Genomic DNA, 72089 nt, shown 5'->3' on the forward strand with positions numbered 1-72089 from the left:
CACATCACCTCACCATTGGAGCCACTTTCTGAGAAAATGTTCGATAAATTCCTAGTAGAGAAAACAACCTATTACTCTCCTCTCCTCCCTCTCTCCTCTCCCCCCTTGTCTCCTCCTCCTCCTCCTCCTCTCTTCTTATCCAGAGAGGTTCTACAGGCCACCGAGTGGAGGCTGTTGAAAATCTCACGACATTTTAATGACTTATAATGAGATTCACAAAACACGGATAAAAACTTGCAGAAAGAGAGAAAAAACAGTGGCCACGCTGACAGTGAGCAGGCTTGACATTTGGCCTATCGTAATTAGGGAAGTGCCAGATCCCATCCCACTAAATCTCGGCGCTAAATCATTATTCTCTGCGGTGTTGACTCTGTCATGTCGCTCGCTTATAAGGCTTTACCATTTCTGTAAATATTGCAGCCAAAATTACATTACCATTTTTTTTCTACCCACCCTCCCCCTTTAATTGCTTGCCCTCCAAACACAATCTGCTTTGGCAATACATAAGATGGTATGTGAGTTAATATAGACAGAGAATTGGCAGGGAGGAAGGCGTGCGTGCGGGCGCGTGTGTGTGTGGCTCTGAAAGGGAGCACTAACAAGATGAGATGAAGTGTGTGTGGAGTGTGTGGAGGAGCTGGAGAGAGAGAGGGACTGATCACACAGGCAAGCTGAGGAACAGCAGGCCCATGTCATAGGAACACGGCTGTCAGCAGAATGAAGGAGGGAGGGAAAGAGTAGAGAACACCGTGCAGAGAGACATTGAGACAGAATGTAGAAAATTAAAAAGTACAAGTGAAATGGTACAAGGAAGAAGTAGGTGTATGGATGCATGAAGAAGGTATCAGAACCTGAGGTGATGTGTTACCTGTAAAAGTGTGATAGTGACAGGTGTAAGAGTGGGAGAAGAGAGAGAGCATTATCTGAATCTACATAGTTGTTACCATGACACCCAGCCAACATCAGCTCATCACAAAACAACAGTAAAAGGGTCCTCCGCAGCCAGCCCTCCACCTACGAAGAAGTTTAACAAAGTTCCCCCTCTCCTCCTCTCTTCCTCTGATCATCTCAGTGGGCACTTAAAAGAGGCATCATTCAGGCTCAGTAATCTCAGTGATGTGGTGATGGCTGAAGTACCCTTGGGTTGACAGGGGCTCACACTATACCCATAAACCCTACAGCTATTAACCACTAATCCCTATGGGCGAGCCGAGGGACGGAGAGACTGAGACGACACCCAGTAAATATCAATAACAAATAAGACAGCTGGTGTGGTGGTATTAGGGCCCCTAGCCCCTATAGCTGCCCTCTCCTAGCCTCATCAGACCCCAATCTTTATTGACAGGGGTTTGCTGTTTTAATCTATCGGGCCATTCCTGACACTCAATTAAAAGAGAAGAATGTGCCTCTCTCTCTCTCTCTCTTTTTTTCCCCTCTGTCTCAATCCCTCGTCTCCCTCACTTGTCTGAGCCCAGCACAGTGGAGTTCAAGGATAACTTTTTATTCAGGCATGGCCCCTCCTCTGAATGACTAGAGTCATGATGATGTTGGACCCCCTGCAGATGTGATGAGATTAACTGGGAAGCGATGGGAAGCGGGGAGAATTGGGTAATTATAGGGTTATACTGTAGTGTGGTTATAGCATGGTAGACACACACAAATTCACAATGATCTTGTTTGCAGACGGGGCATTTACAGATCATATTGGATGTTCCTGCTCTCATGTGGGGTAATGCTACAGATGTCGGTTTTTCATTTGAGCCAGTTTGCTAAAAGCCTTTTTAAACCTCAAATACACTACAAGTTTAACATTTCTAAGGTTCTCCTGCAACAGGGGGATCAAATGAAGATCCTACATCTGTAGTTAGATTCACTCTCAACAGCCCTAGGGGTTAAGGCTGGAGTTAGGTTTGGGATAGGGTTTGGGATAGGGTTAGTTATCATGCTAGTAGTAGCAAAGTATAGCTAAAAAATAGTAAGTAGTTGCTATTTAGCTAAAATGCTAAAGTTGTCCGCGATGAAATTCGAACCTAGGGTTAGGATTAGGGTTAAGCTCAAAATAAATATATTGATATATACTATTACGGTAAGATGAGTGAAGGAGCAAAAGAATGCATTAGTGAAAATCAAATGTGTTTATCAACATATTCACTCTTACAAGTCACACAGCGTACCAAAGACAAGACAAGGCATGAAATCAAAAAATAAATCCTTAGTGCGTGTTGTTTAGTGTTGCCTCATGTTTAAAACATGTGATTAAAAAAAGAAAAGAAAATATTCTCCCCCTGTGGGTTGTTCTAAGGGCAGCCACCCAGGTGCTGCTGTGACCCAGAACAGAGAGGCTAAACAAGGCCCGAGGATCCCCCTGGCCTCCTTAACACCACTCCCAGGACAAAAGCCCCCGAGCCCAGCCTGACCCAGCCCGACCGGCCCCTGCCCGGCCCAGCTCTAGATCTCAGACCTCAGCTCCAGACCTGGCTTCAAATAGTATTTGTTTTCTTTCAAATCATTTTGAGCATTTGATTGAGCCTGCCTGGAGTGCCAGGAGGGGTGGGGTGTGCACTTTTGGGACTATTCCATTGGTTCCAAGTGTAGTAGGAAAGCTCAATAAAACACAGCTCCTAAAGTATTTGAATGAAGTGTCATATTATTTGAACCCAGGTCTGCTCTGCTCTGGGAACAGGGAATGGCCAAGAATGTGTTTGGAAATGTCATCAGTGTTAAACCTCCTCTGACTTGTTTGGTTTTCTCTGACAGTCAGTTTGTTTGTGGTTGTCAGCGTGAAGACCTCTACTAGAACAACTCACTGGGTATTATTCCTGTGGTGGACGCACATCTGTTTTGACAGCCTACTTAAAGCTTGGCTGTTGACAGCAAATGTTTTTACTCGAGCACACTCTTCAGATGATTGTTTGTGGCTGCTTAGAGAAATGCCTGGAATCATTTCCTTCAGACGGCTCTTGTTCTCAGTACTTTCAACGATGAAACCTGCCATTGTCGTGCTGAAGTTTTTGAATTGTTGCTGCCGTATAGATGATCTTTCTGATTCATTCAATCAAAGCAAATGTGCATCCTCAAAGCCTGGTCAGTGGCTTTGACTGAATAGGGAGGGGGATCTGTCTGTCGGTCCGTCTGTCCACCCGTCCCTCCGGTCTATTATAATGCAGCAGTATCAAATAGTGGCCCCTGTCCTGACCTCCCATTCCCCCATCTGTTCTAACCCAGACTTGATGACACTGACCTGGGCCACGCTCTGCGCTTATCTCCCCTGGTCCATAATAGTTCCCTGTCCTTCACACACCTGAGAGAATGGGAGAGAGACATCAAATTAAATCAAATCAAACTTTATTCGTAACATGCGCCAAATACAACAAGTGCAGACCTTACCGTGAAATGCTTACTTACAATCCCTTAACCAACTCAAGAAGAGTTTAGAAAATAAACTAAAGTAAAAAATAATAAAAAGGAACACAATAAAAATATAAACAGCAAGTCGGCAGAGTGTACAAAACAAATGGGGGAGGGGGGGGTCAATGTAAATAGTCTGGTGGCCATTTGATTAATTGTTCAGCAGTCTTATGGTTTGGGGGTAGAAGCTGTTAAGGAGCCTTTTGGACCTAGACTTGGCGCTCCGGTACCGCTTGCAGTGCGGTAGCAGAGAAAACAGTCTATAACTTGGGTGACTGGAGTCTTTCCTTTCCTCTGACACCGCCTATTATATAGGTCCAGGAAGCTTGGCCCCAGTAATGTACTGGGCCGTACGCACCACCCTCTATAACGCCTCGCGGTCAGATGCCATACCAGGCGGTGATGGAACCAGTCAGGATGCTCTCGATGGTGCAGCTGTAGAACTTTTTGAGGATCTGCGGACCCCTGCCAAATCTTTTCAGTCTCCTGAGGGGGAAAAGGTTTTGTCATGCCCTCTTCACAACTGTCCTAGTGTGTTTGGACCATGATAGTTTGTTGGTGATGTGGACACCAAGGAACTTGAAGCTCTCGACCAGCTCCACTACAGCCCCGTCGATGTTAATGGGGGCCTGTTCAGCCCGCCTTTTCCTGTAGTCCACGATCAGCTCCTTTCTCTTGCTCACACTGAGGGAGAGGTTGTGGTTCTGGCACCACACAGTCAGGTCTCTGACCTCCTCCCTATAGGCCGTCTCATCGTTGTCGGTGATCAAGCCTACCACCGTTGTGTCATCAGCAAACTTAATGATGGTGTTGGAGTCGTGTTTGGCCACGCAGTCGTGGGTGAACAGGTACGACAGGAGGGGACTAAGTACACACCCCTGAGGGGCCCCAGTGTTGAGGATCAGCGTGGCAGATGTGTTGTTGCCTACCCTTACCACCTGGGGGCGGCCCATCAGAAAGTCCAGGATCCAGTTGCAGAGGGGGTTTTTAGTCCCAGAATCCTTAGCTTAGTGATGAGCTTCGTGGGCACTATGGTGTTGAACGCTGAGCTGTAGTCAATGAACAGCATTCTCACACAGGTGTTCCTTTTTTCCAGGTGGGAAAGGGCAGTGTGGAGTGTGATTGAGATTGCGTCATCTGTGGATCTGTTGGGGCGGTATGCGAATTGGAGTGGGTCTAGGGGATGCTGTTGATGTTGATGTGAGCCATGACCAGCCTTTCAAAGCATTTCATGGCTACAGACGTGAGTGCTACGGGGCGGTAGTCATTTAGACAGGTTGCCTTCACTTCCTTGGGCACAAGGACTTTGGTGGTCTGCTTGAAACATGTAGGTATTACAGACTTGGTCAGGGAGTGGCTGAAAATATCAGTAAAGACACTTGCCAGTTGATCAGCACATGCTCGTTGTACACGTCCTGTTAACTCTTACATCTAGATGTTCCGCTAGCGGAACACCTGCTCCAATATCCAATGATGGGCGTGGCGCGAAATACAAATTCCTCTAAAATCCGAAAACTTCCATTTTTCAAACATATGACTATTTTACAGCATTTTAAAGACAAGACTCTCGTTAATCTAACCACACTGTCCGATTTCAAAAAGGCTTTACAGCGAAAGCAAAACATTAGATTATGTCAGCAGAGTACCCAGCCAGAAATAATCAGAGACCCATTTTTCAAGCTAGCATATAATGTCACAAAAACCCAGAAGACAGCTAAATGCAGCACTAACCTTTGATGATCTTCATCAGATGACACACCTAGGACATTATGTTATACAATACATGCATGTTTTGTTCAATCAAGTTCATATTTATATCAAAAACCAGCTTTTCACATTAGCATGTGACGTTCAGAACTAGCATGTGACGTTCAGAACTAGCAAACTTCCGGTGAATTTACTAACAATTTACTAAATTACTCACGATAAACGTTCACAAAAAGCATAACAATTATTTTAAGAATTATAGATACAGAACTCCTCTATGCACTCGATATGTCCGATTTTAAAATAGCTTTTTGGTGAAAGCACATTTTGCAATATTCTAAGTACATAGCCCAGCCATCACGGGCTAGCTATTTAGACACCTGGCAAGTTTAGCCTTCACCAAAATCAGATTTACTATAAGAAAAATGTTATTACCTTTCCTGTTCTTCGTCAGAATGCACTCCCAGGACTTCTACTTCAATAACAAATGTTGGTTTGGTCCCAAATAATCCATCGTTATATCCAAATAGCGGCGTTTTGTTCGTGCGTTCTAGACACTATCCGAAATGGTAAATCAGGGTCGCGCGCATGGCGCATTTCGTGACAAAAAAATTCTAAATATTCCATTACCGTACTTCGAAGCATGTCAACCGCTGTTTAAAATCAATTTTTATGCAATTTATCTCGTAAAAAAGCGATAATATTCCGACCGGGAATCTGCTTTTCGGTAAATAGAGGGAAAAACAGAAAGACGGGGGCGGCCAGTGCACGAGCCTAAGCCCTTTGTCCTCTGATAGACCACTTAGCAAAAGCGCTCGTGTGTTTCAGCCAGGACTTTGAATTACGTCATTCAGCTTTTTCCCGGGCTCTGAGCACCCATGGAAGCCGTAGGAAGTGTCAGGTAACAGCAGAGATCCTTTGTAATGGATAGAGATAATCAAGAAGGGGAAGAAATGGTCAGACAGGGTACTTCCTGTACAGAATCTTCTCAGGTTTTGGCCTGCCAAATGAGTTCTGTTATACTCACAGACACCATTCAAACAGTTTTAGAAACTTTGGAGTGTTTTCTATCCAAAGCTAATAATTATATGCATATTCTAGTTTCTGGGCAGGAGTAATAATCAGATTCAATCGGGTACATTTTTTTATCCAGCCGTGAAAATACTGCCCCCTAGCCATAACAGGTTAATCCGTCTGTGCCCGCGGCTTTGGGAATGTTGAGCTGTTTAAAGGTCTTACCACATAAAGACATGAGGCTGATTTGACACCACTATTGTCCTGATGGACGTAATCATATGGTTTCTATCATCTGAAATGAACCCACTAAAGTGACTCTGTTTGACCTTCCTGATGTGTTTTAGAGAGTGAGGACCATCAGATGGAAAGAAATGACTCAGACCGTTACTGATGGCAGAATAATATGTGAGAGACCCACTAAAATAGCACAAGGCAGCACTAAACACTTATTTACCACTATTATTGTAATCTGAGGACCAAGTATTAGCACTATACTAGTACTCTTTCACTCTTTTATCATTTATTTTACATTACATTTTTTGTCATTTAGCAGACTTTCGTCTTCCCACTGGGCACAGATGTCAGTTCAAGGTCTAGTTTTGGTTTATATTTGATTGAGTTTTCAACTAACGTGAATTCAATGTGAAATCAACAAAAAATTGCTACAAATATGGGTGAAAAAAGACAAAATGCTGTTAATAAGTTGATGACTTTTTGCAAATCCAGTCAGTTTTCCACATTGATTCAATGTTCTCACATGGATTGTTTTGGTTGAAATGACATGGAAACAATGTTGATTCAACCAGTTTTTGCCCAGGGATTACAAGTAGTGCAGTCATCTTAAAGGGGCAATCTGCAGTAGCTACATCCATTTTTGAATTTATAAATGAATGATTAGTAGGCCTACCCATTGATTCTAACTTATAAATGCCTCATGAGCTTAGTTTAACTGTTGTAACCCATCAGAACCCAAAATATAAGCTTGTTTTTTTTACTCCAATGTTTGTCAACAAAATAAATGTAAACAAACACTGTATAGCCTCAAAACATGGTCTAAACTATCATTTTTATATCATGGATGGTCAGTCCTTGCATCCATAGCTCTGTCTATGAATTTGAGAGTGGTTACATGTCTCCAGCCCAGTCCATTAGCTTCTTAGCGAAACGGTGGTGAGATCGCTTTGTTATTGTTTCAGCTGCTGATTGTTGTTTTCTAGGTACAACAACCACATATCACAGCCCTTCAACTTTTGATCCTCAAAGCCATCTGTCAGAGTGTGTGTTTTTTAGTTTAACTGTCCTTGTGGGTACCAGAAGTCCTCACAAGGATAGTAAAACAAGGACAATTTGGACAAGTGGTGACATTTTGCTGGTCCCCACGAGGATAAATGCTATTTTAGGCTTAGGGGTTAGGTTTAGGGTTAGGGTTACAATTAAGGTTAGGGTTAGATTTAGGGTTAGGAGTTAGGGAAAATAGGATTTTGGATGGGAATCAATTAGTTGGTCCCCATAAGGATAACAATACAAAACTGTGTGTGTGTGCGTGTGTGCGTGTGCGTGCGTGACCTGTAGGCTGCTGGTTGTGGGGCGTTTTGTGGCGAGTGGTCCAGCAGGCCTTTTAGAGTGAGGCTGAGTGAGCAGACTCGCCCGGCTGAAGCAGCCGAGGACAAGACACACAAACACACACAAGGACGAAAAACCCTGAGCTTTGTTTATGCTTCAGGGTCCTTCATTGCTCAAAGAAAAAAAAGAAAGAAAATCACCCTTCGCTCCCTAGCCACTGTTCTGCAACGTCGTCAACAAATGAAGTCAGCACCTCACACCCAAACAGATGGTTTGGTGGAAGAGCTTGTTTATGTAACAAGCAGCTACTCTGAAGACATTTCACTACTTACTAATCAATGCTTTCCCCTCAATGAGCTAAGCTTGTTGTCAGACTTAGGCCTATTAGGATCCTTTGATACAGGTTGATGGAATACATAGAGTGGAGAGATCTGACAGTACTATTGGGCTATGTTCTGTACATCTATGTTTGGTGATAGGTTTGGTAAAGGGTACATGATCCTAGTTAGAAGACACCACCAACCAACCAAAAACTCCTTGATCAGACAGAAGCAAACAAATCATTTACCCCCCTACCCCCAAAAAAACAACATATATATTTATCCTCTAAGATGTCTTTTTGTTTGTTTAAATCCTTTATTCTTCACACCCCGGTGAAGTGTCTCTGTACGCGGCAGATAAATAGGAATTCCTAACTCCAATGGTTCATTTGTCATGGTATGAATTCCAAGGGTGGAATCTAGAAATAGCTGCAGCAATGTTCATGTGCGACGCCTGAGGCTTCCTAGCATGTAGGAGGCTTTAGTGATATTTTCTTTTTGCATATTTTGTTCTGCATTTTTTTGGGTGGTGGGGGGGGGACTTTCCATTGCTAAAGAATTTTTGTTCGGTTACAGTGTTGAAGTTGGAGGCTATGCCTATTATTGTGTTATGACATTACAGTTTTAATTGAATTGAATGCAATTTATTCTTAAGAAAACTTTTAATGAATCACCATATGGACAGATTGTGGAGAGAAGTGGCCTCCATGGTTTTCCCTGAGGGAAATTTGAAGCATAATTAAGAATATGAACTATAATGACACACTGCGATATTTAATGGAAACTTGCCATCTCAGTACGCCTTGTATAAAAGCTATTGTCATCGCCCAGACATTGAGAAGAACAAACTCCTTGGAGAGAATATAACTCCCTGAGCAGAGGTCCCCTGAGTAGAACTACCCATGGATGGAAAAACGGAAGACAGAGGAACGAAAAGGTGCCTGTAGACTGTATCTAAGGACAGTTTGCAGCTTCCATTTAAAGCTGAAAAGATGAGGAAACTGAAGAGAGGAAGCCACTTAGACTCTGGCAGTGAAATAAGGAAGTGAATACTCCTTCACAATAAAGGCATTGTATTCACCAGTGCTGTTTGTCTGTGACCCTGCAGTCTAGTACTATTGTGGTCCAAACACACACACAACTACGTCACTGTTGGATCTTGAAGGAAACGTCCAAATTCACAAAAATGCTACAAAGCAATTACACATAATCACCTGTCTGTTAGCTCGTCCAATACGGTCTGTACAATACTGCACTACAATACACTGCCTAGGACAATAAGTGTGGTGGAGAAGACTAGGCCTATGGATAATAACTGTTGAAGTGTTATGTTCTGTACAGTACTGTAGGAGGTTACTGAGTCAAAGGGAAATAGTTTTCAGGGAACAATCGGCAGCTTAACAACAAATTCCTGTAGTGGAGGTGCAAAGCAAAAGAATAGTCAGGTGTAGGGGTAAAATGTAAAAAGGCGAGCTCAGAGAGAGGAGAGGAGAGAGAGAGAGAGCGAGAGAGAGAGAGGAGAGCTCAGAGAGAGGAGAGAGAGGAGAGAGGAGAGCTCAGAGAAAGGAGAGCTCAGAGAGAGGAGAGGAGAGAGAGAGGAGAGCTCAGAGAGAGGAGAGAGAGAGAGAGGAGAGCTCAGAGAGACCCAAAGAGAGGGTAAGCATTCAGGCTTGGATAACAAGAAAACAAAGGCATAGAGAAAAGAGAGAGATATTTAAAGGACAGAAAACAGTGTTTGGAGCCACAGAACTCATTGGAGCCACAGAACTCAGAACTCACAGACCTATATCTATCCAACCCTGTCTTTCTAAGGTCTTCGAAAGCCAAGTTAACAAACAGATTACCGACCATTTCGAATCTCACCGTACCTTTTCCGCTATGCAATCTGGTTTCAGAGCTGGTCATGGGTGCACCTCAGCCATGCTCAAGGTCCTAAATTATATCATAACCGCCATCGATAAGAGACATTACTGTGCAGCCGTATTCATCGACCTGGCCAAGGCTTTCGACTCTGTCAATCTCCACATTCTTATTGGCAGACTCGGCAGCCTTGGTTTCTCAAATGATTGCCTCGCCTGGTTTACCAACTACTTCTCTGATAGAGTTCAGTGGGTCAAATCGGAGGGCCTGTTGTCCGGACCTCTGGCAGGCTCTATGGGTGTGCCACTGGGTTCAATTCTCGGGCCGACTCTCTTCTCTGTATACATCAATGATGTCGCTCTTGCTGCTGGTGATTCTCTGATCCACCTCTACGCAGACGACACCATTCTGTATACTTCTGGCCCTTCTTTGTACACTGTGTTAACTAACCTCCAGACGAGCTTCAATGCCAACTCTCCTTCCGTGGCCTCCAACTGCTCTTAAATACAAGTAAAACTAAATGCATGCTATTCAACCGATCGCTGCCTGCACCTGCTCGCCCGTCCAGCATCACTACTCTGGACAGCTCTGACTTAGAATACGTGGACAACTACAAATACCTAGGTGTCTGGTTAGACTGTAAACTCTCCTTCCAGACTCACATTAAGCATCTCCAATCCAAAATTAAATCTAGAATCGGCTTCCTATATTGCAACAAAGCATCCTTCACTCATGCTGCCAAATATATCCTCGTAAAACTGACCATCCTACCGATCCTCGACTTCGGTGATGTCATCTATAAAATAGACTCCAACACACTACTCAACAAACTGGATGCAGTCTATCACAGTGCCATCCGTTTTGTTACCAAAGCCCCATACACTACCCACCATTGCGACCTGTGCGCTCTCGTTGGTTGGCCCTCGCTTCATACTCGTCGCCAAACCCACTGGCTACATGTTATCTACAAGTCTCTGCTAGGTAAAGTCCCGCCTTATCTCAGCTCACTGGTCACCATAGCAGCACTCACTCATAACACGCGCTCCAGAAGGTATATCTCACTGGTCACCCCCAAAGCCAATTCCTCCTTTGGTCGTCTTTCCTTCTAGTTCTGTCACGTCCTGACCCTAGTAAGATGTCATTTTCTATAGTAGAGTAGAGTAGGGCAGGGCGTGACAGGGGGTGTTTTGGGTTGTTCTATGTTTTCTATTTCTATGTTTTAGTTGTAGTTTGTCTATTTCTATGTTGGGATTGTTTGGGGTTGATCTCTAATTGGAGGCAGCTGATCCTCATTGCCTCTGATTAGAGATCATATTTAAGTAGGGGTTTTTCTCGTCGTCGTTGTTGGTGGGTTATTATTTTTTGAGTAGTGTGTTTTCCTCTCTACGTCACGGTTTGTTGTTTTGTGTTTTCAAGTAATTTAAGTGTATTGCATTTCAGTTTCACGTTTAATAAATATGTGGAACTACGAACACGCTGCATTTTGGTCCGCTCCTTCGAACAGCCGTGACAAGTTCTCTGCTGCCAATGACTGGAACGAACTGCAAAAATCTCTGAAGCTGGAGACACATATCTCCCTCATTAGCTTTAACCACCAGCTGTCAGAGCAGCTCACAGATCACTGCACCTGTATATAGCCCATCTGTAAACAGCCCATCTATCTACCTACCTCATCCCCATACTGTAACTATTTATTTATCTTGCTCCTTTGCACCCCAGTATCTCTACTTGCACATTCATCTTCTGCACATCTACCATTCCAGTGTTTTAATTGCTATATTGTAATTACTTCGCCACCATGGCCTATTTATTGCCTTAACTTACCTCATTTGCACTCACTGTATATAGACTTTTTGTTTTCTTTTGTTCTACTGTATTATTGACTATATGTTTTGTTTATTCCATGTGTAACTCTGTGTTGTTGTATGTGTAAAATTGCTATGCTTTATCTTGGCCAGGTCGCAGTTGCAAATGAGAACTTGTTCTCAACTAGCCTGGTTAAATAAAGGTGAAATATATATATATATTTTTTAAATGTACAGAGTCGTGTGAGACTTGAAACAATTATCACCCATCTCCTTCCTTCTCTAAAGCTCCTGTCGCTCGCTTTGTTTTGGCCTTTGTTTTTCTCAAGGACATATTCATTATTTCAGATGAGACCCATTTGGGTCTAAATAAAGCATTTCTACTCCACTCTCTCAGATAGCAGGTCTTGTGATGTTTCTTCTGCATCTGAAGGAAGAATGAAAACACGTTTGAAAGCGCTTGATGAAAGTAAGTGTTTGTGTTTGGGTAACACAGGTTCGGTTCGTTAGCGTTTTCCTCTCTTTCTTTCTCCCCTTCCCCCCTTTTCAGGAGTCTGATACTTGATATTCATCCTCCCTGCTTTCCTCTACCTTTGGAGGGGAATGTTATTTTAATATCTCTCTCTTTTTCAACCTTTCCAACCTGACAAAGCCAGTATATTCTTCAGAGTGATGAAAGGAAAGGCTTCCATTGATCCCAGCTGCCGAACAAAACAGCGCTAACAAAAGGTAAACAACGTCCCGAGAAGTATTTTGTGACCAATGGAGTCATACTGCCGGAGTCATCACAGGGCCCAAACGTATACACACACACACAAACATGCTTGCACGCGTACTAGCGTGCATGCACGTGTACGCACGCACACACAATAGCCTTCAAGAGTGCTGCATTCCACACTTAATTGAAAATCCAGCAAACTGCATTCTCTAAGGTAAACTTCTCAGAGTTGTGTGTTGTCCAATCAACAGCCAAGGCTAGGTCTCTAGGGTTCTGGAGTTCCCACCCTCTAGAATTGCGCACAGATGACCTATTGTCCCATCAACATTGGGCACACACATACACACACAGTCACACACACACCACTCAAGCATATGTAGCCTCTCTCTACTCTTCACAGCTCCATAATATTTGGACTTTCCTTACAGCACAGTGTGTATGACCTTGACACAAGTCATACATATAGTAACTTTAACTTGAAAAAAGATGAATTACTGTGTTTATATTTCTTTTCTAGAGAAGGTGGTTTTAAAACATTAATGTATCATGTAGGAGTAATAGGAAGAAAACATATTTAGGCAAAAAAAAAAGTAAAAATTCGAACATTTACTAAGGTTACTGAAATTGATGTTTTTGGATTAGGAATCTGTCAAGCGCTCTACAAATAGAAAATACAAAAACCTTTCTCTTTATCTCTTCTCTTATCTTCTTTCTCTATATATGTAGAAGTATGAGTACATTTAGACTAAATCAATAACTTTCGATGAAGGGGAAATTATGCAAATGCCTTGTTGGAACATTGGAATAACACGATCAAAGTAATGTCAGTGCAGTAATGTATAAATAACAGTACAGTTGTATAAATAACATAAACAAATACATAATGTTATTATTTTAGATGCATTATGTTGATAACAATGACACCTGCCAATCAATGAACACATATATTTACATCTTTTATGTTCTGCATGGAGACCTGTTTTTTCTCTGGTAGTTAAAGCGGGATACACGTGTGGTAAATAACTCATAGACTGATCATAGAGATACAATATAAGACGACGTGTACTATTTAATTATGTGAGACTGAACAACACTGGCTTTGCCTCATAGTATATTCCCCTCCATTTTGTCTGGAACAAAAATGTGCATTTAGGGACACAATTTCGCACCTGGTCTCTAAAATAAATATATTTTAAAGGAATGTCTATAATTATTTTACATTTGTATTCTATCATGTCGGTCATATTATATTTTGGCCTGTGTTTTGATCTTGTACAGTGTTTAGATATATTATCACAATTCTCAGTAAAACAACTCAAAATGAATGGATTAATCTAGGTTGATCCGTTATATTTATAAATATTTAACCCAGATATTAAAAGATAAATTGTTAAGAGGATGTGAATGGGAGTTTAATTATTGTAGTGCATTAGAATCTCTCCTATCTAACAACCGGAGAATGTACCGATTTACATTCATGTGGACTTTTTACTTGTGTTCAAATGTACCAACTTATCAATTGTAAATATATCCTTTCTCTTGAGGCGATTGTGATATTATGCCGTCAATATTCAGAGCTATCTAGATAAGTGTTCATTAATGTCTGCCTTAAGATCTATCTGTCTCAAGTTTAGTCACATTGGCCCAATGATAAGACCTAAAGGTTTAGCAAAGCTCACTGCTACCATCTGGCGAAGAAACTGGGAAATGTACAATATGTGTGTAGAAAAATAATGCCTCGTGCACTCAGTCAGTATGAGCTATGAGGTGCAGGAGGCATAATGTTTCTATAGAAATGTTACCTTCCCTCTCTGACTCACTGACCAAAATCACTTCTATGTTGGGACTGTGTGTGTGTGTGTGTGTGTGTGTGTGTGTGTGTGTGTGTGTGTGTGTGTGTGTGTGTGTGTGTGTGTGTGTGTGTGTGTGTGTGTGCGTGTTTTATCAAGCAACCGTTTCCTGCCTTCTGTCTACCTATTCTCCTGTTCCCTGACTCCCACAATGCCCTGCTGTCCATTTGGCCCCCCTCCACTTTGCCAGAATGCTCCTGTGAGTTTTACTCCTGACGTATCTCACCATCCCAGGTCCTAGGCCACACACACACACACACGCACACACAGCCCTCTTGAGCCAGACAGAGAGGGCAGAGAGAACATGTCATCTGTGATGTGGATTGTGTTTAATGTAGTCATGTTGGGTGTAATCTGATTGGTTTCACAGCAGAAGGCCCCACAGTGTCCCCTCCGTAAGTCCGTGTCAACAGCCGTTTCGCTCAGTCCTCACAGGGACTGGAGATATGTCACTCCACAGGAAATGTGTGTGTGTTTGGGGCAGAGTGTGTGTGTGTGTGTGTGTGTGTGTGTGTGTGTGTGTGTGTGTGTGTGTGTGTGTGTGTGTGTGTGTGTGTGTGGGTTTACGCGCGTGCGTGCGTGAGTGTGTGTGTGTATGTGCGTGTGTGTGCGCACACATTCGCGTGTAACTACTAATGATGACTAGAACAAGGGAGGAGAGGCGGAGATGAAGATAGAAGGAGAGTGAAGAGGGGGACGAAGATTATGTTTTGCGGCATTCAGCGTTGAGTGGCTAGGGAAATTAGTTCCCGAATAGGCATGAGCAAAACAATAAAAAAACAAGAACAATTATAGCAAGTTTATCCAATATGGGAGTCAATGGTAATGGATTTTGCCAAGCGGTTGTTTTGCTAATACTGTAAATGCGAGGCAGCATTCATATTGGTGATAGGCAGCTCAGGGGCCTTACAATGCATTCATACAATACTAAACCGCTGTTGGCTAAACAATGTGGCTACACTCGTAATAGTACAAGCTGAGTGGCTTACAATACAGCTATGTTGTTGTTGATGGATCCCACAACAGGGACAAATAAACTCCTGACAAACGGGTTTAACTCTATTATTTGTCCATCATCAACAGTGTCAGCACCCCACTCTGTTAACGATGGTTCTCACAATAGACGCGAGAAAAGCAGAGTTGAGATTAGCCCCCGAGGCCTGTGAGAGAGGGGGAGAGAGAGAGAAAACCGAGAAAACAACAATGACAAATGGTTTGATGAGGAATGCAAAAACCCAAGAAAGAAATTGAGAAACCTGGCCAACCAAAAACATAGAGACCCAGAAAACCTGAGTCTACGCCTTCACTCTGGTGAATCACTAAAACAATACAGAAAAAAACTACGGAATGATCCATAAACAATTAATGAACATGCACCTGTGGAACGGTCGTTAAGACACTATCAGTTTACAGACGGTAGGCAATTAAGGTCACAGTTATGAAAACTTAGGACACTAAAGAGGCATTTCTACTGACTCTGAAAAACACCAAAAGAAAGATGCCCAGGGTCCCTGCTCATCTGTGTGAACGTGCCTTAGGCATGCTGCAAGGAGTCATGAGGACTGCAGATGTGGCCAGGGCAATAAATTGCAATGTCAGTACTGTGAGACGCCAAAGACAGCGCTACAGGGAAACAGGACGGACAGCTGATCGTCCTCGCAGTGGCAGACCACGTGTAACAACACCTGCACAGGATCGGTACATCCGAACATCACACCTGCGGGACAGGTACAGGATGGCAACAACAACTGCCCGAGTTACACCAGGAACACACAATCCCTCCATCAGTGCTCAGACTGTTCGCAATAGGCTGAGAGAGGCTGGACGGAGGGCTTGTAGGCCTGATGTAAGGCAGGTCCTCACCAGACATCACCGGCAACAACGTCGCCTTTGGGCACAAACCCACCGTCGCTGGACCAGACAGGACTGGCAAAAAGTGCTCTTCACTGACAAGTCGCGGTTTTGTCTCACCAGGGGTGATGGTCCGATTCGCGTTTATCGTCGAAGGAGTGAGTGTTACACCGAGGCCTGTACTCTGGAGCGGGATTGATTTGGAGGTGGAGGGTCCGTCATGATCTGGGGCGGTGTGTCACAGCATCATTGGACTGAGCTTGTCATTGCAGGCAATCTCAATGCTGTGCGTTACAGGGAAGACATCCTCCTCCCTCATGTGGTACCCTTCCTGCAGGCTCATCCTCACATGACCCTCCAGCATGACAATGCCACCATCCATACTGCTCGTTCTGTGCGTGATTTCCTGTAAGACAGGAATGTCAGTGTTCTGCCATGGCCAGCGAAGAGCCCGGATCTCAATCCCATTGAGCACGTCTGGGACCTGTTGGCTCGGAGGGTGAGGGCTAGGGCCATTCCCTCCAGAAATGTCTGGGACCTGTTGGATCGGAGGGTGAGGGCTAGGGCCATTCCCCCCAGAAATGTCTGGGACCTGTTGGATCGGAGGGTGAGGGCTAGGGCCATTCCCTCCAGAAATGTCTGGGACCTGTTGGATCGGAGGGTGAGGGCTAGGGCCATTCCCCCCAGAAATGTCTGGGACCTGTTGGATCGGAGGGTGAGGGCTAGGGCCATTCCACCCAGAAATGTCTGGGACCTGTTGGATCGGAGGGTGAGGGCTAGGGCCATTCCCTCCAGAAATGTACGGGAACTGGAAGAGTGGGGTAACATCTCACAGCAAGAACTGGCAAATCTGGTGCAGTCCATGAGGAGGAGATGCACTGCAGTACTTAATGCAGCTGGTGGCCACACCAGATACTGACTGTTACTTTTGATTTTGACCCCCCTTTGTTCAGGGACACATTATTTCATTTCTGTTAGTCACATGACTGTGGAACTTGTTCAGTTTATGTCTCAGTTGTTGAATCTTGTTATATTCATTCAAATATTTACACATGTTAAGTTTGCTGAAAATAAACGCAGTTGACAGTGAGAGGACGTTTCTTTTTTTGCTGAGTTAACATGATCAAATACAAATCTTAGAATCAACTATTAAAGACTACCAGAACCCATTGGATTTTCCAATTACCTTGAATGAACTACAGGATAAAATAAGAACCCTCCAACCCAAAAAGCCTGTGGTGTTAATGGTATCCTCAATGAAATGATAAAATATACAGACAACAAATTCCAATTGGCTATACTAAAACTCTTTAACACCATCCTTAGCTCTGGCATCTTCCCCAATATTTGGAACCAAGGACTGATCTCCCCAATACACAGAAGTGGAGAGAAATTTGACCCCAATAACTACCGTGGGATATGCGTCAACAGCAACCTTGGGAAAATCCTCGGCATTATCATTAACAGCAGACTCGTACATTTCCTCAGTGAATACAATGTACTGAGCAAATGTCAAATTGGCTTTTTACCAAATTATCATACGACAGACTACGTATCCACCCTGCGCACCCTAATTGACAAACAAACAAACCAAAACAAGGGCAAAGTCTTCTCATGCTTTGATGATTTCAAAAAATCCTTCGGCTCAATTTGGCATGATGGTCTGCTATACAAATTGATGGAAAGTGGTGTTGGGGGAAAAACATACAACATTATAACATCCATGTACACAAACAACAAGTGTGCGGTTAAAATAGGCGAAAAACACACACATTTCTTCCCACAGGGCCGTGGGGTGAGACAGGGATGCAGCTTAAGCCCCACCCTCTTCAACATATATATATAAAATAATTGGCGAGGGCACAAGAACAGTCTGCAGCACCTGGCCTCACCCTACTAGAATCTGAAGTCAAATGTCTACTGTTTGCTGATGATCTGGTGCTTCTGTCACCAACCAAGGAGGGCCTACAGCAGCACCTAGATCTTCTGCACAGATTCTACCAGACCTGGGCCCTGACAGTAAATCTCAGTAAGACCAAAATAATGGTGTTCCAAAAAAAGTCCAGTCGCCAGGACCACGAATACAAATTCCATCTTAACACTGTTGCCCTAGAGCACACAAAAACTATACATACCTTGGCCTAAACATCAGAGCCACAGGTAACTTCCACAAAGCTGTGAACGATCTGAGAGATGCCATCAAAAGGAACATAAAATTCGACATACGAATTAGGATCTGGATAAAAATACTTGAATCAGTTATAGAACCCATTGCCCTTTATGGTTGTGAGGTCTGGGGTCCGCTCACCAACCAAGAATTCACAAAATGAGACAAACACCAAATTGTGACTCTGCATGAAGAATTCTGCAAAAATATCCTCCGTGTACAACGTGAACACCAAATAATGCATGCAGAGCAGAATTAGGCCGATACCCGCTAATGATCAAAATCCAGAAAAGAGTCGTTAAATTCTACAACCACCTAAAAGGAAGCAATTCCCAAACCTTCCATAACAAAGCCATCACCTAAAGAGACATGCACCTGGAGAAGAGTCCCCTAAGCAAGCTGGTCCTGGGGCTAGGACAGCAACACAATTGGACCGAACCAAATCCTGAGAAAACAGAAAGATAATTACTTGACACATTGGAATGAATTAACAAAAAAGCAGAGCAAATTAGAATGCTATTTGGCCCTAAACAGAGAGTACACAGTGGCAGAATACCTGACCACTGTGACTGATCCAAACTTAAGGAAAGCTTTGACTATGTACAGACTCAGTGAGCATAGCCTTGCTATTGAGAAAGGCCAACATAGCCTGTCTTCTCTTGAGAGCCAGGTCTGCCTATGTGCACACTGCCCACAAAATGAGGTGGAGAATGAGCTCCACTTCCTAACCTCCTGCCAAATGTATGACCATATTAGAGACACATATTTCCCTCAGATTACACAGATCCACAAAGAATTTGAAAACAAACCTGATTTTGATAAACTCCCATATCTACTGGGTGAAATACCATCACAGCAGCAAGTGCCATCACAGCAGTAAGATTTGTGACCTGTAGCCACAAGAAAAGAGCAACCAGTGAAGAACAAACACTATTGTAAATACAGCCCATATTTATGTTTATTCATATTCCCTTTTATACTTTAACCATTTGCACAACACTGTATATAAACATAATATGACATTTGTAATGTCTTTATTATTTTGGAACTTCTGTGAGTGTAATGTTTAGTGTTCATTTTTATAGTTTATTTCACTATTGTATATTATCTACTTCACTTGTTTTGGCAATGTTAACATATGTTTCCCATGCCAATAAAGCCCCTTAAATTGAATTGAATTGAATTGAGAGACAGAGAGAGAGAGAGAGAGAGAGAGCATGGAGTGAAAGAGTCTGAGAGCTAGAAACTGATAGAGTAAAAAAGCGAGAGAACAGGAGAGCGAGAGAGCAAAAGAGCGAGAGAACGAGAGCGAAAGAGAGATTGAGATAGAGAGTAAGTGGCGAGAGAGTAACAGCTCTGGGAGGCAAAGCCTGTTTGATCCTGAGGGGATGTAAGACGTTTGAAGCTGACAACCCCTTTGTGATGATAACACATGTTTTCCAGCGCATTATCCCCCCTCTGCTCTCCTCCATCTCTCTATTGTATTAAGCCCTTCCAGACGGAAGCTCCCTGTATTGTTACGTCAGCGCTAATCTGAAACGATATCTTTAGCTGTGTGAGTTTATGAACAGCTGTTGGTATTGTGAGAGCCGTGTTAATCTGGTTCAGTATCTTCAGCCCGTCATTTAGCGCTTTGATCCTTTCCCATTATGATGTGGCCTCTGTTTATCACACAAATGCACGCATGCACACATACATACACACACACAGTAACACAAACACACACGGGCTGTTGATCTGTGGTGGAATTTTTCCACATGGATGAAAATAAAATCTCCATTATCGGCCATCTATTAGCATATGTAAATAATAATCTCTGTTTTGTGCATAGAGATCTAATGAGCTGTTACACCTTTTTAATGCTGTTCAGAAAGTGGATTGACACACTAGGCTTCTGTACTGTATTACCTATGTACAGTTGTAGATAGCCTAGCGGTTAAGTAACGGAAAGGTTGCTGGTTTGAATCCCCGAGCCGACTTGGTGAACATTCTGCCGATGTGCCCTTGAGCAAGGCATTTAACCCTAATTGCTCCTGTAGGTTCCTCTGGATAAGAGTGTCTACTTAATGACTAAAATGTTAAATAACGCCATGTTAGTTGACTCACAAGATGTTTACAGCAATGACCTTGGGTCAAGAGTTGTGCACAGTAAGACTGTACACGAGACTGAGAAAGCTGGAAAGTACAAATGGCTGTAAGCGAAGTGTTCAACTCAAATTCAAGGTCTAATTATACAGAGCAACCCTTTAATCTAAGTCATCTCTGATTGAGACGCACAATTAGAATCTACTATTATGAGCATAACAATAGAAAACGTCAGGTCCCTGTGCGTGATGACAAAAAACTCACAGAAAACTGGTGCAGAGCAGAGCGACAAGGCAAGCTGCGTACAATTAACAAAAATATAAATATCACTCCATGGGTTGTGTCCCAAATGGCACCCTATTCTTTGTGTAGCACTACTATGGCCACTACGTAGTGCACTACCTATGGGTTCTGGTCAAAAGTAGTGCACTAGACAGGGAACAGGGTGCCAATTGGGACCATGTTTAAGCAGTCATTAATCAGATATAAATAGTGTGAAGCCTTTAGTTGATTAACGAGCTGAGACTTGTGTTAATTACTGTTTCCTGGGCTTGTAATTAGGTTGGCAGAGATAATCAAGATGAATGAACGCTCTGACCCCCTTATATTCTCCCCTATAAGGCTCCAGGCATTGTTCTCTACTGGGGTGTCTGTTTTGATGCGCTGCTACTGCTGCTGCTCAGTCATGTAGCACGTAGCATGTAGCATGTAGCAGCCCTCATCGTGACACATACAATGCTCATAAAGTATCATGCTTATGAAGCCACAGACATTACCTATCTGCTATTGTCCCATCAAAAACATGCATGACAATAGTCTACCTCAAGTCAGTTCTTCTATGCTGCTCTTACTGTCTATTTATATAGTACAGCTCAAATAATGTCTTACAAGTACTGTAGAAAACTCTCACTTCCCACCTTCCCTGGAGGGGAGCGCGCCCCTTATTGGCCGCCATACACCTCCATCAAACTTAATTAAAAAAACAATAATGACCACCTGGAAAGAGGCGGGCCATTCCTATTAAGGGTGCTCACCAGAATGCATTAGGCCTCTTTCCACCAACCAAACCAGCTCAATAGAGTCCTACAAATGCTTATTTAGAAAGTAAGTAATGTATGAATGTGTTCTGGCCAATGTTAAGTATATCCCTATTGTAAATGTAGCCCAACTGTATATATTGTTTGTAACTAAGTGTGCTAATTGGAGGCCATATTTAAAGCATGTGTTAATGCTACAGCCTGAGTGATTAAATACTGATTGTTGCTAATTGTCTCATTGTAGTATTTATAATCTTTCAGTTCAATTATATTTCCTTTATTGTCCACATGAATATGCCCTGTTTTGACATTTCTGTTTTATCCTAGTAAATTCAACTACCATCCAATTATCATCCATCCTCAGACAAACCACATTTTTCTGGTCATAAAACTATTTGAATAATGATGTATTGCTTGAAATCCAGTTTTTATAAATTAGTTTCTAACTGTTAAAGTTATTGATAAAATGTAATATGTTAAGGGATGTTTTTTATTTGTTATGCTTCACCAGCCTTATTAAGGTTGGTCATATTGTGCCTCCACAGATGTTTCTGGAAGTCCAAAATGAAGTGCTTTTTGAGTTGGCATTTACATTTTTGGGGAAAAACCCTCAACTGGGAAACAAAATCAACTGGACCCACAAGGTAGATTCTCTGACTAATACGTATAGGTTGTTTACAGTGGGGGGGAAAAGTATTTAGTCAGCCACCAATTGTGCAAGTTCTCCCACTTAAAAAGATGAGAGAGGCCTGTAATTTTCATCATAGGTACACGTCAACTATGACAGACAAAATGAGAAAAAGAATCCAGAAAATCACATTGTAGGATTTTTTATGAATTTATTTGCAAATTATGGTGGAAAATAAGTATTTGGTCACCTACAAACAAGCAACATTTCTGGCTCTCACAGACCTGTAACTTCTTCTTTAAGAGGTTCCTCTGTCCTCCACTCGTTACCTATATTAATGGCACCTGTTTGAACTTGTTATCAGTATAAAAGACACCTGTCCACAACCTCAAACAGTCACACTCCAAACTCCACTATGGCCAAGACCAAAGAGCTGTCAAAGGACACCAGAAACAAAATTGTAGACCTGCACCAGGCTGGGACGACTGAATCTGCAATAGGTAAGCAGCTTGGTTTGAAGAAATCAACTGTGGGACCAATTATTAGGAAATGGAAGACATACAAGACCACTGATAATCTCCCTCGATCTGGGGCTCCACGCAAGATCTCACCCCGTGGGGTCAAAATGATCACAAGAACGGTGAGCAAAAATCCCAGAACCACACGGGGGGACCTAGTGAATGACCTGCAGAGAGCTGGGACCAAAGTCACAAAGCCTACCATCAGCAAGGGCATTGAAGATGAAACGTGGCTGGGTCTTTCAGCATGACAATGATCCCAAACACACCACCCGGGCAACGAAGGAGTGGCTTTGTAAGAAGCATTTCAAGGTCCTGGAGTGGCCTAGCCAGTCTCCAGATCTCAACCCCATAGAAAATCTTTGGAGGGAGTTGAAAGTCCGTGTTGCCCAGCGACAGCCCCAAAACATCACTGCTCTAGAGGAGATCTGCATGGAGGAATGGGCCAAAATACCAGCAACAGTGTGTGAAAACCTTGTGTAGACTTACAGAAAACGTTTGACCTGTGTCATTGCCAACAAATGGTATATAACAAAGTATTGAGATAAACTTTTGTTATTGACCAAATACTTATTTTCCACCATAATTTGCAAATAAATTCATTAAAAATCCTACAATGTGATTTTTCTGGATTTTTTTTGTTCTCATTTTGTCTGTCATAGTTGACGTGTACCTATGATGAAAATTGCAGGCCTCTCCTCATCTTTTTAAGTGGGAGAACTTGCACAATTGGTGGCTGACTAAATACTTTTTTCCCCCCACTGTACATCACCGCTACAACTACTATAAATTTGAGTATATTACTTCACTACTGGTTGTCAAAGTCTAATACCAACCCCACTCATGGCTTTCCAGAGACAGATATACTAGTTTCCTGGGACCACGGTTGGGGAACAAAACATTTTTCAATATGAAGGAGACATTTAAATGAACCTCATCAGTCCCAAGCCAATATCTGCGTTTTTCACTAATTTCATTTATATGCTTGTACAGCCTCACATTCAAGTGATTTACCATTTTCTTGTCAGGATGGGTCTCATGGATGTTCCCCAGGACCACGGTGTGACTTGAGGGCTGCCATAAGGAGAAAATGTTTTTGGTTTTGTTATTCTGGACCAACTTTACTTTTGCCAAATAAATTGAAGTTGTTTATAGTACTATTTAATCAACTAATTGTACTTCTATGTGCTAAAATGACCCCACTTAAAGTATACTATGTGTAGTTGTAAGACATTTGAGATGTCTTATACACACTTACAATGTAGCGACATGAAGAGCTACTCGCAAATAGTATGAGGTACAGCAGAAGTGTCACTAGAATATCCCATGTGCACTTCAGCTTTGGTGTACTCTTTCTGTACTTCAATACAGACTTTCATCAAACTGGTGTCTTTTATATCAGTGCATTTATATGGTATTGCAGTACATTACATTGTAGTGTTATTATAGTAAAGCACCTTTGTGTGTGTATATAACATGTTTGACATTTACACACTTGTAACGTAGGCTTGAGTGTTTCAGTCTGTTTAATTACACGGGGATGACTTCTGGCATCTCCCACTCCAAGATTGATACAGTTGGAAGTGCTTATTGTACGTTGACCTTTGTGTGAAATGAAAACAAGTCGACTAGCTGATATTGAATCCATAATGAATGTGTAAATGTGGAAGGAAATAGCTGAAGGGATGTGGAGTTAATTGAATTAGACAGAGCTGGAGCAATGCTCTAATTATTTCACTCTGAAACTGCTGCTCACATTAAGACGAGCTGAAGACATGATCTGCCTGGCTGCTCTCAAAATGATTGTTAGAAAATATTGTGTGCATTTCCATAATGCTGTGGTGTATAGCCTCCCTCCCAGAGTCATTCTGAAGAGGTCTATAGCCCTGGAATAAGATGCATATTTCTAAACTGCCTTTGCATCAAGGAAGAGGGAGCATGTACACAATCTCACATTATGTTCATTCAAATGAGCACCATCCACTTGTACAGAGCAACGAAATAAAGGTAACTGGCAAAATAAAGGAAACACCAGCATAGTGTCTTAATAGGGCATTGGGCCACCACCAGCCAGAACAGCTTCAGTGCACCTTGGGTACCAATGTTCTACAAGTGTCTGGAACTCCATTGGAGGGATTCCATATTCTCCCACCAAAAATTACACTTGGTGTTTTGTTGATGGTGGTGGAAAATGTCTCAGGCGCCACTCCAAAATCTACCATAAGTGTTCAATTGGGTTAAGATCTGGTGACACACACACACACACACACACACAACTCCCTATGCTCCTTTGAGTCCCATCATTTAAAGTCACCGAGATCTCTTCATGCCATGGTAGCCAAAATAATAACTGGGCATTTTTAAACGTGATGGGATGTTAATTGCTTAATTAACTCAGGAACCACACCTGTGTGGAAGCACCTGCTTTCTATTTACACTACTTTAACATTGTAATTTAACCAAACACTCTGAATCCGTTTTTCATACTGGTCACCCGTGACAATAGAACTCCCAACTCTGATACTGCAAGAGCCACGTTCTCCCAACTGAGCCACGTTCTCCCAACTGAGGCACACTTTATATCCCTCACTTACTCAACTGTTTTTATTTTGGCAGTTACCTGTGCAAACGCAGCAATGCTTGGCCTTTCATTTCATCATGTTTGGCGCCATCTCCTGGTAACCTTGTGGTAGATCTGTGGTTAACAGGGAAATACTCCTGGCTCAGAGTATTCAAACAGACTGGTAATATTCAGAGGGGAATATAATAAAAAAATTAAAAGGACAGGGTAATAGACTTTAATCTCCTTTCAAAGCACTTGTGTACAGTATTCAAAAGTCTGCTTATTTCACAGTTAAACAAAAGACTACTTGACAGAGCAATGTTTAGAAAAACAACTCCCTCTATGTACAGTCATTCACATTTGACAGTTCAAGCAAAGATATTACATTTGATTTTGAAATGTACATATACACATATGCTACAAATGCCAGAGAAGAGATAATGGAGTGCATTTATACAAGTTTTAAAGAAGCAGACCAGTATTGAGTCAAGCTGAAAGTGTTGCTTTTTACAAGCCTTCTTATTTTTTTTTTAACAGTGGTCTTGTGTTCATTTCAGAATGAAACTCAACAGGGAATCAGACTTGCGTTACAGAGTGTTTATGATTCCTTTTTAACATTATAGCGCACGTGTAGGCAACAGTATATATCAGCACTATTTGTGGACCCTGTGTGGTTAAAAACATGGCAAGGTCTGCAGACAAGAGGACAACACACAGACATGATTCTAAAGGACACAACCCTAACTTGAGTCAAGTGTAAATTAAACCTTTTCATAAATCCATGCACTTATGTCAGCAGAGAACATTCACAAAAGTTGAGTAACTTAGCGCACAACATCTCTCAAGTTAGGATCTGATGAACAACAACCAATTTCTGACTCGTCCTCCATTTCCCAGTAAAGGAACATAGACCTACCATCTCAGACACTGCAGTCATAGACCCAGAAAACAGAAATGATGATTATCATTAAATAAAGCCACATCAACAAAAAAAAAGTCATGCTCAAAACAAAAAAAAGTGAACACAGAGATAAGACAGGCATATACCATAATGCCTGTCCGACTTCCCAGTTTGTGGTTTCTTCGCTACAGTAGATGGGGTTAACTTAACATGCAGAGGGCTGCACAGGTCAGGAGCAACAGTAGGATATGGGGAGAGGCATAGGTCTGCAGACTTGCAGCCGCTTCCTGAAAGGTGCCTTCAAATGTGGTTCTCACAGGTGCTAGCAACCCATAGGACACCGGCTGCAAGTCTGCGGACTGATACCGTTGGCATGGAAGTGCTGAGTATGAATGGAAAATATAGTCTGTCTATATCCGAAATGGCACCATATTCCCGATACACTGCGCCCCATAGGACCTGGTCAAAAGTAGTGCACTATGTAGGGAATAGGGTGCTATTTCAGCAGCCTATCAAGGTGGTCTCTTCATTCAGGCGTCTGTACAGTGACAGCACAGACCTGCCCTGACTAACGTTGAAGCTGTTTTAACACACTCCTAACATACTCTCCAAGACCTCCCAGTCAGAAAACAGTTCATCACTTAAATGGGTATAAAACTGCACTTTAAAAAGTAAATATTGTACATGATCAATATTATTTGTAAATGGAAAAATACAATGTGCAATTATGTACAAGCAAAAAAAAAAAAAAAACATCAGCACTTTGGTATAGGTTGGTTTTTACCTATTAGATGAACTTTTTGTCATAAAGAACTTCCAGAACCAAGCAGCACATACATTATAAACAGACAAAGACAAGTACTACACTGTTAGAATCTTTCGGACAAAGATACGTCTTTCAAAGACACTCGCTACCAAAGCCATTGGTCCTCCAATCATAGGTCTTACCTCAGTTGTCTCACAGGCAGTTGCAGTAAACCTTGTCAGACAACTCACCCTGAATTTAATTGCGCTGCTCTATCAATCGCTACATACATTCAGTCTGAAACTGCCATCCTAGAAGTCGCTTGTGTGACTTCAAAATGAGGGGCGTTGTACAAAACAAATTAAATCAGCGATTGGATCGTCTAACAAAATCTAACCAGTACCAAAGTTGATAACGTCATCCATGTAGGCCCGGATCTGGCCCAACCCATCAGTTTCTGGGAACAATCAGAACGGTCAGAATGCGTTCACATTCTAGAAATCCTCAGGGAGGGAAGCAAATCCACACTCATCATGGAAAATAAACTTCAGTTGGCCGGAGTGTTGTGGATGGGTAGCCAGGCAACAATAAACCAGGTTACGCCTATAATCCTCGACTTAAAATCACTTCAAATGGTGACGCCACTGAACATCAACTCTCCATTGAAAGTGCCTTTTAGTCCAGGACTAGGCTGAGTCTAGCCAAATGCAACTGCTCCATGAGGTTACATGATAAAACAAAAAGTGAAATCTAAATGACTTTATACAGTGAACATAACATAGTCATGACCAGGGCGCGGAGGGTTTCCGGACCACAAGGCCCCAGGCCCAGAGTTTCTCCTGGTCAGAGTTTTTCCAGGAAATGGTCAGGAAACACTCCTGGCCGTCATCAGGACGACAACATTTCCCTTTAATCAAACTACAGCCCAGTAAAGGTAGGGAAGCGGACGTCGTTTCAGTCAGCTGAACAGAATGTAAACAAGATGGATACGCTCCTGTTTGTTAACTAGGAGAAAGTACATAAGTGAATCTAACCATTCGACCAACAAATATACATTGGTGACTATACCAGATGCACCAACACATTTGTAACTTGCTACATAGCCTACCATTAAACCAACAGATATAATGGTGACTAAATAATCAATGGACCAGTGAGCCCAGACAAGAGATGTATATATCCAATAGGAATGGCTCGGAGTGAGCCCGCACACACTAATATTCCCAGTCAGTCAGCAGCACAACACAGGAGACAAGTTCCAGAGTTGGTCCAGGTCTCCTCTGTTGTGAGCTACCCCTGTGGGCGGCACAGACTGGGGGTGAGAGATGCTACTGGAATGTCACACTGAATTCACCATACTTTACATGGCACTGTTTTCATTTGGTTGTTCTTAACAAAAATAGACATGATATTTTTTTTTCTTTCTTTCTTCTTCTTGCATATTTATAGACATTTTGGAGGACTGGGTCTTAAAGATTAGTCTTTATGATGAAGTGCATGGTTCTAGGCTTCTATGGCGAGCTAGGTAGGGATCTGTCTGTAGCAGTGATGCTATGGATTTGGCCCTGTGGAGTGTCAATGGATGGTGAGTCATGGTTTCTAACAGCTAGGAGTTCTCAAAGGGTTCTATGAGTTCTCAAAGGGTTCTATGACTTCTAATATAGTTCTATGAGTTCCCATAGGGTTCTATGAGTCTCTAGTGAGTGCCGAATGAAATCCACAGGAAGCGTGGACTGAGCTCTCTCCGGGTCTTCTTTCCGACACCCCCTAGAGGGCACTCTACGGTGGACTTGAGGACCAGATAGGGAGAAGGACTTTTATTCTGGAAAGTTCAGCGCTGCAACTTCTGGCTTCATCTTGAAGTACTGGCTGAAGCGAAGGACTGCGTATCTGAAACGAGCGAGCCAACGTACGTCAGCGTTAGTAACAAGATATCAAGTGACAACGCGTCATAAGAAAACAAGATGCTGCGTAAGGGCATAACATCAGAAGGTCATAAGTAGGCATTCAGAGTGAAACAAAGTACTCAACATACATTATTACAGAAACTAGAAATATGCTATATCTGCTATGGCTGTAATGGCATGTCTCTGAGAGCTTGGGACTATCTGCATTATGGGCAAAATTGAGTTATTGACGAAGCCTTGTTCTGTTCAATGTTATCTACCTATATAGTACTCTAAATACCTGAATTCAAGTTGAAATGAATACAAGATAAAAAACTGCTGACACCATTCAAACCAATGAGGGTTCAGAACTCTAAAGCCAAGTATCTCAGAATCACATTTTTGCAGATAGAACCTTAAAAGTGCCAAGCTCTCGACTCGTCTCTGGATAAAAACGTACATTTCTGAAGCCACTTACCCCAGGAAGTCAAAATCAATGGTGGAGAACGCTGCCTGAATCAGAGCCCATAGGCCCCAGAAGAAATGAGATGCCTGGAGAAAGGGGATAGTCATGTTATTTAATGTGGGTCAGTGTTCATAGTCCTGAAAGGAATGGAAATCTTTAACCAACACCATTGTCACACCAAACACAACAAATCCCATAGTGACAACCAACAAAGGTGTTGTCTACTGCTGAAAGAGGCCGAAACCAAGGCTACCACTTCTATCTACAGTAAACATACGTGAGTGTAGTTACCAAAGGAGGATGTAAGGAGAGTCAAGTGGCGTTGGGATCGTCGCCCAGGAGGGTGTTACCACTGACTGTGCAAAATGAGAATTCTAGAATGTAGATTTCCAGGACAAAGGAGGCTGCTATAGTCTCCCTACTTCAAAACCTTATACAGCAAGCTTCTGTTGCAGTTTGTTAAGCCTATGGATTTGCAGCCCTACCCCCTATGTATAGCTAATGTATGGATAATAACCCCAGGGACTCTATTGTCCATAACGAGGCTTAAGTCTTCTCATTCGTTTTCAAAACATTTGCAAGGTCACTTCTCTCTGTGTGACATTGTAGAACCTTGTTCATAAATGTATTACTGGCTTTCACTTCAGCAGTAATAAATTTATGAACTTCTTTGAGGAAAAGATCTTGATCATTAGAAAGCAAATTACAGACTCCTCTTTAAATCTGGGTATTCCTCCAAAGCTCCATTGTCCTGAGTCTACACAACTCTGCCAGGACCTAGGATCAAGGGAGATACTAAAGTGTTTTAGTACTATATCTCTTGACACAATGATGAAAATAATCATGGCCTCCAAACCCTCAAGCTGCATACTGGACCCTATTCCAACTAAACTACTGAAAGAGCTGCTTCCTGTGCTTGGCCCTCCTATGTTGAACATAATAAACGGCTCTCTATCCACCGGATGTGTACCAAGCTCACTAAAAGTGGCAGTAATAAAGCCTCTCTTGAAAAAGCCAAATCTTGATCCAGAAATTATAAAAAACTATCGGCCTATATCGAATCTTCCATTCCTCTCAAAAATGTTAGAAAAAGCTGTTGCACAGCAACTCACTGCCTTCCTGAAGACAAACAATGTATACGAAACGCTTCAGTCTGGTTTTAGACCCCATCATAGCACTGGGACTGCACTTGTGAAGGTGGTAAATGACCTTTTAATGACGTCAGACCGAGGCTCTGCATCTGTCCTCGTGCTCCTAGATCTTAGTGCCGCTTTTGATACCATCGATCACATTCTTTTGGAGAGATTGGAAACCCAAATTGGTCTACATGGACAAGTTCTGGCCTGGTTTAGATCTTATCTGTCGGAAAGATATCAGTTTGTCTCTGTGAATGGTTTGTCCTCTGACAAATCAATTGTAAATTTCTGTGTTCCTCAAGGTTCCGTTTTAGGACCACTATTGTTTTCACTATATATTTTACCTCTTGGGGATGTCATTCGAAAACATAATGTTAAATTTCACTGCTATGCGGATGACACAGAGCTGTACATTTCAATGAAACATGGTGAAGCCCCAAAATTGCCCTCGCTAGAAGCCTGTGTTTCAGACATAAAGAAGTGGATGGCTGCAAACTTTCTACTTTTAAACTCGGACAAAACAGAGATGCTTGTTCTAGGTCCCAAGAAAAAAAGAGATCTTCTGTTGAATCTGACAATTAATCTGGATGGTTGTACAGTCGTCTCAAATAAAACTGTGAAGGACCTCGGCGTTACTCTGGACCCTGATCTCTCTTTTGAAGAACATATCAAGACTGTTTCAAGGACAGCTTTTTTCCATCTACGTAACATTGCAAAAATCAGAAACTTTCTGTCCAAAAATGACACAGAAAAATGTATCCATGCTTTTGTTACTTCTAGGCTGGACTACTGCAATGCTCTACTTTCCGGCTACCCGGATAAAGCACTAAACAAACTTCAGTTAGTGCTAAATACGGCTGCTAGAATCCTGACTAGAACCCAAAAATTTGATCATATTACTCCAGTGCTAGCCTCCCTACATTGGCTTCCTGTTAAGACAAGGGCTGATTTCAAGGTTTTACTGCTAACCTACAAAGCATTACATGGGCTTGCTCCTACCTATCTTTCCGATTTGGTCCTGCCGTACATACCTACACGTACGCTACGGTCACAAGACGCAGGCCTCCTAATTGTCCCTAGAATTTCTAAGCAAACGGCTGGAGGTAGGGCTTTCTCCTATAGAGCTCCATTTTTATGGAATGGTCTGCCTACCAATGTGAGAGACGCAGACTCAGTCTCAACCTTTAAGTCTTTACTGAAGACTTATCTCTTCAGTAGGTCCTATGATTAAGTATAGTCTGGCCCAGGAGTGTGAAGGTGAACGGAAAGGCTGGAGCAACGAACCGCCCTTGCTGTCTCTGCCTTGCCGGTTCCCCTCTTTCCACTGGGATTCTCTGCCTCTAACCCTTTTACAGGGGCTGAGTCACTGGCTTACTGGTGTTCTTCCATGCCGTCCATGGGAGGGGTGCGTCACTTGAGTGGGTTGAGTCACTGACGTGGTCTTCCTGTCTGGGTTGGCGCCCCCCCTTGGGTTGTGCCATGGCGGAGATCGTTGTGGGCTATATTCGGCCTTGTCTTAGGACGGTAAGTTGGTGGTTGGAGACATCCCTCTAGTGGTGTGGGGGCTGTGCTTTGGCAAAGTGGGTGGGGTTATATCCTGCCTGTTTGGCCCTGTCCGGGGGTATCATCGGATGGGGCCACAGTGTCTTCTGATCCCTCCTGTCTCAGCCTCCAGTATTTATGCTGCAGTAGTTTGTGTCGGGGGGCTAGGGTCAGTCTGTTACATCTGTTACATCTGGAGTATTTCTCTTGTCTTATCCGGTGTCCTGTGTGAATTTAAATATGCTCTCTCTAATTCTCTCTTTCTGTCTTTCTCTCGGAGGACCTGAGCCCTAGGACCATGCCTCAGGACTACCTGGTATGATGACTCCTTGCTGTCCCCAGTCCACCTGGCCGTGCTGCTGCTCCAGTTTCAACTGTTCTGCCTGCGGCTATGGAACCCTGACCTGTTCACCGGACGTGCTTGTTGCACCCTCGACAACTACTATGATTATTATTATTTGACCATGCCGGTCATTTATGAACATTTTAACATCTTGACCATGTTCTGTTATAATATCCACCCTGCACAGCCAGAAGAGGACTGGCCACCCCTCAAAGCCTGGTTCCTCTCTAGGTTTCTTCCTAGGTTTTTGGCCTTTCTAGGGAGTTTTTCCTAGCCACCGTGCTTCTTTCACATGCATTGCTTGCTGTTTGGGGTTTTAGGCTGGGTTTCTATACAGCACTTTGAGATATCAGCTGATGTACGAAGGGCTATATAAATAAATTAGATTTGATTTAGAAATAAGTCGATCTAGTGTGGTCCCTCCTTTGATCTTTGAAAGCAGTGCAACGGTTCTATTGCTATTCAAACGCTTCAGAACTTTCTTCAGCTAAGCTGTAGAGTAAAGTACTCTGATAAATTACCATTATTGCACTTCTGTTGAACAGCAAACAGGCAGACGGTCAATTAGAAATATTTACAAAGCTCTCAAAGTCGGAAGTTTACATACACTTAGGTTGGAGTCATTAAACCTCGTTTTTCAACAACTCCACAAATTTCTTGTTAACAAACTAGTTTTGACAAGTCAGTCAGGACATCTTTGTGCATGACACAAGCTATTTTTCCAACAATGGTTTACAAACAGACTATTTCACTTATAATTCACTGTATAACAATTCCAGTGGGTCAGAAGATTACATACACTAAGTTGACTGTGCATTTAAACAGCTTGAAAACTTCCAGAAAATGATGTCATGCTTTAGATGCTTCTGATAGACTAACTGACATAATTTGAGTCAATTGAAGGTGCACCTGTGGATGCATTTCAAGGCCTACCTTCAAACTCAGTGCCTCTTTGCTTGACATCATGGGAAAATAAAACAAAATCAGCAAAGACCTCCACAAGTCTGGTTCATCCTTGGGAGCAATTTCCAAACACCTGAAAGTACCACGTTCATCTGTACAAACAATAGTACGCAAGTATAAACACCATGGGACCATGCAGCCATCTTACCGCTCAGGAAGGAGATGCGTTTTGTCTCCTAGAGATGAACGTACTTTGTGTGAAAAGTGCAAATCAATCTCAGAACAACAGCAAAGGACCTTGTGAAGATGCTGGAGGAAACGGTACAAAAGTATCTATATCCACAGTAAAACGAGTCCTATTTCAACATAACCTGAAAGGCTGCTCAGCAAGGAAGAAGCCACTGCTCCAAAACTGCCATAAAAAAGCCAGACTACGGTTTGCAACTGCACATGGGGACAAAGATCGTACTTTTTGGAGAAATGTCCTCTGGTCTGACGAAACAAAAATAGAACCGTTTGGCCATAATGACCATCGTTATGTTTGGAAGAAAAAGGGGGAGGCTTGCAAGCCGAAGAACACAATCACAACCATAAAGCACAGGGGTGGCAGCATCCTATTGGGGATGCTTTGCTGCAGGAGGGACTGGTGCACGTCACAAAATATATGGCATCATGAGGAAAGGAAATTATGTGGATATATTGAAGCAACATGCTTGCGAGCAAGGAGGCCTACAAACCTGACTCAGTTACACCAGCTCTGTCAGGAGGAATGGGCCAAAATTCACCAAACTTATTGTGGGAACCTTGTGGAAGGCTACCCGAAGCGTTTGACCCAAGTTAAATAATTTAAAGACAATGCTACCAAATACTAATTGAGTATATGTAAACTTCTGACCCACTGGGAATGTGATGAAAGAAATAAAAGCTGAAATAAATCATTCTCTAGTATTATTCTGACATTTCACATTCTTAAAATAAAGTGGTGATCCTAACTGAACTAAGACAGGGAATTTTTACTAGGATTAAAATGTCAGGAATTGTGAAAAACTGAGTTTAAATGTATTTGGCTAAGGTGTAAACTTCAGACTTCAACTTTACCTTCTAGATGTGTCTACATGTTCAGGGAAACAGTCTCTGCTAGGTACAATGGGAGACAGTTCTACACAATAGACTACACTGCCCTAACTATTGATTAAAGGCCCAAACCAATTAACCTTGAGCGATTCACCCTAACACACACATCCTTGTGCAATTGATTTGTGTTGGGTACATTGTGTCGCTTTTCTGAAAGAATTGAGCGGAGAAGAGCGGAGGGGATCACTGCTCGGCCCTTCGACCTGAGAACATGAAACAGACGGACATGACTGGCATTGAAGATCTCCTTGTGAAAAGCTTCAAAAGAGCCTTTCAACTTTACCTAGGAACGCCCCTGACTGATTTCCCTGTGTCAAAGTCTCACTAAACAATCGGTCTAATACTTCATCTTGTAAACAAAACTCAAATAAAAATGTGACAAACGTACGAAGGTTCACCAACTTCGTCTTGGGCGTAAACCACAGATTAACCACACAAAAAAGGAGACGTGAACTCACCAGGGAGAAGCGGTTGACCTGTACGTAGAGCACCTCCACCTCTGTCTCAGTGACCTCTGACCCTTGACCTTTGTGTTCCTTATAGGCCTCCAGGTAGGAGTGCAGCCACTGCAGCTGCAAACTCCGCTCTGGGTAGTGGCTGTAGTCCACCTCATTCAGGCCTACACAGGACACACACGCCAAGTAAAAGGTCAAAACACACAAATGCTTAGTACAATGACCGAACACAAGCTTAACACGCTGACCATAATATAGTAATATGTCACTTAGCAGATGCTTTTATCCAAAGCAGGCATATATTTTCAGAGTGGTCCTGGGATTTTTTTTTATTTAACTAGGCAAGCCAGTTAAGAACAAATTCTTATTTACAATGACAGCCTACCGGGGAACAGTGGGTTAACTGCCTTGTTCATGGGGCAGAAATACAGATTTTGACTTTGTCAGCTTGGGGATTCGATCCAGCAACCTTTCGGTTAGTGGCCCAACACTCTAACCACTAGGCTACCTGCCGGAATAGAAGCCACTATCCTGGCATCGCCATGCTCTACCAAGCTACAGAGGATCACAACACGTACAGGCAGGACTTTATAAAATGACCAGTCGCACTTGGCAAAGTGACCCCACACACACACACTCTTACCTGCAAATTCATTGAAGTGGTTCCCAATGTCATAGGCTTGGTAATTGTACCCAGCGTATTCGTAGTCAATGAACTTGACATTTTCTGAAAGGAGCAGAGAGAGGAAGGTTTGTTTAGTACAGGACAGAGACCAGTCACATTATTAATGATAAAGCTGTGCATTATTAACCCATTATCATCCCTCTAGTCTAAGTGGTTATGATGCCTCACTGACAACCTACTGTAAATACTGTTGGTCTCTGGGGTTGAGGAGTAAGAGTTTGCATTTTGAAGGGAAGTGAGAATGTTTCGAGATAACGAAGACAAGGAAGTTGATATAAATGCAGACACATAGAAAGTGGGCAGATAGACAGACATATAGGCCTAATTGATGCAGACATGCAGTTCACCTGGTCCCAAACAAGTAAATGTGCTTTAGCCGATTCCTCTGACTAGCGTGGTCATGACAGTGGTTGTCATGTTATATAACAGCCAGATGAGTTAGCTAAAAAAAAAAAGAACATTGATGTAGGACCAACTTCCACCCAGTTTGAATTTCAAAGTGTTCTGGAAAAAGTTGAGAACTGATTTTCAAAATAGATTTTATTGTTCTCCTTCTTGGTTTCACTTCCATTTTTTCTGCCATTATGTAGGGTGAACACAATCCCAATATAGGCTACAGGAGCCAGTCATGTGATTGGATTATCCAATTCCGTAGACAAATAGTCCGTTATCAACTTTTTCCAGGAAATCTCCTGATTGGCTTCACAAACAAATGAGCTCACACAGAAGCTATTATACACAGAGGAATAATGTGACATTTAAAAAAAATAAGGATGTCTATATTACTTTCCACTGCAAGTTTATATTGGGTTAGTTTGGTTCATATGCCGTTGTGGACCTTGCAGTGGAATTGATTGGGTAAAAGGTCATGCGTTGAGAAAGTGATTGTGGTGGAAAGATGGAAACAGAGGCACCATGCAGAAGGAATGTGGTGTTGGGAGGTAAAGAGATGCAACACTGCCCTCTAGTAAAGAAACAGTACTGCATGAGGGGATGTCAACATACAAAGCCTTACCCCCAGATCTAACTAGAAAGAGCCGTTTTAACGCTCTCCCTGACAACAAAAAAATACCCTTTCAAATGCTTTAGGGTCTTTGTCCTTTTAGCATTTGATTTACTATGCAGGTCATATTCAAGAGTGCATGTTGAAGCACCCTAAATTCCAAATGATGTGTGTTTGTCAGTACAGTTCGACATACAGTGTGTGTATATGAGTGTTTTGGTGTGTGTTTCTGAGGTTGACTTAGTAAAGACACGTGAGATGGTTACCGGACGCCGGGCGGTCCTAGCAGGACACAACAGAACACCTCCAGTCAGTGGCTAGTAGCCCTGTACAGCAGACGAAAAGGTTTGTGCAAACTCACATCCATCACACACACACACACACACACACACACACACACACACACACACACACACACACACACACACACACACACACACACACACTCTCTCACATATTCACACACAACCAGTCACACAAACTGCAGAAACTGCCAACTCTCTCCTTCGGTGTCTCACACTTCCCCCCTTTTCGCAACAGGCACCTTCAAAGCTAAACTTTGATTGGTCCACGTGGGACCCAATGGCAAGACACCTCCCTGCACCTATGCAAATGAGATAATTGAGTGGCTTCCTGTTGTAAGCTAAGCACCACAGGTTTGAGTCTCGGGGACTTGGGAAAGAATTTGACTACTTCTCTCCCTTCATCACCTGACAGAGCAGAAAGATAAACAGAGAAATGAGGCCCTGGGAAAAGAAAGGGAGGACACTGTTACTCAGCTGAATGAGAAACAATCCTGCTCTCTTACTGGGTGAACTGAAACGACTCTTGTAAACATCTTAAATCAGTTTCCCTAACCTTTCACTTTCGTCAGTTTCAGAGGGTAAACCGTTTGTGTTATTGTTGGAAGGAAGAGGCTTCCCTCTGCTCTCACAGACAGAGAGAGAGAGAGAGAGTACTAAAACTGTCACAGAGACTGCGGTTGAAAGAGCTGTGTGCTCTGCCTACACTTTCACTGAAGTTAGTTATGTTTTCTGTGATTCTTTTTTGTTATTGCTGAAGCTTGAGGTTTCCCTCTCCTCCCTCTCATAACACAGAAAAGAGCTGCCCTGTCACCATGTAAGCCAGGTGTGGTCTAGCACTGTGTTGGATAACAGTATGGTAAAGAGCTAGCACTGTGTTGGATAACAGTATGGTAAAGAGCTAGCACTGTGTTGGATAACAGTATGGTAAAGAGCTAGCACTGTGTTGGATAACAGTATGGTAAAGAGCTAGCACTGTGTTGGATAACAGTATGGTAAAGAGCTAGCACTGTGTTGGATAACAGTATGGTAAAGAGCTAGCACTGTGTTGGATAACAGTATGGTAAAGAGCTAGCGCTGTGTTGGATAACAGTATGGTAAAGAGCTAGCGCTGTGTTGGATAACAGTATGGTAAAGAGCTAGCGCTGTGTTGGATAACAGTATGGTAAAGAGCTAGCGCTGTGTTGGATAACAGTATGGTAAAGAGCTAGCGCTGTGTTGGATAACAGTATGGTAAAGAGCTAGCACTGTGTTGGATAACAGTATAGTAAAGAGCTAGCGCTGTGTTGGATAACAGTATGGTAAAGAGCTAGCACTGCAAGAGCCGTCAGTCACTGAGTGAAAGTAAAAAGAGCAAATGGTGCACTGAGCTAGCTAACACAGAGTGGCCAGTCGCTGTCTGAGTGAAAGGAGTGAGGTAGCGCCTCCTGCTGCTCTGAGCGGAGAGCTGTGGCGTAGAACAGTGGTGTGTTCTGAACTGGGTCTGGCTGTCTGTCAACCCTCCCTCTGGCTGGCCAGCCGCACCCGCCTGTCACTCCTAGGAGAAAAGCTGGGCACAAGGAGCTGTGAGATCACCCCGCCCCTTGCTGAACCGATCAGCGAAGGGGTAAACAGCGCTCTCCCTCAATCCCATGTTTTCTCAGGTAAAAATCAGCTGAATCCCTCTCCCTCACCTTAGCCTCAGGTAAAAACACTCACCACTCCCTCTGCAACCATTGGCCACGTGGCAGGTCTGGTTTGAGAGACCATTTCTACTTGCATCTGCTTTGAACACGGGCGGCCGTTAGTACCAAAGGCATTCACAACACAAACAAAACAGCATTCCCAAAAGGACCACAAATAAAAACATGTATTGATGAAAACGGGCTACGGAGCTCCCTCCCTTCCCACCCTTAGCTAGCATGACATGATGGGCAAAGCCTGTCGGCTCTGTGATGGTAATTGACTACACAAGATGCACTAAAGCCAGGGCCCTGTTCAGTTGAGCAAAACAGGAGAAAACACTTTGAAACAGAAACCAAAATAAGCCAATTTATCAAGTTTGGTTACTTCATACCTCCTCAGTTTCAGAATGTTCTCTCAAATGTTTTACCAACTGAGCACTATGGTCAGTCCTTCCTGTGGTTTGTGGCTTTTGACTGGGAGAATGTCGTGCAGAGCAGTAGTGCAGTGCCTCAAATCTATTTTAACTCCAGAACGAAACAAATTAAATTTCTCCTCAATGTGGAAAATCAGAATTTCAGTCGACTTCCTGAATGGACTTAATTTAAAAATGGAATTGACCCCAAACTCTGGTGCAGTATATGAAATCAAGCCTACCTGTGACTGGGTAGTGGTGGACAGTGCAATAGTAGCTAGGTGCAGTGCAGTATGTTAGGGCACGCAGGGTGAGACTCACCTCCTTGCTGATTATAGATTATGTTCTTACACAGCAGGTCGTTGTGGCAGAGGACTACAGGAGAGCCCAGCACAGACAGACTCTGCTGCATCCACACCATCTCTTCCCTCAGTCGCCTTCGACTGGGCACCTCACTGTTTAACCTGGGGATGGAGAGAGGGTGGAGGTAGAAAGAGAGAGAGAGATTACACTTTACAGAAGTACACAGGGAAAGAAGTAGAGGTGTTGCGTAATCTCAGAGATACAGTATTATTGTTCCATATCGGACCAATAAAAGAAGGTTGGAATCTACTAGAAAACTGACATCAGTCAAGAGTAAACTCATTAATACATGATCTCAGATCAATAAACTACGACTGCATAGAGGAGTCCTTTATAGGCTTGAAACTCCAAGCATAGAGCATAATCTCCAATCCACATGACTTTATTAAAACAGTCAAAATACAAAAAAAAAAAAAAAAAAACAGAACAGTATTTTTTATTTAACTAGGCAACAGTACATATTGTTCATGAATAGTGGGTGTGGTTTGAGTGACAGGGGGCTCGTCCTCTTCAGGTAAACACACCTGATGAAACTGAGGAACGGCAGACACTCAATATGCAATCGCCCAGGCATGCCAGAGGTCACAGGACAAGCATCTCTCATATAACTCTAGTGTTCCATGATGGAAAGTTCCAGACTAGAGCCCCAGGGAGTTATTCCTCATCATTATGTAACCAGACATTACCTACAAAAACCTTCTGGCCCCATTAATGTCTTAAAGTAGGAAATAGGTGGAGGAAAAATATTCAAGCATCAATAATACGTTTTATAACGATTAAAAGGTATTATTGAGAAACCTCCAACAGATTTCATGTGTCCCTACTAAGATATCGCAGTCCTCCTACCTAGACCTCGACTATGTCCCAATATCTCAACTAGCATACTATTCAGTGTGCATGGCATGAATACACCAACACAGGCCTTCATACTCCGTACCATGCACGTTTGGATATTGGGACCCAGTTCATTTCTTTATCTACACCACTCACCTCATGTTCATCTCTGGGTCTTGGAAGAACTTGGGCACCAGGGCGAAGTACTTGCCCATTGTGAGCCACAGGTCTGACTGGGGCACCCATCCGTTGTGAGCATGGATGGCATGGTACTTAGCCAGCTGCCTCGCGATGAGCCTGTAGGGTGGTGGAAGCGATGTGAGTTGGCGATAGGGAGTTGAGAGGAGGGACCAAATTCTAGAGGCCAAGACTGTAAAACTCTTACTTCATTATTGGCTTATACACTAGAGGCCATATTTGTAAAGAATCCCAGAATTGAATGAAAGTCAGGTCATAGGAGAAACCCAAGACTGTCAACTCACTAAGCTTAAGGTGAGTTTACACCTATGGGTGAGGCTATATTTGTCTACGTACATCGGTGTACCTGATATTGGACACATGTGAACTGAATGCATAGCCCTGGAGCGTTGGGCTATAGCGAAAGAACAGAATGGTTCTGTGAGCATAGATCCAGGATGAGCTTTCAATCACACTCCTGACCTGTAACTGTCTATGTCCCATGTTTCTACTGCTAGGAACGTTCCTCGAGGGAACAAGTCACATTAGCTTTCCTTAGTGACTCACCCATATATTAGGCACAGACGCACCACACCTTGCATGACATTGCCAAAGGATATGGAATGTGGAAAGTGCAGGCGTACTGTGGTTTCACCCGACTATGTTTTCAAAGGTGTGGTGTATGTAGAGCACTGTGTGTGTGTAGTGTGGTGTATGTAGAGCACTGTGTGTGTAGTGTATGTAGAGCACTGTGTGTGTAGTGTATGTAGAGCACTGTGTGTGTAGTGTATGTAGAGCACTGTGTGTGTAGTGTGGGGTATGTAGAGCACTGTGTGTATAGTGTGGGAGTAGTTGTACTCGACGCGGTTGGCTAACTGTCACTGTACCTGGACGTGGGCAGGCTGCGGATGTGTTCAGGTTCCAGTGCCTGGCCCTGTAGGAACTCATAGCAGAGGCCGTTGTTGAAGGTACAGTAGAGACGCGGGGCGCAGCGGTGTGCGTGGAGTGTCCGGAAACTCTTCACCTCGTTCTCCCGGTCCACAAACAGCTCTGTCTTGTTGCCGTAGATACGCACCAGGACCACATCCTGCATGACCCCGCCCACGTAGCAGCCCAGCAACTTATTGGTGATTCCATCTGTGAAGAACTGATAGAGGAAAAAGAGACGATTGGTAAACAAATTATTGCAATTGGGTATCAGCACATCCAATGCCTCAGTATAAAATAAATATATGTAAACTCAGCATAAAAAGAAACATCCTCTCACTGTGAACTGTGTTTATTTTCAGCAAACTTAACATGTGTAAATATTTGTATGAACATAACAAGATTCAACAACTGAGACATAAACTGAACAAGTTCCACAGTCATGTGACTAACAGAAATGTAATAATGTGTCCCTGAACAAAGGGGGGTCAAAATCAAAAGTAACAGTCAGTATCTGGTGTGGCCACCAGCTGCATTAAGTACTGCAGTGCATCTCCTCCTCATAGACTGCACCAGATTTGCCAGTTCTTGTTGTGAGATGTTACACCACTCTTCCACCAAGGCACCTGCAAGTTCCCAGTTCCCATTTCTGGGGGAGGGGGGTGGCCCTAGCCCTCACCCTCTGATCCAACAGGTCCCAGATGTGCTCAATGGGATTGAGATCTGGGCTCTTTGCTGGCCATGGCAGAACACTGACATTCCTGTCTTGCAGGAAATCACGCACAGAACGAGCAGTATGGCTGGTGGCATTGTCATGCTGGAGGGTCATGTCAGGATGAGCCTGCAGGAAGGGTACCACATGAGGGAGGAGGATGTCTTCCCTGTAACGCACAGCGTTGAGATTGCCTGCAATGACAACAAGCTCAGTCCAATGATGCTGTGACACACCGCCCCAGACCATGGCGGACCCTCCACCTCGATCCCGCTCCAGAGTACAGGCCTCTGTGTAACGATAAACGCGAATCCGACAATGGTCCAGAGACGGTGGGTTTGTGCCCATAGGCGATGTTGTTGCCGGTGATGTCTGGTGAGGGCCTGCCTTACAACAGGCCTACAAGGCCTCAGTCCAGATTCTCTAAGCCTATTGCGGACAGTCGGAGCACTGATGGAGGGATTGTACGTTCCTGGTGTAACTCGGGCAGTTGTTGTTGCCATCCTGTCCCGCAGGTGTGATGTTCAGATGTACCGATCCTGTGCAGGTGTTGTTACACGTGGTCTGCCACTGCGAGGATGATCAGTTGTCTGTCCTGTCTCCCTGTAGCGCTGTCTTAGGTGTCTCACAGTACAGACATTGCAACTTATTGCCCTGGCCACATCTGCCGTCCTCATGCCTCCTTGCAGTATGCCTAAGGCACGTTCACGCAGATGAGCAGGGACCCTGGGCATCTTTCTTTTAGTGTTTTTCAGAGTCAGTAGAAAGGCCTCTTTAGTGTCCTAAGTTTTCATAACTGTGACCTTAAATGCCTACCGTCTGTAAGCTGTTAGTTTCTTAACGACCGTTCCACAGGTGCATGTTAATTAATTGTTTCTGGCTCATTAAACAAGCATGGGAAACAGTGTTTAAACCCTTTACAATGAAGATCTGTGAAGTTATTTGGATTTTCACAAATTATCTTTGAAAGACAGGGTCCTAAAAAAGGGATGTTTCTTTTCTTGCTGAGTTTTAGGACAATTCACTCAGTTATTTAGAGGCTTATGTCCAGTCATGCAGGTTTTCATAACAGGGATGGCTATATGCCCCTATTATATAGCCTATTTACTACAGGTACAGTTGACTTCCTGTCAGGTAGGCAGCTTTCTTATCTTTCTATTAATACTACAGATGAGGACCTTTCTAAATACGAATATGCCAACAAGTGCGGTCCTCTGGACCTCTACCATCCACAAACAGTATGCTGCCACCTACTGTAGTATCATTTTCATCCTGGGACTGAATTCTATGGATCCTTTTATAGGGTGTCAATTGATTTCAGATCTGATGGAAAAACAAAAAAAGGACCCCAGAACACATTGATGGAAAAGAGGAATTGTCTGGGTGGTTTAAACCCAATGGTTGTTTTCATCCCCAATGAAAACTGGAACATTTCGGGGGGGGGGGGGGGGGGGGCAGGCATTCCACCCCTAATCACATACACTATCAGGGATTGACCATGAGCGTAGAGGCACGTCCGGAATTTTATTTTGCAGGAGCAAGCAATGGCTGGCATGTGCTGAGTCCTTGCTTTGTGAATGCAAATAGGCAGTGCGGTTGTGTGTGTGTGTCTACCCTGCCCACAACACCCCCCTAGAGCTGTGTTTACATAGAGAAACCACACCTCCATTCTGTGTTCATCAAGATGACCACTCCCCCCCTTCAATTATGTTTTTATTTAGGAGGCGGAAACTGAAATTGTCCCAATTGTGCCACTCTTGTATGGTCACTGAGTCTTACCATACCGCCCGCTTTTACGATCAGCATGCATCTATTTGTTTACATAAGCTAGGTGGTGTAAACCTGTGTAGTGGGTTAGTGAAAGTTTGCCATGAACAAACCACATGACTAGTGAGTCATAAGGCGAGTTAATGGAAAAACCCATTTCCTGATGCAAATTGCCAACTAGGTTATGTTTCCATTCTCAGAAGTGTGTTCATCATTTAGACTAGCCCAACTTTAATCACGAAGAGCCCGGGAGAAACTCGGACTACCTTGTTACTCGGTTGGGAATTGCCAAGGACCTCACAATACGATATTATCATATCTTCAAGATAAAATAATAAGACTAGAAGACTAACAATCCTCAAAAACGTATTAGTCTTAGCACAAGTCGTCAGGGGAAGTCCCAGAGAACCCCTCCCTTCTGACCACAGCTCTCCCCAAAACAGTTACAGTGCACAAAACAGACCAGGCAAAAATTCAGACTTTTAAACCTCCCGTGGTCCCTTTGACAAATACCTCAACTCCTCCACAGAGCTGAGCTCAGACTAGAGGTTTTTTATTTTATTTGAATGAACCTCTGACTCCTTCGGGTCGCGATGTGGAGATACTTAAAAAATGTAAACTCTTAAACCCTTACCGAGTACCTGTTTGTCCTCTGTTGTTGCGTACCTGTTTGCTGAAATCCATACTTTTTAATAAAATGTTAATCAAATAAAACCACAGACCATTTCCTTATTGAGATTCAATTGGCACGTGCATTTGCTGTTGTGGCAATGAATGCAAATTCAGTGTTCCTTAAGTGTGACACTCAAAGGGACATTTCTTAACTGTTCAACTTCATCTCCAGCACGACCCCAACATCCACATACAGTGCATTCAGAAAGTATTCAGACCCCTTGACTTTTTCCACATTTTGTTACATTATAGCCTTATTCTAAAATGGATTAAAATGTTTCCCCCCCTTAATCTACACACAATACGCCATAATAACATAACAAAAACATGTTAATAGAACTTTTTGCAAATGTATTATAGTTGTAAAAAATATCACATAAGACCCTTTACTCAGTACTTTGTTGAAGCTGCTTTGGTAGCGATTACATCCTCAAGTCTTCTTGAGTATTGTGAGAAACCCCATGCTTGCTCCGGAAATGCACATGAGAACTACTCGCATTTCTCCCGAACAATATGGGAGAAATCAGACTCTAGCGCTTTCATGTCAGGACTGTTCTCTTGGTACTTCACCATGTCTCTGGACTTCACACATCTCCTGAAATATGTGGTGTTAAAGACTCTGGTGACTATGGATTCTCTTTCAAGTGCTGTCTAACTCCAAATGTTGTAACCCTCAATCTAGACTTGCCATTATCTTGCTGCTTCTTTTGTCTGGGAATGTCCAGTCTAATCCAGGTCCTGACATTCTTACCCCTGCCGAATTAAGTAGTCAGAGTGGCCTGAAGTTTTTGCATATCTGCCGAAGCTTGATTTTGTGAATATATGGATAAAAACTGCCGACCCGGATGTATTTATACTTTCTGAAACCTGGCTTAAAAAATCTATTACAGACAAAAATATTGGCATAAATGGTTACAATGATTTTCGTACAGATCGTAAATCTAAGGGTGGTGGTGTTGCTGTATATGTAAAAGACAAGTTCTCTGTGGTCATTCTGACTTCTGTTACTAAACCTAAGCAATTTGAATATCTGTCTTTGAACCTAAACCTTGGCTCATCTTGAAATATTGTTGTATCTTGCCGTTATAGACCATCTGCTACTGCTGGCTCTCTGGATTGTATTTTCAAATTGTTATCACAGAATGTCAATTCTGAGTTTGTCCTGATGGGTGATCTGAATCAGGACTGGCTAACATCTAGCTCTGATCAACTTAAAGTTCTGTGCAATACCTACAATCTTACTCAGATTGTCAACAGTGTAACTAGGTTGAATATAAAATATCCTCTGAAATCCTCTTTGATTGATTTGATCTTGACCAATAGTCATCGTTTTAATGCTTCTGGTATTTTTGCAAATTACATAAGTGATCACTGTGCTATTGCCTGTGTGAGAGATGGTAAAATTCCTAAGCATTCTCCACGTGTCACTACGAAAAGAAACTGGAAGCGGTTTGATATTCAAGGTTTTTTACATGATGTATCTAGCATTGAATGGAATGTATGCAATAGGCATGCCCATTTAAAAAAATTCAGGATTAAGGGCAGAGAGAACCCTTGGTTTACTAAGGAACTTACAAAAATCATAAGGGAACGAAATGCTATGTGGGCTAAAGCAAGAGGGACTGGTTTGGCAGATGATTGGATGGCTTTTAAACGTCTTTGAAATATGGGTGTGGCTATGATCCGTAAATTGAAAGCCAACCACTACCTGAAATCTACTTCACAAAATTTAAATAATCCATCCAAATGTTGGCAAGTAGTGAAAGGTTTGGAGTGCAGAAAAGATACACAGCTTCCTAAACAATTGTTGGTCGACACTCAGATTGTAACTGAGAGAACCTCCATTCTGAATGCCTTGAATCAGCATTTTTTAGATGCAGGCAGTTTATTTGAAAAGGTCAAAGGTATAATTGAGCCCCGTATAAATTTACCTGACACCCCTGTGCACTCCTTCACCAGGTTTTCCTTTTCATCCTTCTCTGTTTCAGAAGTGTGTAAAGCCCTGAAAGAAATTGATTTAAAAAAAAATAATCCCCTGGCCCTGATGAACTAGACCCCCGCCTCCTACACCTAGCCGCTGACATCATTGCTCCCCCCTTAACATGTATTTTTAACCTTACGCTTGATGTTAAGGAAATCCCCAAGTTATGGAAATCTGCTTTTGTACTGCATCTCCTGAAAGGTGGAGATCCCTCGCTACTTGACAACTATCGACCCATGTCAAATGTATCTGTACTATCAAAAGGTACTGGAGTCCTTAGTTAGTAGGCAGCTAAAGACTTACTTCCAGGAAAACAATACCTTAAATGGAATGCAATCAGGTTTTAGGTCTGGCCACAGCACTGTTTCAGCAACATTGAAGGTTTTAAATGACATCCACTGTGCTCTTGATAAGAAGTTACATTGTGTGTGTTTTTATTGATTTGTCCAAGGCTTTTGACACCGTGGACCATGCAAAGGTTAAAATGTTGTGAAATTACTGGTCATGCTCTAGATAGGTAATTTATAAACCAATCAAATCGTAAACAATGTGTAATGGCGGATGGTTGCAAATCTGAGTCCATAGAGGTGTGCTCAGGTGTTCCGCAAGGTTCTATTTTGGGCCCACTGTTGTTCATTTTGTATATCAACAACATTGGGGATCTTACTGAAACAGCAGATGTTCAATTTTATGCAGATGATACTGTTCTTTATTCAAGTGGTAGTAGTTTATCTTTAGCTTTTGAAAATGCCCAAAGAGCATATAACATCATACAACAGAATCTGTATGATTTAAAGCTGATTCTAAATTCAGGTAGAACAAAATGCATGGTATTTTAAAATGCCAGGCATGTTACAAATCATGTCATTGCTACATTGGCTGGACATACTATAGAGCAAGTTAAAGTGTACAAATATTTGGGTGTGTGGGTTGATGACAAGCTGAGCTTCACTGTGCATGTAGAGAACTTGTGTGAGTGTATGTAATTTGGTTTGTGTGTTTATAGTTTTGTTTAATGTTGTGTGAGTGTATGTAATTTGGTTTGTCTGAAACGTTGTTCCCCTTGCTGCTATTGGACCAGGTCTCTCTTGGAAAAGAGATATTTATCTCAAAGAGAATAAACCTGTATAAATAAAGGTAAAATAAAATTTCAAAACATGATGTTACAAGCTTGGCAAACCTGTATTTGGGGAGTTTCTCCCATTCTTCTCTGCAGATCCTCTCAAGCTATGTCAGGCTGGATGGGGAGCGTAGCTGCACAGTAATTTTCAGGTCTCTCAAGAGATGTTCGATCCGGTTCAAATCCAAGCTCTTAATGGGCCACTCAAGAACATTGAGACTTTTCCTGACGCCACTCGAGTTGTCTTGGCTGTGTGCTTAGGGTCGTTATCCTGTTGGGAGGTGAGCCTTTACCCCAGACTGAGGCCCTGAACGCTCTGCAACAGGTTTTCGGCAAGGAGCTCTGTACTTTGCTCTGTTCATCTTTCCCACAATCCTGACGAGCCTCCCAGTCCCTGCCGCTGAGAAACATCCCCACAGCATGATGCTGCCACCACCATGCTTCACCGTAGGGATGGTGCCAGGTTTCCTCCAGACGTGACGCTTGGCATTCAGGCCAAAGAGTTCAATCTTGATTTCATCAGACCAGAGAATCTTGTTTCTCATGGTCAGAGTCCATTAGCAGGCTGTCATGTGCCTTTTACTGAGGAGTGGCTTCAGTCTGGCCACTCTACCACAAAGGCCTGATTGGTGGAGTGCTGCAGAGATGGCTGTCCTTCTGGAAGGTTCTCCATTCGCCACAGAGGAACGCTAGAGCTCTGTCAGAGTGATCATCAGGTTCTTGGTCACCTCCCTGACCAAGGTCCTTCTCCCCCAATTGCTCAGTTTGACCAGGCAGCCAGCTCTAGGAAGAGTCTTGGTGGTTCCAAACCTCTTCCATTTAAGAATGATGGAGGCCACTGTGTTCTTGAGACCTTTAATCTTGTAATGTTTTGGTACCTTCCCCCCCAGATCTGTGCCTCGACACAATCCTGTCTCGGAGTTCTACGGACAATTCCTTCAACCCCCATGGTTTGGTTTTTGCTCTGACATGCACTGTCAACAGTGGGGATCTTATACAGACAGGCGTGTGCCTTTCCAAATCATGTCCAATCAATTGAATTTACCACAGGTGGACTCCAATCAAGTTGTAGAAACATCTCAAGACTGACCAATGGAAACAGGATGCACCTGAGCTTAATTGAGTCTCATAGCAAAGGGTTGAATTTTTATGTAAATACAGTATTTTTCTATCTATCTATCTATATATATATACACACACACAAATTTATAAAAACCTGCTTTCGCTTTGTCATAATGGGGTATTGATATATATTAATGGGGTATTGAAAATATTTTATCAATTTTGGAATAAAGCTGTACCATAACAAAATTTGGAAATGGGGAAGGGGTCTGAATACTTCCCGAATGCACTGTATGTGAAAATTGTGCATTTCTACATTTTGTAGTAACAAAAAATATAGTAAAATAAGAGTATCCAATTAGTAGATAATGCCTACTCATAATTGGTTCAAATCATATTTTCACAGATGTTGATGGGGTGGTGTTGAATATGAAGTGAAAAAAATTGACATTTTCCTTTAAAGGTGCACTATGCATTAATCGCTCCACCTTTTCCTGGTTGCTAAAATGTTAATAGTTCACTTAATGTGACAAAACAAGCACGTATAGTGTAGAGTCATTGTACCATCTAAACCGCTGTGAAATATATTTTCCATAACCCCCCAAAAATGATTTTCATCCGTTTGAAGCTGGTGTACAAAACAAAGTAAAATAATCAAAAACCAAACTTAAGAACGGGAAGCATAGAAAAAGTGCACATAGAACACTACCCACTTTCAATGAGAATGACAGATCTATAAAACTCACATTTCTATGTGAATTTAGTCAGGTTGCCCAAAAAGTGACACTGCAACTTTAAAAGGAGAGTCATTTTAGGTTGTAATTACATTATTGGTTTAAGTCATTACACTATTGATAAAAAAACATTTGCCCACTTTATAATGTAATAATTAATGCATAATGTAATAATGAGCCAAAACTATTACTTTGTGTTCAGCATATTTATTAAATTATCAGCATGTATTACCTTATAAATGCAAAAGTTATAAAATTAGTAGGAGCCCATTACATTATTGGCAGTTATTACATTATCAGTTGCTACAGGGTTTAAGAATTTTCAATTTTAAAGTATCAAAGCATATACTCAAGAGTCGGAGGTTAATTTAAAAAGAAAACTCGTCTGCTTACCTCATTCATAGATGCGAACTACTTTAGTGCCCATTGATGATAGGTGAAGTTTTACTGCAATATGCATCTTTTTGGGCGACCCCATAAAATGTACACAGAAATGTGCGTTATAGTTGTCAGTCTTATTGAATGCAAGTCTAAGACGCGGTAGATCTGTTCTATGTGCGCTATTTCTATGCTTCCCGTTTTTTCCTTTTGTACACCAGCTTCAAACAGCTGAAAATACAATATTTTTGGTTATGGAAAACAGATTTCACAGCGGTTTTAGGTGGTACAATGACTAAAACTATACGTGCTTGTTTTGTCAACAACCAGGAAATGGTTGAGCGATTTCTGCATAGTACATCTTCACGAGTCCCAACTCTTGATCTAGTCTAAACAATAACACGCACCGTTACTGCGGTACTGTTTTGGAACGTATCGTTACTATCAGATACATTACTACACACATTTATTGGGTTAGTCTTCCCACACGGCTATATCTCCACGTTACAGCGCTTGTTTACGGAAGACGTCGCCACCTGTGCTAATTAGACATCTAGTGTGTACGCTAACAGGAGAGGAAGTGTAGTTGGTCCACTGGAGGCAAGCATTGACTGGATTTGTGGAAAACTGCTACAGTAAGTAGCTCTCTCTTTTTTTTAAGTGTATGCATCTCTGACATTAAAGACAAGGGGTATACCCGAATGATTCGAAAACCTTTTCGAAAGCGATGGTTATTGACGTTTTTAAAAGCGTTAAAACACAGCGTCGGAATTGTAGTTTACACGGGCGCCAAATGTGGGCGAATGTAATGTGGCTGAAGGGTTTTCAAGAGCTAGTCTGCGCTCAGCTCCTTGTTGGAGTTGAGGTAACGTTACTTGGCAACCAGTCCCACTACTCGTAATCATAGATTCCTGGAAGTTGTACCTAGTCTTGCAATCGTAGAATGGCACTTAATATTACAACGACATAAGACAATTGGCACCAGATCATATGCATAGCTGGCCAGTTGTGTTTTGTGCATGATGACGCCTATAATATCCTTGAATTTGATAGATACTTTGTTGCAATCTCCTGACGTGATACAGAACGGACAGTGAGTTGCTTATCTTACTAGATCAGGCAAACTACGTCAAGCAAAGGGCCTGTGAATTCTACTGCCTCGATACATTCGTCAATCGGCTGGCTTGTATGCTACACTGTTGCTAGCTAGCAAGTTGACGCAGCTTCTATTTAAAAAGGCGCAACACCTCCAGTTTCACAATTATGTAATAGCTGCCTGGTAAGCAGTATGCGACAGATGACGACTGTCTAGTCTCCTACCGTCATCGTAGAAACATATTAGAAATGGAATACGTCGAATGTGACAAGTTTAATACCTTCATTTTGACCTCGGATGGTTTCCAGAACGGTCTCAGTTCCTTGATTAGTCTCAATGCACCAGATCTGTAATCGTTCTCGTCTAATGTGACATCTATTTTGGGTACAGCGGGCGCCTCGTCGGGTACGTGAATGTAGTTGGCCATAATGAAAGGTTCCGTATAAATTGACCAGTAGTTCACTGTAGGCGGCTGCAAATGCGTTTGTATGAACTCTTGCTTGGCTGCGGAGGTTAAAAATCTACTCGCTTCTAGTGCGGCAACGCCTCTCAGAAAATCCCACCCATAAAAATGACCGATTTGCAGCGCATGCTGGGAAATTCGTGACTCACCAATCGCCATCAAACTTCTTATGACGGTCTAAAATGTCAGCCATTTTAGTAAGGGAGTAAATCCACCATGGTTCGCCAGTGCTGTGATAAGATATTGTGTAAAACAATCAATTTGAACCGTATATGCACTGCATGTTTGTTAGAGGAATGCCAGACAGTTTTAGACGAATGATTCCATAATTTGTTTGAATTAACTGCCAATATGCCAGCATTCCATTTAAACAATGCAGTCAATCCACAGCCATACACTGGCTGAAATTACATTTTAGTCATTTGGCAGACACTCTTATCCAGAGCGACTTACAGTAGTGAGTGTATACATTTACTTCTGTTTTCCGTACCGGTCTCAAGTGGGAATCGAACACTGCAAGCGCCATGCTCTACCAACTGAGCTAAATCAGTTGATGATAGGACTTACACAAATTGTAAGCAGGAAAGTTGTAAAGCAGGAAATGCATCACCTTTGCCTCTACTGCCATTCATTATGGCAGCCCTGGCACATCTCTGATTCAGAAGGGTTGGGTTAAATGCCCTGAATGACGGGTTGCCACTGGTTGGTGGTAATCCCTCGGATCATATGATCGTATGTCAGAGCATTTGACTTTATAATGTACAAGCTGTGTTTTCACCACCTTGGTTTTGCGCCCCCTCAGGCTCGTGCGGTGGAGGAGATCTTTGTGGGCTATACTCAGGGTATTAAGTTGGTGGTCTGTTGATATCCCTCTAGTGGTGTGGGGGCTGTGCTTTGGCAAACTGGGTGGGGTTATATCCTGCATGGTTGGCCCTGATCGGGGTATCGTCGCACGGGGTCACAGTGTCCCCCAACATCCCCCCTCTCAGCCTCTAGTATCTATGCTGCAGTAGTCTATGTGCCGGGGGGCTAGGGTCAGTCTGTTATATCTGGTGTAATTCTCCTGTCTTGTCTGGTGTCCTGCGTGAATGCTCCCTCTAATCATCTCTCTCTTTCCCTCCCCTCCCAGAGGACCTAAGCCCTAGGACCATGCCTCAGGACTACCTGGCCTGATGACTTCTGACTGTCCACAGTCCACCTGGTCGTGCTGCTGATCCAGTTTCAATTGTTCTGCCTGCGGCTATGGAACCCTGGCCTGTTCACCACTTATTACCTTGTCCCAGACCTGCTGTTTTTGACTCCTTCTCCCTCTCTCTCTTTCTCTCTCTCTCTACTGCACCTGCTGTCTCGACCTCTGAATGCTCTGCTATGAAAAGCCAACTGACATTTACTCCTGAGGTACTGACCTGTTGCACCCTCTACAACCACTGTGATTATTATTTGACCCTGCTGGTCATCTATGAACATTTGAACATCTTGAAGAACAATCAGGCCTTAATGGCCATTTACTCATATAATCTCAACACGGTTCAGCCAGAAGAGGACAGGCCACCCCTCAGAGTCTGGTTAATCTCTAGGTTTCCTAGGCTCCAGCCTTTCTAGGGAGTTTTTCCTAGCCACCGTGCTTCTACATCTGCATTGCTTGCTGTTTTGGATTTTAGGCTGGGTTTCTGTATAAGCACTTTGTGACATCTGCTGATGTAAAAAGGACTTTATAAATACGTTTGATTTGTTTGCCAGAACCTTCTCAGCCTGATGTTATTTACAACATCTTAATGCTCTAAAAGCTTTCATTGCACAAATTGCACCACTCACACTCCCGATGCTCTACAAATGTCATAGGTTTAATAAAAGATGTCAGTTCCGTCAGTAATAATATTAAATGTAGCACATTATAATAAGAGCATTCATGATATAGATAAATACAGACAGTAGTGACCAATCATTTGGAGTCTAATATAATTAATCAAATTGTATCACCAGAAAAATAAAAAATAAACTTAAAAAAGTAGTTGACAAATTGTAAAATTATAGCTAAATAATTTCCTTTTACTATCAATGTCATGATCCTGACCATGAAATTAGAACACGGACAAATATTTTTAAACGAAACTATCTTTATTTTAATTTTTTTAAATACTATTTTATTGACAAAAAATAGACAAACTATAAAAGTCGGGCAAGAACACATACAAAAACCACCGTACATCTTAATAAATAAAATAAAAAGATTACAGACCACATTACTTCAGACGTCAAATATTACATTATAATATTATTCTAAAGTACATACACTTTTTCTGTTACTATGTAATCTGAGGGAATTTAATTTAAAAAAAATGTCAAATTAATGTCAAACGTTTATTTTTTTGTGCATTTTAGCTAAACCTAACCCTAATCCAAACCCATGAATAGCTGAGCCGACAATGTGAACAATCTGTCGCTGTGCCCTTGGACACCATACTACTATGGTTGACGCTGTTTAAAAACAACACATTTCACTGCACCTATCCCGTGTGTGTGTGACAATAAAACGTGTGTTTTTTAAAAAAAAATCCCCATATTCCTGCTACGTTAATTCTCCTAACCTGGTACGAAAGTCAGGGACTTTTATTTTGAAACGTCGTCGGCGTTCATGACACCGGAAGTAGACTCTCACGTTGCGGAAGCAAGCACAAAACAGCGGCAGCACACATGTTGAAGCAAAAGTATCATACAACGACGAAAATGGAATTACATTTGAACAACAAGAAAACAAGCTCACAAGACTTGCTCGCTTGTGGCAACGGAGGAGGTTTGATCCTTTTTCCGAAACTGCTTTATCAACTGATTTAACTGAGTTGTTTAGCCTGTTAGCTATCCTAGCTACATGCACAAACTCTTAACAACATTATGTTCCAGTGGAGGCTGCTGAGGGGAGGATGGATCATAATAATGTTTGGAATGGAAAAACCATGTGTTTGATAGCATTCACTCCATTCTGACCATTATTATGAGCCGACCTCCCCTCAGCAGCCTCCACTGTTAGCATGAACACATTAGTGTGGTCAGATGTAACATTTCGGTGTCCTTGTACATAGGTCTTCATGACAAGCTTCTCCTCAAGTCGAAGGGGCCCAAGGCTGGCAGTTCTTTGCAGACCGAGAGGGTCCAAAGAAGTAGTGGTGAGTTAAAAACATTTCTGGCGTTTTGTTTGTAGATTGGCTGGAATCTACAAATGGCCACATCTCCGCCAGGATGCGCTGTTATTCCGTTTCTGGTCACTGCCTCTATGGAGATTCTAGCCCATCTTAATATGATCATTGCTTGCTAAATATATTCAGCAGATTGCTACATGTGTAGTTACATACATACATACATACATACATACATACATACATACATACATACATACAACTGTGTGTTGTGTTTCAGTTCTGGACAGACTGCAGAACTTCCTGCCCCAGATGGCCCAGGCCAATGAGAAGCTCAAGTTGCAGATTGAGCAGGCACCTGAGGGCCACTATGACATAGAGAGGGTGGAGGAGTCTGGAAAGGTCATAGAGATGGTGAGTGTGGCTGTCTTTATCTAGCGAGGGGAAGTGTGACGTCGGAACACATACGAGCAGACCTATCTTATTGTGTAGCCCGAACAGCAGCTAGTGGTCTGTCTTTTGAAGGTCCCACTCCAAAAGAGGTAAACGGCGACCACTAGCGGCTGTTCAGGCTACATATTGTGGAACAACTGAGCAGAAAAAGGGCTCTTCTAGTTTTCATCAGCTCAATTAGTTTTCGTCACCTCAATTCAACTGAGACTCTACAATATGACATTGCCACAATCAACAGGTTGAACTGCAGGTACTAATCAAAAATCAAATCAAATGTATTTATATAGCCCTTCTTACATCAGCTGATATCTCAAAGTGCTGTACAGAAACCCAGCCTAAAACCCCAAACAGCAAGCAATGCAGGTGTAGAAGCACGGTGGCTAGGAAAAAGGCCAGAACCTAGGAAGAAACCTAGAGAGGGACCAGGCTATGAGGGGTGGCCAGTCCTCTTCTGGCTGTGCCGGGTGGAGATTATAACAGAACATGGCCAAGATGTTCAAATGTTCATAGATGACCAGCAGGGTCAAAAAATAATAATCACAGTGGATGTCGAGGGTGCAACAGGTCAGCACCTCAGCAGTAAATGTCAGTTGGCTTTTCATAGTATCTTTACCACTCCTGCTGTCTCTAGAGAGTTGAAAACAGATGAGTGTGCAACAAGACAATGTGCTTGTGCACGGCTGGGTTTTTTGTAATTCTGCTGCAACATTATAGCTCCCGGGGCAACAACCGTGAAGTTTGGCCTTGTGCTTCGCACTCATGGTTTTTGCAGAAGTCTGCCAGATTCTGCTGTTTACTTTGCACATAGCTGACTCTGTCCTGCAAGTGAGACATTGGGCGCGTTCACGCTGATCACATTTGTGAAGTCGGGGACCATCGTTGGTCACCGCCTTTCAAAGTGTGTTGCATTATCAGGATAAAAATTGTCCGACTTGTGCAACATGTCGACTGCATGAACTTTACAAAAATCATGTGATCAAAGGTCATTAAGTTTTGACTGCAAGTTTCTGCAGTTGCTCTTCAACTTCATCCTGCAGCATCGCCTGCATTGTGGGAGGCTCTATTGTCAACCAATCATTAGGCTGTTTTTGTTTGACCCACGTGAACGTGACCAAAGACGTGACTGAAACAGGAACCAACTTTGCTGCAGTTAATGTATACAGTGGATATGTACAAATTAATGTGATATTTGAGTCTCTCACCAATTGATTGTACAATGTACGCATATATTTTCAGTTTGTGTGTGATGTTTATTTTGACATAATAAGGAAACTTATAGAAACTGTGGGAACACTGCCATGTTGCACTGAACCACATCAGGGTCCGACTTTCGGCCTGGCATTCAAATGAGCTCATTATGTTGATCGGATAAAAATGGTGTTATGTCGTTGATGATGACATTGATTCCCTTGTCTCTCTATCAGGATGTGTCGCTGGTGGAGCTCAGTAGTTCAGACAGCGACTCGGACAGAGAGTCTTCACAGGACAATGACGCCAACTCAGACTCTGAGGAGGAGATCGAGCTCACAGAGGAGAACCTCAAACTGCCTGGCAACAGCCAGAGGCAGAAAAAGAAGGTTAATATCCAAGTCCTGGAGAAACAAGAGGATTAGGCTGTCATAGGCCTCTAAAGAGACTACTGGGACAGTTGCAGTGTAGAATATTGACATGCGTTGGTAATACTAATCAACTGACGTGGGATCAGTTCTCCTTCTCCAAGCCTTTTTCATAACCATTGAGTGAAAGAATAACAACTGACTGTGGGTCAGTGAGGACATGGTCCTGGAGGGATAATGGATTGTGTTTCAGTGGATGGAGACCTGCAGCTGAGGGATAAAGGGGACATGGGTGTCTGCATAGGGGGGTGTCTGTACTATAAGGGCCAAATATCATGTCAACAAGCGTTTCAGTGGTATTTGAGCCATAATGAGATGGGGACTAAACACTGAGTGCATTCTCAAGAATGTGAAGTAAGAATATGCCTTACATAATTTCCTGTTTATCTGATGACCCTAGGATACTTGTAAGGTTAAAGTTCATAGTGGCTTGATGGTATATAGATGGTAGAGAAAGAAGACATTTTGCCTATCTGTATTCAATCCATTTTCAATAGATCATATTGTTTGTGTACATTTTAAGTAGAACTGTTTGACTGAATTTCTCATCTTCAATACCAAATGTTTTATTATATCTGTCTGCTTTGTGTTATGAATCGGCATTATGTTATGGTTGGTCACAAGGTTTGTGAGCTATGAAGTTTTTCCCAGAATTTATTTTCCTGAAACAAAAAGTACCAAAACTGTATACTGTATTTTATAATAAAATGTTATGAAATCCTAGATTGATGTGAATGACACAGCATACACCAAAACGCTCATGGGTAAAAGGAAAAATGGAAGTATAGACCATGACAACGGAAAGAAATCAGGGAGGAGTTTATTCACCATTGTACAACATTTATGTTGGAAGAAAAACAATACTGTATGTATCGGGGCTGGTTTTTGCACAAGGTTTGGGGGAGAAGTCTCCCACATCTCCATAGAGACCAGATTTCCCTGCAGTTTTCAAAATGCTCATTAAAATGGCACATACAATGAAAATATGATCATCTTGAACGTATAGGTTCTTAGTGTTAGCCGTTGTATTCGTATATCAACAATAGTCTTTCTAAGGTCGTTTATTTAATACCTTGTTTAAATGTATATATTATTTACTAAACTTAAAGGGGCAATCTGCAGTTTGTTCATTTACTGTTGGACTTACACATTGATATGTACCCATTGATTCTTGAATATACCTTAGAAATGCTTAATAAGCTTAGTTCATCTGTCTAAACCCAAATATAAGTTTGTTTTACTTTTTTTTATTGCAAACAAAGTAAACTATATAGTTTCAACATGGTTAAAACTATAATGTTGATGTCATGGATGGTCAGTCCTTGCATCCATAACTCTATGAATTTGAGAGTAGTTAGATTTCTCCAGCCCCATCTTTCAGTTTTTCACCAAAACGGGCAGGTAGGTTGGTGTGCTTTAAGAATGCATTATCTAGTGTTGCTCCTTTTCTGACAGAAATACAATGTCAAAAATATATCCAATTATTCAGTGTTTTTCTTTTGTTATAAAATATTTACAAATTACAATTTAACTAAAGGACTTGTGGATATCTTCAGTAGAAGTGTGGCACCTAACATTGCTGTGCAGAAATGACATACAAATCTGAACCTGCATGCTTGAGCTAAAATGAAATGTCGCGTAAAATGTGTGACTGTGACAGAGCAGGAGGCGATTGCCTGGAGCGCTCTCTGCTTTTGAAAAGCAAAACGTTCTTTCATGATGAGTGGAGGAAGCGAAAACTTAAAGTAAAGGGGGGTTGATCCAGTCAAATCCACCTTGGCTCTAGAATACTGAAATCCACCTCTGCGTTTGATATGTGCGTTTTCCCTTTTGTAACTGTGGGGCAAACCGCCTGTGTCCATGATGTGTCCATAATGCAAGTTCCCGAACATAATGCTCAAAACTGTAGGCACCTTGAGACGAGGTCGTGCAGAGGGTAGGCTGCACATCAAAGGTCTCCTCTCTCACACACCTGCTGTTAGCAAAGCCAGCTGGACTCCTGATTGAGACTGACTGGAGAGTCGTGATCAGGTGGATTGATTGATCAGTCGTTGTTAAAGTTTATTAGGAGGGAGGGGCTGCCTTAGTACTCCACAGTCACTGCTTTGGTCCTGAGGTATTCGTTAAGAGCATCCTCTCCTGCCGACGGAACAGAAGCACAGTTAAGCGGTCAAACTCAAATCAAGCATGTTGGGCTCACAAGGCTATTCAAAGCTCCTTGTTCTTTGAACTATGGACTATGTTTCAAGAAAAAGAAAGGTAGGTAATGGAAAATAAATGGAAATCTATTTATGACAGACCACCAACAAAAATCAGTATATGATATGATCCACATTCCAATATGAGTGTTCAACATGAAACCCCTTGCCTAAATGATTACATGATTAACCCCAGACTCACCAAGGTCTTTGCCGAAGCCGGACTGTTTGAAACCGCCGAACGGCGAGGCCACGTCGGTCTTGTTGTAAGTATTGACGAACACAGTCCCGGCGTCCAGCCTCTCACTCACGTACATGGCCTTGTTGATGTCACGCGTGAACACGCCGGACGCCAGGCCGAACTCGGTGTCGTTGGCTCTGTTTAGCACACCATCTATGTCACTGAAGGTCAGAAGGGGAGAAAAAAAGACATTGGTCAGGGTTCGGAACCACAAAGAGCTCTATTACTTGGGTCTGTGATGAAGAAAGGTTGTCTCTCTAAAGACCGAGGAGACGTACCCGTCTTTGAACTTGGACACCACCATGATGGGACCAAAGGACTCCTCTTTGGCGATGAACATGTGATCCTCAACGTCTGTGAACAGTGTGGGCTCCATGAAGAACCCTGGAGGGAAACCACATCACAGTGTAGTTAGCGATGATGATGGTGGTGGGCTGAAACATTGCATTACAGTGGCCTCCAATTGTGTTGTACTGTCAGTATTCATTAACCAGTCTTATGTTACTAACTATTCAGCTATTGTGGTACATATACTATTTTATCCTACATATATACTACATATTATATCCACATACTGTCCACAATGTCTATACATCCCATCATATACAGTTGAAGTCGGAAGTTTACATACACCTTAGCCAAATACATTTAAACTCAGTTTTTCACAATTCCTGACATTTAATCCTAGTAAAGATTCCCTGTCTTAGGTCAGTTAGGATCACCACTTTATTTTAAGAATGTGAAATGTCAGAATAATAGTAGAGAGAATGATTTATGTCAGCTTTTATTTCTTTCATCACATTCCCAATGGGTCAAAAGTTTACATACACTCAATTAGTATTTGGTAGCATTGCCTTTAAATTGTTTAACTTGGGTCAAACGTTTTGGGTAGCCTTCCACAATAAGTTGGATGAATTTGGGCCATTCCTCCTGACAGAACTGGTGTAACTGAGTCAGGTTTGTAGGCCTCCTTGCTTGCACACGCTTTTTCTGTTCTGCCATCAAATTTTCTATAGGATTGAGGTCAGGGCTTTGTGATGGCCACACCAATACCTTGACTTTGTTGTCCTTAAGCCATTTTGCCACAACTTTGGAAGTATGCTTGGGGTCATTGTCCTTTTGGAAGACCCATTTGCGACCAAGCTTTAACTTCCTGACTGATGTCTTGAGATGTTTCTTCAACATTTCCACATAATTTTCCATATTCATGATGCCATATATTTTGTGAAGTGCACCAATCCCTCCTGCAGCAAAGCACCCCCACAACATGATGCTGCCTCCCCCGTGCTTCGCGGTTGGGATGGTGTTTTTCGGCTTGCAAGCCTCCACCTTTTTCCTCCAAACATAACAATGGTCATTATGGCCAAACAGTTCTATTTTTGTTTCATCATACCAGAGGACATTTCTCCAAAAAGTACGATCTTTGTCCCCATGTGCAGTTGCAAACCGTAGTCTGGCTTTTTTATGGCGGTTTTGGAGCAGTGGCTTCTTCCTTGCTGAGCGGCCTTTCAGGTTATGTCGATATAGGACTCGCTTTACTGTGGATATAGATACCTTCAGCATCTTCACAAGGTCCTTTGCTGTAGTTCTGGGATTGATTTGCACTTTTCGCACCAAAGTACGTTCATCTCTAGGAGACAGAACGCGTCTCCTTCCTGAGCGGTATGATGGCTGAGCGGTCCCATGGTGTTTATACTTGCATACTATTGTTTGTACAGATGAATGTGGTACCTTCAGGCATTTGGAAATTGCTCCCAAGGATGAACCAGACTTGTGGAGGTATACCATTTTTTTCTGACGTCTTGGCTGATTTCTTTTGATTTTCCCATGATGTCAAGCAAAGAGGCACTGAGTTTGAAGGTAGGCCTTGAAATACATCCACAGGTACACCTCCAATTGACTCAAATGATGTCAATTAGCCTATCAGAAGCTTCTAAAGCCATGACATCATTTTCTGGAATTTTCCAAGCTGTTTAAAGGCACAGTCAACTTAGTGTATGTAAACTTCTGACCCACTGGAATTGTGATACAGTGAATTATAAGTGAAATAATCTGTCTGTAAACAATTGTTGGAAAAATTACTTGTGTCATGCACAAAGTAGATGTCCTAACTGACTTGCCAAAACTATAGTTTGTTAACAAGAAATGTGTGGAGTCGTTGAAAAATGAGTTTTAATGACTCCAACCTAAGTGTATGTAAACCTCCGTATTTATAGATTTGTGTTTATTGTTAGATATTACTGCACTGTTGGAGCTAGGAAGACAAGCATTTCGCACCTGCAATAACATCTGCTAAATATTGTATGTGTATGCAACTTAAACAACTTGATTTGATTTTAACACAGGTTATTCTACTATAGCTACTTTGGTATGAGTGCATACTGTGATACTAAGATACTATAGTATTGAAAAGACATTGCTTCAAAAGTGTTTACCTGGCCTGTCCACCTGCTTGCCCCCGTACACCAGCGTGGCACCCTCCTTCATGCCCACCTCACAGTACTCCACCAGCTTGTCCATGTGGGCCTTGTGGTTCTGGGGCCCGTGGTCCGTGGAGCGGTGCAGAGGATCACCCACCTTCATTTTCTTTATCTCCTCCACCTGATGGGGGAAGAGGAGGGGAGACGGAGGAAGAGAAGGAATGCAAAGGCTATGACGAGGAAAGGGATCTTGAGAGACCCTTGAGCTATGCCACACGGAGACTCAGTTGTTGTGGGGTGGAGGAAACGGAGGAAGGGGAGGAAGAGGAAAAGTGTATTGTGTGTTTTGGACTGTTGTGGGAGGGTTCAGGATGCTCACCACTCTCCTGATGTACTCGTCATGTATGGACTCCTCCACGAACAGGCGTCCAGCAGCGATGCAGTTCTCTCCTTTGTTGAAGAACACAGAACTCATACCCTGCAGAAAGGGAGATGGAGGGGAAGGGAATATGATGAAAATAAGAGCAGGTCAGATGAAGAAATTCGAAGACACAGGTATGAAGTCTCTCTCCTCTTTTCCTTCTTTCCCTCCCTCTCTCACCATGCGCACAGCCTTGTCCATGTCACAGTCGCTGAAGATGATGAGTGGAGACTTCCCTCCTAGCTCCAGAGAAACCTTCTTCAGGTTACTCAGCGCACAGCTGCAACAGGAAATGACACATGAGCATGAGCAGGAAGTAGCTCAATATCAGCCAATCAGGAATAAGTGGGGTCCCAGCCCCCTACTGTACCTTTTCATGATCTGTTTGCCGATAGGGGTGGAGCCTGTGAAGCCCAGTTTACGGATGTCCGGGTGGTCAGACAAGCGCTGTCCCACCATCCCACCTATTAGAGATGGGGGATAGGGAGGTAGAGAGAGAGAAAGGGGTGACAGGGCGGCAGGGGGAGAAAGGGTAGTAGAGATGGGGGGAGAGGGTGGTAGATGGAGTGAGAGAAACAGAAAAATAAAGTTTAGAATCAAAAACCTTATCTAATAAGTCACCCACATATCTCCTGGAGGACCTCTCCCTTCCCACAAGCGCTTGCTCCCTTGTGTCCTGTTACCTGAGCCAGGTACGATGTTGATGACTCCCTTGGGAATGCCAGCCTTCACAGTCAGCTCAGCAAACTTCAGGGCTGACAGAGGAGTAACCTTTTTGGACGAGAGCAGAAAGTGAGTGAAACACGTTCCTTGATGTGGACACGGGGAAACTCTTCAAGTGAATCAAATGTTCAGCAATGTGCAGTGCTAGAGATGCTATTTTAACACGTAGGCCTGCAGAGAAGGGTTACGTTAGGTAGAGTTGTGTGACTGCCGTGTAACATAAGTTGTTCACCTGCTGGTATAAAGGTATAACATCTATGACTGAATCTGTTGTAACATATGCAGGTGTATGTGTTCTCACCTGTGCAGGTTTCAGAACAAGTGTGTTTCCAGCAGCGAGGCAAGCGGCACTCTTCCATGCCAGCATCATGAGTGGGTAGTTCCAGGGAATGACGATGGCACACACACTGGCACCCAGGAAACACACAACACTCACCATGAGTGGGTGCCTCAGGTCAGCCAAACAACCAATGCTCAAACTAAAACCACTACTCATGAATCATGTTCATATCTAAATCCATATTGATATTTCCTGGTAGAGTTGTATGTGAACTCTGACCCCTTACCCCAGAGGTTCCTTCTTGGTGAAGGTCAGATTGCGATTGGGCCTGGCCTGGTTGATGGGTATCGTCTTGCCCTGTAGCAGACATGATATAATAGATATGATAAGATATGCATAGACTACTAGATCACTGAAAAAGATCTAGATAACTAGGTCAGGATTTGGCAAACGGAAATGTGAATGAAAAATAAGTGGAGCCAGTTTCATCATACAAAACCCTCCAAACATCTTTATAAGACCCTCCAAACAAAAAAATAAATGTCCTCTCACTGTCAACTGCGTTTATTTTCAGCAAACTTAACATTTGTAAATATTTGTATGAACATAAGATTCAACAACTGAGACATAAACTGAACAAGTTCCACAGACATGTGACTAACAGAAATGTTATAATGTGTCCCTGAACAAAGGGGGGTCAAAATCAAAAGTAACAGTCAGTATCTGGTGTGGCCACCAGCTGCATTAAGTACTGCAGTGCATCTCCTCCTCATGGACTGCACCAGATTTACCAGTTCTTGCTGTGAGATGTTACCCCACTTTTCCACCAAGGCACCTGCAAGTTCCCGGACATTTCTAGGGGGGAATGGCCCTAGCACTGGCCCTCCGATCCAACAGGTCCCAGACGTGCTCAATGGGATTGAGATCCGGGCTCTTTGCTGGCCATGGCAGAACACTGACATTCCTGTCTTGCAGGAAATCACGAACAGAACGAGCAGTATGGCTGGTGGCATTGTCATGCTGGAGGGTCATGTCAGGATGAGCCTGCAGGGAGGGTACCACATGAGGGAGGAGGATGTCTTCCCTGTAACGCACAGCATTGAGATTGCCTGCAATGACAACAAGCTCAGTCCAATGATGCTGTGACACACCGACCCCAGACCGTGACGGACCCTCCACCTCCAAATCGATCCCGCTCCATAGTACAGGCCTTGGTGCAACGCTCATTCCTTCGACGATAAACGCGAATCCGACCATCACCCCTGGTGAGACAAAACCGCAACTTGTCAGTGAAGAGCACTTTTTGCCAGTCCTGTCTGGTCCAGCGACGGTGTGTTTGTGCCCAAAGGCGACGTTGTTGCCGGTGATGTCTGATGAGGACCCGCCTTACAACAGGCCTACAAGCCCTTCGTCCAGCCTCTCTCAGCCTATTGCGGACAGTCGGAGCACTGATGGAGGGATTGTACGTTCCTGGTGTAACTCGGGCAGTTGTTGTTGCCATCCTGTACCTGTCCCGCAGGTGTGATGTTCAGATGTACCGATCCTGTGCAGGTGTTGTTACACGTGGTCTGCCACTGCGAGGATGATCACCTGTCCATCCTGTCTCCCTGTAGCGCTGTCTTAGGTGTCTCACAGTATGGACATTACAATTTATTGCCCTGGCCACTTCTGCAGTCCTCATGCCTCCTTGCAGCATGCCTAAGGCATGTTCACACAGATGAGCAGGGACCCTGGGCATCTTTCTTTAGGTGTTTTTCAGAGTCAGTAGAAAGGCCTCTTTAGTGTCCTAAGTTTTCATAACTGTGACCTTAAATGCCTACCGTCTGTAAGCTGTTAGTTTCTTAACGACCGTTCCACAGGTGCATGTTCATTAATTGTTTATGGTTCATTGAACAAGCATGGGACACAGTGTTTAAGTCCTTTACAATGAAGATCTGTGAAGTTATTTGGATTTTTACGAATTATCTCTGAAAGACAGGGTCCTGAAAAAGGACGTTTCTTTTTTTGCTGAGATTATTTCACATATCTGGTCTGTGCAGGTGAAACTGTACCTGGATCTTGTCGCACCAGCCGGCAAAGTAGCGGAAGGTCTGGATGGACATGCCTACGTGGGTCTTCAGAGCCAGGGTGTAGACAGCTCCAGAGTCTATGGACTCTATGGTGGCCAACTCCTCCTGGTGCTCCTCCATAAGGTCAGCCAGCCTGGTAGGGAGGGGAGGTCAACAAGAGAGATGGAGGTAGGTTCATGGGTCCACTGGCAGTCTTTGTCCTCAAAATATATTATTGTTGTATAAATGGATATAAATCTGCACTATATAAACAAGTTCCCTGATAGTAACTATACTCCATAATGAGTCGAGGCAGATCTCCACCAGGCCTCTAGGAGGCGCTATAGGCTTGGTGCTCACTTATACAGTAGGGTGCCACGATCTCTAGGGTTCATCCTGCCCCAGGGGCCAACCTGAAAGGCCTCTTTGGCTGCTGCTACCGCCCGGTCCACATCTCCCACTGACGCATAGGCTACCTTACAGATCACCTAGGGAAAAGGGTTCACATTTAATGAAGTACCAATACAATAATGTCCACAAGTATGTATATCAGTGTGTATGTGAGAGTGTATATCGAAGTCAGATAGATGAGTATTAGTGAGTATGTGTGTGTGTGTGTGTTCAGGTGTATCTGTCTAGCATTACAACTCACAGAGCCATCGGCAGGGTTGACGGTATTGGCGGTCTTGCCGTTCTCTGCGTCCTCAAACTTGCCATTGATGAAACACTGCCAAGGCATCTTCACCGTCATGTTGTTGACGTCTTTAGTTGCCTGGGAACCAAACCGTGATAGTGGCATAACATTACACGTCAAAGACAAATTACAGATCCAACTGTGTCTCATAAACATGTGTATATGTGTATATGTGCGATATAAACACTTGAAAATCCAAGTGGAAAGTGAGTGGGAAACAGTATGTTTCTCATCATCATCAATAATAACACCATCTGTGCTCTGTATGACTAGCCTGGTCCCAGATCAGTTTGTACTGTATTGCCAACTCCTATGTTCATTAATTGTGGTGCCTTGCCAACTCCTATGATCATTGTTGCACAACTGACCATAGGAGTTGGCAAGACAGCACAAACTGATCTGCGACCAGGCTACTGTATGACAGTTGTTTGTCTGACTCACATAGTCGATGACCATCTCCTCCTCCTGGTCCTCTCCCCTCAGCCTTCTCACAAACATCTGGATGAAGTCCTGGAAGGTGGTGGCCATGTACACATCCTCATTCTGCAGCTGCAACCCTGCACACTTCTGCTTGATCTCCTCCACCAGCCTGGGGAGAGGATGGGGATATAGCAGAGTTTATGAAGGGTCATAGTGAGGTTATGTCCAGTCATAGGAGACTATGTCACTCAGGGGACAACTAGGGTCACAAAAGTCACCCTGATGATCAAAAGCTGATCACTGTTAATAAAATATAGAACAAAAAAACTCTAGGTCAAGTGAGGGAAATGAAGGGTTAAACCAGGCCAATGCCAGTGAAAGCATACACTCACCTGACCACGTCCATAGAAGCAGCTCCCGACTTGAAGAAGTCTGTGGTTTCCTCAATGGAAGCAACGTTGCTCAGAATGCCTTTCCAGATGTCCTGGAGTGACAACACACTGAATCAGTGGAGCTAATTGAACAGCTTCTATCTGAATCATGCATGTGCAACATGGCGGTATACTAAGTAACAGATTATGTTGTAGTAGAGTCAAACTATCACACAAGGCTATGTGGAAGCCTTCAGAGATACAATGAGAAACGTACTCGTATCTCCTCTGCTATCTTCTTCTCGTCATCAGTCAGCTCCACGCTGGCGGTGTCTCCTGAAGAGAAGTACTTAGCAGCAGAGATCATCTTCCCATCCTCAAACTGCAGGTTCTTCACCATCAGCTGTGGAGGAACCAGAGGAGGGAGAGGGTGAGGAGAGGGAGAAGGAGGAGGGGCAACAAATAGTTAGGGTTAGGCCTGAGCTATGTCTTAATGACTAAACTGGAGAAATCATTCACAAAATGAACATTAGAAGCCATCGGAGGTTGCTAGATTCAGTGCTCCATGTTACAGCACAGGTAATGAAGCCAACAAGGTTGCCATTAGACACTTGGCTGAATCCTTGTTCATTTCCCATTGATCTCATTTTCCATAACTCACCGCTTTGCTATCTGACCCGTACAGAACCAGGCCGTCCTTGGTGACGACACCAGCTTGGGACGCCCCCTCTATCTCCAGGGCCTGACCGGCTGGCACCGACTCTCCCAGCATGGACGACCCGTACAGAGTCACAGTCTAAGGAGGGAGAGGACACGGGTTCGATTGACATACTGCCAATGACACACACACACACACACACACACACACACACACACACACACTAATACAGAACATTGGGCACTACGTACAGTTCATACATACACTGTAAATGTAATTGTGTGTGTGTGCGAGTGTGTGTTTTAGGGAACGCACCTGACCATCAATGACCGTCCACGCCCCGGGGACTTTGTCGTGGCCGCGGATCCAGTTGTGGATAGCCTCTGCCGGCTGGGCGAGGTTGACCTGGAGGAGAGAAAGAAGATGGAGAGGAAAATCTTCCTTTTCTAGGAATCAGGGGGAGGCCAAACAGTTGGCTGCTCATTATGCAACACTCGGAAGAGGGACCTTAAAAATACCCACCCACTCGCCAGTAAGTTAACACTCTCCCCACTCTCCCCACCCCCTCAAACCCCTCCTTAGACAACCCCTCATCCCATTACTGGCCCTAGTACAGCACCATCTCGCTAAACAGGACTTTTCCAAACTGAGTAATGAACGGACGTATTGTGGAATGAAATGGCTACAAATTGAGCAACATCAAACTGCCCTAAACAGTTTTCCGGAGAAAACACAATCATTTGGGCAAAAAAGTGACAGGACAGGAAATGATTTGAATGGTTATTTCCTAACATGATATTTGACTTAGTTTCCTTCATTCCAGGTGACGCTGTTTTACACCCACATTCAGTATCTCACCTTGGAGTTGGACTTCTTCTGGATACCCTCGTAGCTGGCCCCCTCCTCTGTCTGGGGGACACGTGGGGCCTTCCCATCAGCGATCAGCTGCACTGACTCCACCTGCACCACAGGAATACACCAACCCCCAAGTGATGTCAGTGTGTTACGTGTTACAGCAGTGGGACTGTGATACGTTTTATCCTGACTGTGATCCGATGATAATGCGTTGTTATGGTTACCATGGCCTTGATGCCCTCTGGAAAGAGGAAGCGATTGTACAGGGAGTCCACCGTGTCGTTGGGTTCCACAGGACACTCTCTCTGGAGCAGGATGGGACCCGTGTCCAGACCATCATCAGCCCAGAAGATGGAGAACCCAGCCTTCTTATCCCCCTGGATCAGAGTCCTGAGGAGGACACAGAACCAGGTCAGACACAGAACCCACGTCATGCATAGAACCACGGTCATACATAGGAACTGGGATGTACACAGAAACAGGGTCATATATGGAACCATATGGAGCAGGTCACTCATGGAATCGGGTCATGCATAAAACCAGGAACTAAACCGTGACCATTTTTTTTGACCAGTATTGACATAGCAAAATACTCCAGCAGCAATAGGATTTGAACACTTAGTTAATAATGCTGCTAGATCGGTGATTAAGCTATTAGCTGGAAAAAAGTAGGCTTCGTGAAAAGTGCAATAATGTTAATATAACCGTGTGTGTGCAGGTTTTCAGTGAATTTATGTCAATCATGAAGCTCATCAGACACAGATCAGTGTCAAATATTAGCTAAATCCACACAGCTGTTTACACACAGAGACGTACATAGACACGCGCACACACACACCCGACACGGATAACAGGAACCGAGAATAGATAAGGGTAGGAAAAAGATAAGACAAACTGTACTCAGCCAAACACATTACAAACAGTTCATCCCCAAACCAGACCAGTTAGATAGCACCACTCTCACTACTACACACACACACTAAAGACTGTACACTGGTCACGGTTACGTACTGACAACAGCTGAAATGACCATGTGCCTCTGCACTTGACCGTCTCCAAAGGGTCATAGTGTCTACAGCAGTGATCCTGTGTTGGCCTATTTCAAGAGTCAAGCACACTTGTTATTCTGTCTGTCTTCTCTGGTGGTCAGTTTAGGCCTGGCTCACCCACACACCCCTTAACAGGCTAACCCTTGACCTATCAACTTCGTGGTCAAGTTTCTTCACTTCACAGACAGACAGACACCCCCATACCCACCTACCCCACCACACACGCCTATAAACCTTAATCCTCTCACTATCTTAAAACCCTTTCTTTCTCCTCTCCCTCCCTCACCAGTTGATGGCGGAGGCCCCGCGGTGCAGGGGCAGGATGGAGGGGTGGTAGATGATGGATCCGTGGGCCGGGTGGTCGATCACGTTCATGGGGATGAACTGGGAGCAGAAGGGCATGACGTTGAGCTCAGCCCCCACCGCCTTGTAGGCCTCCACTACTTCCGGGATGGGCTTCCCTTTGACGCGCCACCGCGGGAACTTAAAGACCGGCGTCCCGTCCTTCTCTGCCACTACCGCTGGTGGGGGGTGGGGGTAGTAACAGAGATTTGATGACTTTGACAAATATTGAATTCTTTATCTATCTTGTAAATTGGTAGGTAATCATAAAGATAGTCAGGAAGACAGGAATGATAGAACATTACAACATCTCTATATTTTCTCTGTTAGTTTAGACTAGTTTTTCCTTTTGTACAGTGTACATGTGAGTGTGTATCTCAGTTTATCTGTGTGACCGTTATGTGTTTGATCTGGGTGTGTGTCGGGGTTGGGGTTGATTCTGAATTGCTCTTTAATTTCAATTAAATTCTTGAATTTGCCACACCCCCACATGAAGCAGAATTTGAATACAATTTGAATGAAAGTAAGTAGAATTTTATTAAATTGGATTATTTATTCTACATGTCACCATAGTAATGTTTATTTTGATATCATGTACGGTTACCACTACCATGTAGCATAAGGTTGAAACATTCTCCTAAAACAATTTAAAATAATTAGTGGTCTGGATATATTCAAAAACAATGTTGTGGGTTGTCTATAATAATTCATCATTTTCTTAGTGTTTTTAAATATCAGATCACTGCAGTATGGAAGGGAACTGTCACAGCTGTCGTGGAAGAGAGAATGGGTCCAAGGCGCAGCGGGTTGCGTGCTCAACATATTTATTTATAATAATGAGAACACCACGGAAAAACAATAAACAAACTAACGACAGGAACAGAGAAGCAGGCTCAACAAAAGCAGTGCTCACAAACAACTACTCACAAGTGACAAACAAAAACACACACCTATTTATAGGACTCCCAATCAGAGGCAACTAGAAACACCTGCCTCCAATTGAGAGTCCAGCACCCAACCTATACATAGAAAACTACCCTAGAACATACACAACACAAACCCTCTGCCACGTCCTGACCAAAACTAATACAATTACTCCCTCTGCTGGTCAGGACGTGACAGTACCCCCCCCCCCCCCCCCCTAAAGATGCAGACCCTGAATGCACCTCAAAAGAAAAACACAGAAAACCCCCAAAACAAACAGAAAAATCCCCCTAAACTACAGGGAGGGAAGTGAGGGTGGCTACACACTGTGCTACACCCCCCCTCCCCCCCCTCCCCAACCCACCTATATTGGAGGCGGCTCAGGTGCGGGACGTGGACCCCGCTCCACCCTCACTTAGGTGGCGCCCCTGGCCGCGTCGGAGGACTGGTGGGCGACCCTGACTTCGCCCGGCTGGCGGGCAATTCTTGCTGCGCCCGGCTGGCGGGTGTCTCTGGCTGCGCCCGGCTGGCTGCGATGGCTGCGCCCGGCTGGCGGGCGACCCTGGCTGTGCCCGGCTGGCGGGCGGCGATGGCTGCGCCCGGCTGGCGGGCCGCTCTGGCGGCTCCTGACTGGCGGGCGGCTCCTGACTGGCGGGCGGCTCTGGCGGCTCCTGACTGGCGAGGCTGGGCTGACGCACTAGAAGCCTGATGCGTGGGGCTGGTACAGGATGTGCCAGTCTGGGCACACGCACCTCAGGGCTAGTGCGGGGAGTGGGAACAGGCCGAGTCGGACTGGGTTGACGCACTAGAAGCCTGATGCGTGGGGCTGGTACTGGACGTGCCAGCCTGGAGACACCCACCTCAGAGCTAGTGCGGGGAGCGGGAACAGGCTGAGTCGGACTGGGTTGACGCACTAGAAGCCTGATGCGTGGGGCTGGTACTGGACGTGCCAGCCTGGAGACACGCACCTCAAGGCTAGTGCGTGTAGTGGGAAACACTGGACCGTCGAGGCGCAGTGGCGGTCTCGAGCGCAGGGCTGGCATCACCCCTACTGACTGGATGCCCACTTTCCCCTGGCACATGCGGGGCACTGGTACTGCGCGTACCGGCCTGAAAATACCCGGCCTCGCCACAGCACCCATCACCCCAAAGCACGGGACCTGTCCAGTATGTCTCTGCCCAAAAAGGGTACGGGGAGCTGGCCTGGGGCTCCATCCTCGCCCCGCCAAACTGCCCTTGTGCCCCCCCCAAATGTTTTATTGGGGCTGCCTCTCGGGCTCCCTTACCAGCCGTGTTCCCCGGTCCTCGCCAGATTTCCTCCGCTGCTTGATCCTGTTGTGGTGAGTAGTTCTGTCACAGCTGTCGTGGAAGAGAGAATGGGACCAAGGCGCAGCAGGTTGCGTGCTCAACATATTTATTTATAATAATGAGAACACCACGGAAAAACAATAAACAAACTAACGACAGGAACAGAGAAGCAGGCTCAACAAAAGCAGTGCTCACAAACAACTACCCACAAGTGACAAACAAAAACACACACCTATTTATAGGACTCCCAATCAGAGGCAACTAGAAACACCTGCCTCCAATTGAGAGTCCAGCACCCAACCTACACATAGAAAACTACCCTAGAACATACACAACACAAACCCTCTGCCACGTCCTGACCAAAACTAATACAATTACTCCCTCTGCTGGTCAGTACGTGACAGGAACAATCTAACATCTCATGACAATGAAAAATACTGTTTGACATCTTTGAGTTATAATCAAACTAATATTTGAAATGGTATGTGAATTCTTTGCATTAATAAGTAGCATATCCTGTTGATAAAATACTTCTCATATGAATGATTGAGGTTTCACGTCTCAGTTGAATTGCTTTGAATTAAATTCAAATCAAATGCTGCTTCCTGTGGTGTGTGGCCAATTCAAATTCAATTCACAGTTTAAATTAAATTAAATTCAGAAATTCAGAATTGACCCCAACCCTGGTGTGCGTGGGGGTTCCGGTCTTCCCCAGTTCCAGGACACAGCCTGCTCCACTCCCCTACTGGGGTTAGGGTCACATGAAACCCACACTTTGGCCCCACCTGCTCCACCCAAATTAAATTACACACACACACTGATGGGAGGGGTGGGACAAGACAGGTGGCTGGCCCGGGGGCACACGGTCCATCTCACGGTGCGTGCGTGCGTCGGTGTGTGTGTGTGTGTGGTAAAGGCCTGGACACATGGAGTTGTTGGCCTCATCCAGCCAGCTGTCCTAATTTGGGTGCTA

At 43.5% G+C, this 72089-nt stretch overlaps 3 protein-coding genes across 5 annotated transcripts in view; 1 reads left to right on the forward strand and 2 right to left on the reverse strand.

Annotated features, from left to right (window-relative positions):
• Positions 1–25316: 25316 nt before the first annotated feature.
• Positions 25317–51063, reverse strand: LOC106576151 (ethanolamine kinase 1). Of its 3 annotated transcripts, none has more exons than XM_014153082.3 (9): positions 50779–51063; positions 40937–41196; positions 40029–40169; positions 38997–39139; positions 38297–38359; positions 35252–35335; positions 34612–34772; positions 29108–29181; positions 25317–28633 (listed from the first exon to the last, which is right to left on the reverse strand). In XM_014153082.3, exons 1-9 carry the CDS (start codon positions 50923–50925, stop codon positions 28561–28563), a joined length of 1146 nt encoding a protein of 381 aa, XP_014008557.1. In that variant the 5' UTR covers positions 50926–51063; the 3' UTR covers positions 25317–28560. The 3 variants fall into 3 exon arrangements, with proteins under 3 accessions (XP_014008557.1, XP_045555730.1, XP_014008558.1); XM_045699774.2 differs by having other exon boundaries at positions 38297–38362; XM_014153083.3 differs by lacking the exon at positions 38297–38359.
• Positions 51064–53601: 2538 nt separating this feature from the next.
• Positions 53602–56886, forward strand: cl045 (CL045 protein). Its single transcript, NM_001140903.1, is given in 4 exon segments — positions 53602–53755; positions 54042–54125; positions 54376–54509; positions 55973–56886. Coding segments are annotated over 4 exon segments (507 nt in total). The 5' UTR covers positions 53602–53655; the 3' UTR covers positions 56162–56886.
• Positions 56887–56967: 81 nt separating this feature from the next.
• LOC106576152 (mitochondrial 10-formyltetrahydrofolate dehydrogenase) overlaps positions 56968–72089 on the reverse strand; it is an 18761-nt gene continuing 3639 nt past the window's right edge. The window contains exons 3-23 of the mRNA XM_014153084.3: positions 68829–69063; positions 67718–67883; positions 67497–67598; positions 66954–67043; positions 66642–66776; positions 66258–66383; positions 66002–66093; positions 65631–65778; positions 65148–65267; positions 64856–64983; positions 64499–64649; positions 62734–62804; positions 62469–62574; positions 62128–62215; positions 61815–61908; positions 61625–61724; positions 61403–61501; positions 61039–61204; positions 58882–58987; positions 58565–58764; positions 56968–58303 (exon numbers count right to left, since the gene is read on the reverse strand). Coding sequence (XP_014008559.1) covers positions 58248–58303; positions 58565–58764; positions 58882–58987; positions 61039–61204; positions 61403–61501; positions 61625–61724; positions 61815–61908; positions 62128–62215; positions 62469–62574; positions 62734–62804; positions 64499–64649; positions 64856–64983; positions 65148–65267; positions 65631–65778; positions 66002–66093; positions 66258–66383; positions 66642–66776; positions 66954–67043; positions 67497–67598; positions 67718–67883; positions 68829–69063 — 2579 coding nt within the window. The 3' untranslated portion in view covers positions 56968–58247. The remainder of the gene's footprint in view (positions 58304–58564; positions 58765–58881; positions 58988–61038; positions 61205–61402; positions 61502–61624; positions 61725–61814; positions 61909–62127; positions 62216–62468; positions 62575–62733; positions 62805–64498; positions 64650–64855; positions 64984–65147; positions 65268–65630; positions 65779–66001; positions 66094–66257; positions 66384–66641; positions 66777–66953; positions 67044–67496; positions 67599–67717; positions 67884–68828; positions 69064–72089) is intronic.

The sequence above is a fragment of the Salmo salar genome, chromosome 17, assembly GCF_965601325.2.
Source record: "Salmo salar chromosome 17, fSalSal1, whole genome shotgun sequence".
NCBI lineage: Eukaryota > Metazoa > Chordata > Actinopteri > Salmoniformes > Salmonidae > Salmo > Salmo salar.

Bases quoted from the DNA above. Each gene is read 5' to 3' on its own strand.
- LOC106576151 (XM_045699774.2), bottom strand. From the start codon at position 50,925: ATGGCCAACTACATTCACGTACCCGACGAGGCGCCCGCTGTACCCAAA. The intron at 41,197-50,778 runs GTATTAAACTTG...TTCCTCTATCAG, and splicing joins CATCCGAGGTCAAAATGAAG to TTCTTCACAGATGGAATCAC. The intron at 38,363-38,996 runs GTGAGTCTCACC...CCGTGTTCAAAG, and splicing joins AATCTATAATCAGCAAGGAG to CAGATGCAAGTAGAAATGGT.